We start from the raw sequence: 63,346 nt of genomic DNA on the forward strand, positions 1-63,346 counted from the left end.
ACTTTTTAAAGTGACAACTGACAGAGGAAAAAATAACAACAATGAGATACCACTACACACCTATAAAAAATGGTCAAAATCAAAAACACTGACACCACCAAAAGCTGGCAAGGATGTGGAGAAAGAGGAACTCTCGTTCACTGTTGGTGGGAATGCAAAATAATACAGCTACTATTGGAAGACAGTTTGGCAGTTTCTTACAAAATTAAACTTACTCTTATAATACCATCCGGCAATTGTACTCCTTGATTTTTACCCAAATGACTGAAACTTGTATCCACACAAAAACTTGCACATGAATATTTATTTATAGCAGCTTTGTTCATAATTGCCAAAACTTGGAAGCAACCAAGACATGTTTTAGTAGGTAAATGGATAAATACACTGTGGTACCTCCAAAAGAAAAGAAAAAGAAAATGAACTATCAAGCCATGAAAAGACATGGCATGAAAAGACAAGAACTTAAGTGCATACTACTGAGTGAAAAAGCCAATCTGAAAAGGCTACATACCAACTGTATGACACTCTGGAAAAGGCAAAAGCATAGAGATAATAAAAGGATCTGTGGACCACAGGGGTTAGGGGAGAGGGAAGGATGAATAGGCAGAGCACAGAAGACTTTTTGGGCAGTGAAATGATTCTGTAGGATACTAAAATGGTGGAAATATGTCATACGTTTGTCAAAACCCACAGAATGCACAACCCCAAGAGTGAATCCTAATGTACATGATGGTTTTGGGGTGATAATAATATGCATTGTAGATTCACTAACTGTAATAAATGAATCACTCTGGTGATGAATTTCAATGGGGGGAAGCTGTGCATTATATAAGGTTAAGGGTACACAGGAAATCTCTGTACCTTCCACACAATTTTGCTGTGAACCTGAGACTTCTCTTAAAAATAAAGTCTATTAAAATTATTTTTAAAAAGGTAGTTTTAGACTGACAGTTAAGAAAGCACTGTGGAGTGGTAGAATGAGACAGAGAAGAAATGTGAGAACTCTGCGCTAGTCTCAATCTGGATTGATAACAATCCAGTTATGTGACTTAGGACAAATTGTCTTCATTTTTGTGGACCATATTTTATCTATCTGTACATAAAAAGGAGTAATTTCAGTGGGTCTTAACCTTTTTTGGGCTGCTCCCCTCTAGGCTACCCTCCACAATAGGGTTATCTTCCTAAAAATTAAAGGTTGGTTATATTATTCCCCTATTTTAAACTTTTGCCTATCTCTGAACTCCAGGATAAAAAAAGTCAAACTCTTTACTAGTGCATATAAAGATCCCTCGTAATTTGACCCTTTTGGTCACACTATTCGTGTTTCATTTCATGCCAGCCCACAGTTCTGTACAAGTTCCCAAAGTGTAGTCCAAAGACTACCTGTATCAAGTACTTGTGATGAAAACAAATGCCTTTGCACCAAATAAGGTTAGGATCTCAGGCAATGGAATGTAAAAATCTACATTTTCACAAGATCTCCAGAAGATTCTGCCTCATGCAGTATTTGAAAACCACTGCCCTACAGCTACACTGAACTTTCCCCTATTTCCCCACCTGAAATGTCCTTCCCTGCCTTATCCACATGGAAACATCTATTTACCTCAAATGTCATCTCTGCTATGAAGCCTTAGGCCAATCCTCTAGGTAACTGGCTGCTCCCTTCTCTGTTTCCAGCACTTCGTTCATCTTTCACATAGTACTTAGTAGCTCCTAGAATTATCTACTTACATATCTCTTTCTCCTCCTATAATGCAAGCTTGAAAACAAAGACTATCTCTTAACTTACTTTTATATTCCCAGCATCTAGGACATAATAGACACACAATAAATGTTTGTTGAACAAATCAATGAATGGATAAAGATGAAGAGCTAAACTAGTCATTCCACAAATGCTTTTTAATTTTTTAATTTAAATTCAATTAACATACAGTGCATTACCAGTTTCAGAGGTAGAGTTCAGCGATCCAGCAGTCTTATATAATACCCAGCACTCACAACGTCCTCCCCAATGTCCACTACCCAGCTACCCCATCCAGCAGCCCTCCCCTACAGCAACACTGTTTCCTATGATTTTGAAAATTTTTAAAAATTTTTTATTTAAATTCAGTTAGCCAACATATAGTACATTAGACTCAGATGTAGTGTTCAGTAATTTATCAGTTGCATGTAACACCCAGTGCTCATCCTATCACATACCCTCCTTAATGCCCATCACCCAATTACCCTATTCCCTACCCACCTCCCCTCCAACAACCCTCAGTTTGTTTCCTAGAGTTAAGAGTCTCTCATGGCTTGTCTCCCTCTCTGATGACTTCCTATTCAGTTTTCTCCCCTCTTACCCTATGGTCCTCTGCATTTCTTATATTCTACCTATGAGTATGTTTCCTATGATTAAGAGTTTATTATGGTTTCTCTCCCTCTATGATTTCACCTTTTCCCCTCCCTTCCCCTATGACCCTCTGTTGTGTTTCTTAAATTCCACATATGAGTGAGATCATATGATAATTGTCTTTGACTGACTTATTTCATTTAGCATAATAACCAATACCATCTAGTTCCATTCACAAATATTTGAATGCATACAATGTGCTAGGCACTGTTCTAGTACAAGAAAGTAGCCAAAACTTTTTGCCTATAAGAAAAATAGAACCTTGCAGATAAGGTTCTATTTTAAGCCTCTTTTTACACTTTATCTGTAGGAACTTCTAAATGAGCCACTTTATTCATGCTTAGAAAAGAACCATTTACCAAATGTTTATAAGTAAGTAGCATTACAACAAGTGACAGTGGGAAAACATGATGGACTTTGTCTATGCCCATAAATGCGCTTAAAGAGTCCAGACTCAATTTCATAGTAACCTTTAACAATTTCTGGAGAATGTAACTTAGATAGCTGGCAAAAGAGAAAGAAGTAAATGAAAACAAAGCCAAAGTGATTCTGCCAATAAATACTTTAATGAGAACCGAGGTGTGAAACATACACAGCAGTAACTGCCCTGGCCTATGCCTTCTGCTACAGCCCAAGTCTGGGGCTAACCAACTACATTTAACCAACATTTGAAACGAAGGCCATGGTGAATGTCATCCATCAGTATCCATCTTCACAGAAGATACCAATCTGGGGCCAGAGTGTCAATGTTAACACTTCCTCTCAGGGAAAAGTTAACATGGTAAAACAAACACATGAACAATTCTGAACCATCCTATAGTTCTTCCGCCAGGAGGTTCCTGGGAGACCAGTGGTTCAGTAAACACAACCTTGTCAAAATACATTAGAACACGGAAAAAGGGAAAAGAGTAGAAAGGCTGGCAGGGCTTGGCTCACATTTAATTCAGTCCTTAGATCTGAAGCCTCTTGAGCTGCTCGTATGTAATAAAAAACTGAAGAGTAAGTCATGGAAGATCACTGGGTTGATAATGAAAACCTAACTAAGTTCTAAAATTGTATATTACATTCTCTTACATTGAGGTATTTAGTCTGTGCTCTTTTGAGTTGCACTTGCTTAAGTCTTTTTAAAAACAATACCTGGCAAATCAAGAATGTACTGAGTTTCTACCATGTCCCAATTATGATTTAGCATGTAGCAATAAAAACAGATTAAAACTAACATACTTATCATCTTCAGGGGCAAACAGGCCACACACACAAACACAAACATACACACACATCACCACCACCACCACCACCCCGAAGAACATTAATGGCAACATATAATTCAATGCTAAGAGTAATTGTTACAGACTTTAGGTGATTAGATCAATCCCAAGGAGAGAGAAGAGATACTATCTCCCTCAACCTATAGTCTCCACAACAGCAAGGAACTACTTTTCAACCCTGCAATACTCACCACTATACACACAAACTACACACAATATGCAATTCATCTCTCTGCACAGAAGAGGCACTCAAACACAGCCACAGAAAGGAGATCCACACATGAGTAAAGAGCCCTACTGGCTTGGATTCCTTCACTCTGTGTTTTCTGTCTTATTATTTCCCCAGTTATTTTGGTCCCATATTTAGGAGTAGGAAATACAGACCACCTCAGCATGTACTTTCCTTGGGAAAATCCCAACAGGGCTTCCAAAACCTTAACCCCCTTCCAGATTTGGTTGTATGTGTTTTGTTTTAAAGAGGAAATTTTGGTACATCTTTTCTGCTGACTTGGTTTGTACTGGACTCCAGCTGAAAGTCCTTTCTCTACTTAGTTCCATCCTCAATGGTCACAATTAGAAAGCTTGAGTTTCTCACTTGACTAAAGGTGTCAATAATCAAATTTACCTGGGAGCTTGAAGCATCTGCTGTCATTCTCATATTCTAAAAGGATACAATGATGTTCCAGGGTCCAAGTCGAAGCCAGTTTGGCCAAAATCCTTTATAGAGTGCAAAAAATCCCTCATGTTTCCACATCTGAGGGATATAATAAAAAGTAGAGTGAATTCCCCTATTTACATCTGACAATGACTTTTATTTTAGTATTCCTTTTCCATGTCCCTCTCCAACAACTTATAGCTCCATGAATGCTGTTTTCCTAAAGACATACATTTTGAATTCATATATACTCTAAATCTACCTACTTGTTCAACAAATATTTAAGCACCTTCCAAATACAAGGTCCTCTTTCTTGATGTTTACTATATTCTCTTCTCTGGTTTGCTATCATTATAGCAATATTATTACTAGTATTATTATTATTAATTATAGTAAACCAGAGAAGTACCTGTGGTAGCCAGCCTCCAAGATGACCCCAATGGAAGCCACCACCAGTTATTCACACCCTTGTGTTACCCCTCCCACAACATCCCAAGAGAGGTCTGTGTCACCAAGAGAATATAGCAGTAGTCTGTCACCTCCATGTTGTGTTGTAAAAAAGATGTTTCATATCAAAAAGCCTTCTGCTTCTTTTTCTCTCTTGAATTGTTCACAGTAGAGAAAGCCATGAGGAGAGGCCCAAATGGTGAAAAAATAAGGCTTCCTGCTAATAGCCACATGGGATCTCTGAAGCAGATATCCCAGCTTCAGATGGCTGCAGCCCTAGCTTGACATCTGACTACCATCTCATGAGAGAATCTAAGCTGAAATCACTGAGCTAGGTTGCTTCTGAATTCCTGACCCACGGAACTGCAAAATAATAAGTGTTTATTATTTTAAGGCACCAACTTTTGGAGTGATATGTTATACAGGAAGAGAGAACTTATACAGCCCCTGACCTCATGGAGTGCACACTCCAGCAGAGCTGACAAATAAATACACAGATTGATGTATATTATATTCAGAAATGATAACTGCTAGTAGGAAAATGGAAGTAGAGTAAGGGAATAGGGAGGTGGGCAAGTCACTATCCTTCGGTTTCATCCGAAACATGGACCACCTCATGTAAATGCTTTCAGGATTACACGAGGAACAATGCAAGTTGCTTTGACTTTAGGTTTCCTGTTTTATACAGTGGGAAGCCCTACACATACCCACTGAGTGGTTGTTAAAATTAAATGACAAATTATGCACACCAAAGGTCATAAACTGGTGGTTTGTGCTGAATTCAGCCAACAGAAACAGTTCCTATTTAGTGGACAGACAATTTTGAAATACCTATTAAGTAACTCCCATATGTTAGGTACTACGTCATTGAACATGTCATTCTGCCCTTCCACTGGTGAAGTAAAATCCACCACTATACTAAGAAATCAATATATTTGGATAAGACAATAATATGAGAATCCAAACTTATAAATATTCCCTATATCATCCTATAGATTAAGAATACTCAAGATAATCATCTTTATTAACCACTTTCTTGAGCCAACAGTAAGAGAATAAGGGCACTTTTTATAGAAACAGAGTGGTAATATGCCTCCCCCCAATGGATTACCAGCAAATGCTGAAGGTCTTAGACCAAAATTAACATTGGAAGTTGTCAAATTCAGTCAAAATAAAGCCCAGATGAAGATAACCTAGAATTAGACTACTAAAATGGCAAGGGACCTTAGAGATACAATCCAATATAATAAATATAATTAATTTATATATTGAATTATAAATAGTGTCACTTTCCTGCCTGATGCTCTCCAATGGCTTCCCTGTGGATTTCATTCTAATTGTACATTTTCTTCGATGACCTGTAGGATCCTATACGATTCAGCCTCTGCCAGTCTCTCCAGTTTCATTTCCTGCTACTCTCTCTTTCATTTACCACACTCAGCCACACCACCCTTCTTTTTTTAACCCTTGAATATATCCAGTTCATTCCCAACTCAGGGCCTTTGTACCTGTTCCCTCTTTATGAAATGTTTCTCTCTCTGATTTTCATGTGGCCACCTTCTTCTCATCATTCAGACCTCTGCTCAAATGTCACCTCCTCCCCGCCTTTTCCTGGCTAGCCTAGCTGAAGAAGTTCCCTACCGTCATTACCAAGTCACTGTGTCATGCTCTGTTAATGTCTTCATAGCATTTACTTCTTCCTGAAATTATCATTTGTGTGTTTATTGTCTATCTCCCTCAACTAGAATATGGTCCCCAGGACAAGAGGAACTACGTTTGTCTTGTTCACCATTATATCCCTACCACCTAACACTGTCTACCACAAGAAAATTTCCAATAAATACCTAAATGAGTATTTGTTGAGTAAATGAACATACAAACACAGTGAGGATCTCTAGCACTCCCATGAGCCATACGAATCTTTAAAATGCTCCAAAACAGTGACCAACTCCTTTATTCTAATTAGGATGGGGGGTCCACTTTTGGGCTTCAGGCAGTTGTGTGAAAACAAACAAGAAATTCTGTAGATAACAGAGATAACAGACTACTTCGTAAAGTTATGTATCCATTCAATAAATAATTTGCTGGGGATAAAGTGATTAAGATGCACACAGCCCTGCCTTCATGGAACTTATTGTCTAGGGGACAGACAGACATTAAAAGCAATTACAATAAAATGTAACAAGTATAAATAAATGTGATATAATCATACAATGGAGGAGGCATAAAAAGGAAAAACACAATGATAAACACTACAATGTGAATGAACCTTGAAACATAGTAAGTGAAAGGAGCCAGTCAAAAAGGTCACATATCCTATGATTCCAGTTATATGAGACATCCAAAATAGGCAAACCTACAAAGATAGAAAGTAGATTAGTGGTATCTTAGGACTGGGAGGGAGGGAAAGGGGGGTGATACCTAAAGGGTACAAGGTTTCTTTTTGAATTCATGAAAATGTTCTAAAATAAACTGTGATGATGATGGTCACACATATCTGTGAATATACCAAAAGCCACTTTGCATAGGTAAATTTTATGATATGTAAATTAGTTCTCAAAAAAGATGTCTTAAAATATAATAAATGTTGACAGAGCAAGTACAAGAAACTATGTACACATAACCTAGTTCAACAGTCAGGGAAAGCCTTTATGAAAAAGTAATCTGATCTGAAGAATGAATAGGAGCTAGCCAAGTGAAAAGGATATTTAGGCTAGGGTGGAGGCATCTAACAAAGTATGCGGCATGGATGCAAACTTAGGAATGAAAGAAAGTCTACCAGTAGAAATTGTACAAGCCATCTGGAATGTAAACAAAGGTAGCAACAATAAAGCTGTAGAAGGAAAAATGGGCCAAATCATATAGAGCCTTGAGTCAACCAGAGGCCATTCAAGGGTTTTAAGATAGAGGTGACAGGGTAAGATTTGCTGCTGTTTGTTTCTATGTCAGAGATGAATGTATAACTCCATTCACTAGTGCTCTGGGACTCTTACTGATGAAAAAATAAAGCATGATGTGATTATATAATGACAATATCAAGCAGTCATTATAAAGAATTTTAACAGCAAGTAAGTGAATGAGCGAGTAAATATAAGCAAAGGCCAATGCCAATATTAAAATATGTTTCTGTCAGTACAACACAACATGGTGGTTATAGTATAAACTTTGGAATCAGACAGACTCTGGTTTAAGTCCCAGATCTACCACTTATTAGGTATGTAATCTTGGGCAAATATTTAGCCACTCTGCTTGTTTGTAAAAACGGAAAACATATCTACTCCATAGGGTTGCTGTGAGTTAGAGGATATACCACAGTGTGTGGCACATAATAAGCATTCACTAAATGCTACCTATTACTCTATTATTGCCTTATATCTATTCTTAACCAACCTTCCTAAAAGAGTATTTTACACTTGTCTACTTACCCTTCATTCCTATGTGTTTATCTGTCTCTATGAGAAGTGTCATGAAGGCTGAAACTTTTTGTTCACCCAAATTGAACAGCACTTGGCACATATGACTTAAACATTTTTGTATTCAATGAATAATTAAACACACTCTTCAATGCGATCTAGCTTTTGCAAACATCAACCCAACAACCTCCTCTAGAACATATTAAATCCAACAGATATTCTGTAGTCCTTATACTGGATCTCTCTGTTCCAGTTGGCATTAAATAAGTACTCATCTCTTCTTGAAACTCATTACTCCCTTAACTTCCATGACTTCCAAGTTTCCTCATTATCTTTTGATGGTTATCTTTCTGTGTCTTTCCTAGGTTCCCTACCTGCCAAGCCCTTAGCAACTGGTATTCCCCAGAGTTATTTCCTTGACCCTAACTTTCTCCCTATGCCACCAATTGTCAAGTGGAAGGATAAGCATGGCAGAAATATTAAAGAGAGGCTTTTACCAAACTCTACTCCCCAGAGTCTAAGAATCACTTCCTCTGTGAATCACTATTAATAAGAGTTCATAATACTCTAGTGTGCTAGAAAGGCAAAACAGTTAGGAGCTCCTCTACCTTTTCTCCTCGGTCTTCCCCTACACAGGTAGGTAATATCAGTACACTACTGATTCCCCAGGCTCTTATCTATATCCCCAAAATCTTCCCCGAGTTAAGACCAAGATATCCAAATAGATCCATTGGGTGTTCCTCATGCCCTTCGAACTAAGTGTCCAAAACTGTACTGTCTACCAAAAAATCTGCTCCTCTTCCCATGATGCCTCTGTCAACAAGTATCACCACATGCTCACGAAAACAAACAAAAAAAAAAGTGAAGTTATCTCTGACACCTCCTTACTCCCACACTCCTCTACACCCAGTCAATCGAATCCTATTGACTTTATCAACTAAATTATTCTCAACTCTATCCCACTTTCTGTATCCCCACTATAATGTTCAAATTCAGGCTTCATTGGCTCTAATTTAGATTACTATAAAAACCCTTTAATCGACTTCCCTGTCTCTAAGTCAGTGTTTCTCAAAGTGTAGTTCCCAGATTAGCAGCATCAGTATTTCCTGCAAACTGGTTCAAAATGCAAATTCTCAGGTCCTACTCCAGACCTACTGAATCAGAATCTGGTGATGGGGCCTCTGGTGAAGGGTCCCAGCCAGCCATCTGCATTTTAAAAATCCCTCCAGGTAATTAGGTTGTATATTAATGTCTTAAGAACCACTGCTCCAGGCTTATCCCCTTAGATTAATGACTTTCCACCTTAGGTCAACACTACAATCACCTGAGGAGTTTTTAAAAATACTTTCAAAAATACTAAAAATACTTTCAAAAATACTAAAAATACTTTCAACCTAGGTCCTACCCCCAGAAGTTCTGAGTTCATTGGTCTAAAAGGTAGACACGGAACTATGATTCCAATTGTGCATGGAAGACTGAGAACCACGGTCTCAGATCCAGTCTCTACAAAGCCAAAGTGATCTAAAATACAAATCTGACTTGATTAAAATCTTTCAATAGCTCATCAAGTAAAAAGAAAAAAGCCCAAGCACCTCAGCATAGCATTCAATATCCTTTATAACCTAATTAACCCTTAACCATTAACATGAGAAAAGCAGTATAGTATAGATGTTAAAAATGTTGGTTTGAAGCCAAATGGGCTGAGTAGAAATCCCACTACTGTGAAACCTTGGGCAGGTTAGGGCTTCAGGATCTACCTCATCAAGTAACCGTGAGGATTAAGTAAGTGAATATATGTAAGTCTCACTAGGACAGTATCTGATATACAGTAAAGCATTCAATGGACATGAGTTACTATTATTCAAGATGCCACCACCTACAGGGAGCCTATCCTAAACTTCCAAATTAGACTAAAATTCCCTCCCATAGGTCCTTGAGTTTATCACTTACCAAGCTGTGTTAGTTATGTGTTTGTACACCTGCAGTACACCTGTATCTACTAAAATGGTGCCTGGTAGACAATAAATGGTTGTTAAACTGAACTGACAGCAGCAGAGAAACCATACGGAAATGTCGTATTTTAGCCGCAAATTTGCTTTTTGTAGGATGATCACCAGGGATTACATAATACATTTATGATACTTGGCTTCCTACAAACATAACAGCAGAAACTTTTCAAAGGCAAAGTGTAAACAACAGCACAATACTAAACTGAAACTGAGTACCGGATTTTCTATTACAAGGTTTCCATCTTGTCTGAAGCAGGCAAATGCAGGACATTTTAAGTCCCTTCTATCAGTAATTCTACATGGTGCTATCAATAAAATTATCGTGTAGTCTCAAGCATTCAAACTGGAATAATAATATGAAGGATCAATATGTATCAGCAGATTGCCAAGGAGATAGCTTTTCTCCCTGGAATTTACTCTGAGAGGCTATTAAAAATATACATAATGATGGGGAAGGTATGTGCTATGGTTGAGTGCTGTGAAATGTGTAAGCCCTGATGATTCACACACCTGTACCCCTAGGGCAAATAATACATTATATACTAATAAAAATAATATTTAAAAATTTAAAAAATTTAATATACATAATGATTCTTCCATCTTCAAAAGTATACATAGCAACTAAGAATAAGGACTGAATGTCTGAGACATCAAAGAAAATTAAAAATGCAAACTAAGGGCGCCTGGGTGGCTCAGTGGGTTCAGCCACTGCCTTCGGCTCAGGTCATGATCTCAGGGTCCTGGGATCGAGTCCCGCATCCGGCTCTCTGCTCAGCAGGGAGCCTGCTTCCCTTCCTCTCTCTCTGCCTGCCTCTCTGCCTACTTGTGATCTCTGTCAAATAAATAAATAAAATCTTTAAAAAAAATGCAAACTAAGTCTACAGTGTTCATACCTTTAAAATTCCATCCAAAGTACCCTTGTAGAGGTCCACATGTCCCACGATTGCTCTCTGGTTCATCATGCGAGTTCGAACCACATCAACTGGATTGGAAGCCAGAGCCCCAGCCAACCCACATGTAAAGCTGGAACTAAAGGGGAAAACTTTTAGATAGACTGCCTCACTTCCAACCATGACTAAACAGAAATTAAGCCAAACATAAATGCATAAATGTACAATGAGTCAGACTCATCAGATAAAACCTAGCACTTGCCCTTTCATTACAATCTAAAAAGAAATATTTTCTAAAGAAATATCACTCAAGCTGTGAATTGTGTAAGACTGATGAATCACAGACCTGTACCCCTGAAACAAATAATATATGTTATATATTAAAAAAAAAAAAGGAGAGAGAAACATCACTCAAAAGTTAGCTCCACAGGATGCCTGGCTGGCTCAGTCAAGTAGATTATGCAACTCTTGATCTCCAGGCAGTAAGTTTGAGCCCCATATTTACTTAAAATCTTAAAAGAAAATCTTTAAAAAAAAAAAAGTTAGGGGCACCAGGGTGGCTCAACTGGTTGAGCTTCTGACTCTTGGTTTTGGCTCAGGTCATGATCTTATGGGCTGTGGAATCAAGCCCCTGGGCTCCATGCACCACAGGGAGTCTGCTTGGTGATTCTCTCCATCTGCCCCTCCTCTCACTCACTCACTCATTCACTCTCTTTCTCTAGAATGAATAGATAAATCTTTTTTAAAAAAAGTTATCCTTGGGGGCACCTGGATGGCTCAGTGGGTTAAAGCCTCTGCCTTCGGCTGGGGTCATGATCTCGGGGTCCTGGGATCGAGCCCCGCATCAGGCTCTCTGCTCTGCAGGGAACCTGCTTCCCCCTCTCTCTCTGCCTGCCTCTCAGCCTACCTGTGATCTCTGTCTCTCAAATAAATAAATAAAATCTTTAAAAAAAAGTTATCCTCTTCACTTTTTAATCCAAAACTCAGCCTTTTGGGGGGGGGGCAACTTTTAAGTCTAGCAAGATCCCTAAGCAGAAAGTACCACACATCACCTATTAGTTATATAAAGTTTTCATACCATAGCATCATACACCAAATGCATTTGAGCAGTAAAGTGTCACAAAAGTTGTAAGATGAAGAGAATGTAGGATGAGATTAGCAACAGTTTAAAGCCCCAAACTATGGTTTTGTTTCACTGGCCCTATAAATTTTCACTTTTTTCTGATTCTCATTGAGAAAAATTTGCTTTCTGATCCAAAATTAACCAAAGCAAACAACAGATAAGTTTAGATATAGAGACTATATATGAACAAACGCAAATCCTATAGACATCTGATATAGTTGTAATAGACACTGCTACCAAGTACCAAAGAACCCATAGCATCTGGGATCCCTATACAAGTACTGGAAGACTTTCAAGTTCTGGTGATAAGAAAGAGGTATTTAGACCATCTGCACCCATTATTGATTCTATATAAGGACTTCAGTGAAAGATTCCTTTTGTGCTCAAAATAATGGAAATACGGAATAAGTACAATACATCACACTTACACAAAGTGAGTTAAAATTGTGTCTCCCATCACCCCTGACAAGATTAAGTGCTTCTTTGTAATATCATAGACCGGTAGCTCTACGCCCACAACGATGGCAGCCCGCTGAGCAGTTGGGACGACACCCTGCAAAACATAAGTGATATTACACACTAAAGAAATATACTAGAAGTGACATAAGTCTAAAAGTGAACAAAATAGTTTGGAAGTTGCAAAGTGACATAAAAATCCAAATCTCAAGTACAGAGATCATCATTTCAAATCAATGGCTAATAGTGTAACACTTATAAATCCCAATTCACTTATTGTACTAAAAATAAAATCACTGGGGCACCTGGGTGGCTCAGTCGTTAAGCATCTGCCTTCTGCTCAGGTCATGATCCCAGGGTGCTGGGATGGAGCCCTGTATTGGGCTCTCTGCTCCACAGGAAGCCTGCTTCTCCCTCTCCCACTCCCCCTGCTTGTGTTCCCTTTCTGGCTATGTCTCTCTCTGTCAAACAAATAAAATCTTTAAAATAATAAAATAAAATAAAATCATTGCTATGACACCCAAAGCACAAGTAACAAAAGAAATGAAAATAAACTGGACTTCATCACAATTAAACACTTTTGTGATTCAAAGGATATCACCAAGAAAGTGAAAAGACAGCCCGCATAATGAGAGAAAATATTTGCAAGTCATATATCTGATAAGGAACTAACAGACAGAATGTATAAAGAACTCTTACAACACAACAATAAAAACACAAACAATCCAATTTCTAAAAGGGCAAAATATCTAAATAGACATGGCCCCAAAGATACACAAACGGACAATAAGCATAAGATGTTCAACATCATCAGTCTTTAGAAAAGGCAAATCAAAATCACAATGACATACTACTACACACCAGTAGGATGGCTATAATAATAATAATTTTAAAAGGTACTGGTGAGGATGTGGAGAAACTGAAACCCTTATACACTGCTGGTGGGAATGTAACATGGGGGCAGCCACTGGAAAATACTTTGAGAATTCCTCAAGGAGTTAAATACAGAATTACTATATGACTCAGCAGTTTCACACCAATTATTACTTCAGCCATAAAAAAGAAACGAAGTACTGATAAATGCTAAAACACTGGTGAAACTTGAAAACAGTATGCTAAATGAAAGAAGTCAATCACAAATGCCATATATTTCATGATTCTAGGTATATGAAATGTCAGAAATGACGAATCTAGAGAAACAGAAAGTAGGTTAGTGGTTGTCCAGGGATGGGAGGGTTGGGGGACATGGAAGTGATTATTGATGAATATGGGGTTTCTTCTAGTGGTGATGAAAATGTTCTAAACTTACACATTGGTGATGGTTGCACAAGTCTGTGAATAAACTAAAAACCACTAAATTGCACACTTCAAGGGGTACCTTGCTAGCTTAGTTGAATGTCCAGCTGGATTTCAGCTCAGGTCATGATCTCAGGGCCATGAAATCAAGCCCTGGCTTCCTGCTCAGTCAAGAGTCTGTTTAGGATTCTCTCTCCCTCTCCCTCTGCCCCTCCCCCTGCTCATGTGCTCACACACTCTTGCTCCCTCTCTTGCATGTACATGCACCTTGCTCTCCAAAATAAATCAATCCTTAAAAATTAAATACTTCAAGATAGTGAATTTTATGGTATGCAAATTTTCTCAATAAAGATGTTATTAAAAAAAAAATAAGACCATGAACCAAAAGTCAGTGGCAAGAGGAGAGCTTCCAAGTTTAATTTACAGAATTTTAGAGTGTGCAGAAAGACACACCAGGATGACAGCAAAGGTATAATGCAGCCAGGGAGAAGGGAAGGCAAAGGGGTACTTCCTTACAAGTCCTCCTGTGGATGCTATCAGCATTTCACTCACTAGCAGAATACCCCTATCACAAGTCATGTTACAACACAGGGCTCCTAGAACACTAAAAGTCAACATTTTTGAAGAATATTAATGACACAAGAAAATGCTGATAACATTAAAGAAGGCAAGACATATAGTATTATTCTAACTTCGAGGGAAAGGATATATGCATAAACACCCAATTTTTATAAAGGATTAGAAGGAAATACACCAAAATATTTTTCTTTATCTGGAATTAGGGTAACAGATAGGTTAATATTTGTTTTTAGGCCTTTCTTATAGTATTCACAATGAATGCTTTATTTTTATAACTGTTTAAATGCTATTTAAAATTGAAAATAAGGCGCCTGGGTGGCTCAGTGGGTTAAGCCGCTGCCTTCGGCTCAGGTCATGATCTCAGGGTCCTGGGATCGAGTCCCACATCGGGCTCTCTGCTCAGCAGGAGGCCTGCTTCCCTCTCTCTCTCTCTCTGCCTGCCTCTCCGTCTACTTGTGATCTCTCTCTGTCAAATAAATAAATAAAATCTTAAAAAAAATAAAATAAAATAAAATTGAAAATAATACACCACAGAGACAACTGCTTTCTTGGATACCTGTTATATTAAAGTGCTCAAACATCTATAAATTGCCAAACTCAATTTACAAAATGGAAGTGATATAATGATATAGCTATGCTATCACCAGGAGAGGTCTGATTCTGCTGATCAGGCTGGCTGGCCCAACAGTGCCTTTCTCTCTGACCCTTCCACCTGTACAACTGCGTCAGAAGATGATCTTCACAGAAGACAAACTTACTGAATAGTTAAGGCCCCAATCAGGAGCCCATGGGCCAAATTCAGGCCACAGACATGTTGTGTGTGGCCTACATAGTACTTCTAGAAGACTGAATTAGCTGTCAACATATTAAAAAACAGGATTCCCATCATGCATGACAGCTATGAACAGGGCAGGGGATCTCCAGTTCACCAGAGTTACCATCACTCTCTACAGTCTCTTCAACTCTGATATAAGTGCCAGTTACACTTCGTTACTGCATTTGTGCTGTTATTTCTTTTTTTTTATGTTATGTTAGTCACCATGCAGTACATCATTAGTTTTTGATTCACTGTTTGTGCCCAGTGCCCCATGCAACATGTGCCCTCCTTAATACCCATCACTGGGCTCACCCATCCCACCACCTCCCTCTCCTCTGAAACCCTGTTTGTTTCCTGTAGTTCATAGTCTCTCATGGTTTGTCTTCCCCTCTGATTCCCTCCCTTCATTTTTCACTTCCTTCTTCTAATGTCCTCCATGCTCTTATGTTCCACATATAAGTGAAACCATATAACTGTCTTTCTCTGCTTAACTTATTTCACTCAGCATAATCTCCTCCAGTTCCATCCATGTCAATACAAATGGTGGGTATTCATCCTTCCTGATGGCTGAATAATATTCCATTGTATATATGGACCACATCTTCTTTATCCATTCATCTGTTGAAGAGCATCTCGGCTCCTTCCACATCTTGGCTATTGTGGACACTGCTGCCATGAACATTGGGGTACATGTGGCCCTTCTTTTTTTTCCAAAGATTTTATTTATTTGGTAGACAGAGATCACAAGTAGGCAGAGAGGCAGGCAGAGAGAAAGGAGGAAGCAGGCTCCCTGCTGAGCAGAGAGCCCGATGTGGGGCTCCATCCCAAGACCCTGGGATCATGACCTGAGCCAAAGGCAGAGGCTTTAACCCACTGAGCCACCCAGGCACCCCAACATGTGGCCCTTCTTTTCACTACATCTGTATCTTTGGGGTAAATACCCAGTAGTGCAATTGCTTGGTCATATTTTTGTGGTGGTTCTATTTTTGTGCTATTATTTCTTACAATGGAGTTAGAAAATAAAATGTTTCCAGTACCTACCCATGTGAAAATCAAAAGAGAAAAATAAAACACTAATAAAGAAGACCATGTGTTTGGCAAACCTATTTCCTTGTTGAAATGAAAAAAATATTCCTGTATTTTAATATGCAAATACTATGTGTCTGTGTCAAAAGAACACATAATACAATGTACTTCACTTCTTTATCTTATGTGCCTGGATGAGGTAAGCAGCCTAGATCATAAAAGTAGCTATGCTCCATTCCTCAAAATATTAAACACCGGAATTACCATATGATCCAGCAATCCCACTTCTGGGCATATACACAAAAGAACTGAAATCAGAGTCTTGAAGAGATATTTGCATACCCACATTCAGAGTAGCATAATTCACAGGAGCCACAATACAGAAACAACCAACCTGCCCATTAACAGACGAATGGATAAATAAAATGTGGCATATACATACAATGGAAGATTATTCAGCCTTAAAAAAGGAAGGATATTCTGATACATGTGACAAGAATGAAGCTGGAGAACATTACACTAAGTAAAATAAGTTAGTAACAAAACCACAAATATTATATGATTCCACTTACATGAGGTACCCAGAAAAGCCAAATTCATAAAGACAGATAGAAGGATGGTCGCTAGGGGTAGGGGGAAAGGGGGAGTAGTTGTTTAATGGGTAGGGAGTTCACATTTTACAAGATGAAAAGAGTTCCGGAGACTGGCTGACCAACACTGCTGAGCAGTATACTTAAAAATGGTTAAGATGGTAAGTTTTATGTTACATGTATTTTACCACAATTAAGATTTTTAATTAAAAACAAAGTAGCTATATTCCCCTGACAAAATCTCCCTGTTGTATTTATTGTTGTTTGTCTTTCCCTTAGCATTAGTTTATGAAAAATTTCTAGTTAGGTCCATTTTCTGGTTTTTTAAATTAGACTAATCAAAAACGTGCACCCTGTTATCAAAAAGAAACCTCACGGACCATTAATGGATGCTAAGAGCATTAGGTGAAACGTTATTAAATAATAGGATATATGCATGTTGCTAGAATGTCATCATACAGATTAATCCACTAATTACAAAAGGAAAAACTTATCTTTTATGGTGGTAAGATCTGGTGGACATTATCTTACCAAGTAATCAAATTCAGCATGATTAATTGTGGGACAACCTAACATGTGCTTCTTGCTGTGATGAAATATGAAATATAGAGTGTCACCTATGAAGTTTTCTTAGCAAAATGTTTAACATGAAACTAATCAAGCCAACAGACCTAACTTCCAGTTTGCAGGAAATACAAGGGAAATATTCTGTAAAGAAACTTGGCCTGGTATCATCAATAAGGGAAAATTGAATATAAACTGGGGGTTAGGTATTAGGGACTTGTTAATTTTCTTAGGTGTGACAATGATATTGTTATTATGTATTGCTATGTAGGAAAATGTCCTCATTCTTAGGAGATGCATAATGAACTATTTAGTAGAGTACCATGATGTGGGAAACTTCCTTTCAAATAGTTTAGCAAATTCCCCCCCAAAACACACAAATGTGTGTGTTTACTGTGTATACACATACACACAGATAAAGCAAATATAGTCAGACTGTAACAGTCATTCAATCTGGGTATGTTCTGTTCTTTCAATTCTTCTATATCTGAAAATTTTTATAGGAAGTTGAGGGAAAATATAAAGGAAGAAAAAAAAACAAAGCTTTCTTCTTTAATAGCCTATTAATGGATTTCCCATTCTACTTCCCTCTGCATATTCTACTAGGAGTCTTACTTAGTATTACAATACTAGGTGATTAAAATAAGATAAAAAGCTATAGGAACAACAATAAAAAAGGAGTAGAGATAAAAGACTGGAAGATAATATGACAAAATGCTAATAGTAATTATCTCTAGCTAGTAAGACTACTGGATTTTTTTTCTCTTTTATAGACCTGAAAGTTTTACAGTACAATTTTTATTTTATAAGGTTAAAAAAAGTCGTTTTGGGTAAGCAGAGACTATCATAAACATATACTGCTGTGTTAGTACAAAACTAGCAAAATATATAGTGAAGAACTAAATTCACTGTGAATTTGAATAAACCAAAGGACTACCTCAAATAATATAATAACCTTCTCTCACACAACCCCCAAACATTAAGCAAAAATAAAGACAACTGGTAAGTTTTGGTCCTTTCATTGGTGATAAGAGGTTTCCTACCTTATCTTCTGGGTTACCAAGAATCTTAAACAGTGTAAGATGACAATTCATAATTTTATTGCTTTACATAAGAAGTATTCTTTGCAAAGTATAGGAAATGAGCATAAAACAATACCAGGAAAAGAGTACTCACCCTCCACAGACCCCTGGTACCTTCTTGTTGGTATATATCGATGAAGCTGCCAATCATGCTGCCTTGGAACAAGCTCCCCTGAGCTTGCATTCGAATCTAAAATAAGAAGATTCTTATTCTCTGTTTTAACAGAGACCAAAATGAGATGTTACACTCATTTAAAATAAAGAAAACAGAATTTGGGAATTATCAGAAATATTACCCTGCTATTATGATGAAACTAATGACAAACTATATATTTTAAAAATGTAATTTGTGTCAAAATATATTTTATAAAAATTATTTTCATCAGCCTCACATTCCTTATACTAAGTCCATCAATTCTGGAGTTGAAAGAAAATTTGTGGGAAAGAACGAACAAGTACTCAATGTGGGCAGAAAATAATTCATTTAAAATGATAATAGTTTATGGCGCGCCTGGGTGGCTCAGTGGGTTAAAGCCTCTGCCTTCTGCTCACATCATGATCCCAGGGTCCTGGGATCGAACCCCACATCGAGCTCTCTGCTCAGCAGAGAGCCTGCTTCCCTTCCTCTCTCTCTGCCTGCCTCTCTGCCTACTTGTGATCTCTGTCTATCAAATAAATAAATTAAATTTTAAAAAATATATAAAAAAATAAAATAAAACGATAATAGTTTAGTAAAAAACTAGAAACAATCTGCATGTCTAAAAGAAAAACAAAGGACTGGTTGCATAAATTATGATATGTCCATTTAAGGGAATAAAATGCAGCCATAAAATTTTATTGTAGAATATCTGTTCATATTGGGAAATGTCAATAATTAACTGCTAAATAGAAAAAGCGTGTTGCAGAGCAGTATGCATGATATGTCATTTTTTTTTATTTTTTTATTTATTTGACAGAGAGAGATCACAAGTAGACAGAGAGGCAGGCAGAGAGAGAGAGAGGGAAGCAGGCTCCCTGCTGAGCAGAGAGCCCGATGCGGGACTCGATCCCAGGACCCTGAGATCATGACCTGAGCCGAAGGCAGCGGCTTAACCCACTGAGCCACCCAGGCGCCCTGATATGTCATTTTTATTAAAAACATGTAAACTGGGCGCCTGGGTGGCTCAGTGGGTTGAGCCGCTGCCTTCGGCTCAGGTCATGATCTCAGGGTCCTGGGATCGAGTCCCGCATCGGGCTCTCTGCTCAGCAGGGAGCCTGCTTCCCTCTCTCTCTCTGCCTACCTCTCTGTCTACTTGTGATCTCTGTCAAATAAATAAATAAAATCTTTAAAAAAAAAAAAACATGTAAACTGATGGGATGCTTCACTGACTCAGTTGGTAGAGCATGAGACTTTTTTTATACATTTTTTTAAAGATTTATTTATTTGAGAGAGAATTGCCTATGTGCATTAGCAGGGGTAGGTGGAGACAGAGAGAGTGCAAGAATTTCAAGCAGCCTTCCTGCTGAGCACAGAGCCTGACATGGGGCTCCATCCCACCACCCTGAGATCATGACCTGAGCATAAATCAAGAGTTGAATGCTTAAACGACTGAGCCACCCAGGTACTCTAAGCATGCAACTCTTTATCTCAGGGTTGTGAGTTCAGCCCCATATTGGGTGTAGAGATTACTTAAAAATAAAATCTTTCGGGACACCTGGGCCGCTCAGTCAGTTAGGCCTCTGCCTTTGGCTCAGGTCATGATCCTAGGGTCCTGAGATAAAGCCCCAACAGGGATCCTATTTCTCCTTCTCCCTATGCTGTTCCCCTGCTTGGGCTCTCTCTCTCTCAAATAAATAAAATCTTTTAAAAAAAATAAAATCTTTAAAAAAATATGATGTAAACTTAAAAATATGCACAGCAAAGAGACTGGATGAACATATACACACCCAAATGCAGACAGTGGTTTAAGTCTGAGTAACAAGACAAGTGGACATTTTCTTCTTTTGTGTTTTTCTCCTGCCTTCCACTTTTTTCTACATTGAACACACATTCTTTATGTAATTATTAATAGCAAAAAAGTTTTAAGATATAATTTCATGCTTACAAGACTTTAAATTGAATTCTATTTGTAAAAAGCATGATCACTGTAGTCCGCAAAGTAGCCTTTGAGAGGTGAAAGAAAATAAAGCTAACATTAAAAAGCCCTGAAAGATCTGGTACAATTTCCAACTGACTGCACACATAAAATCATAGTAGTAAGTCACTAAATACTAGTGGCCCAAACGTGGGCCTGATTTTCATGATGTGCAACTCTAGGTTTCAAAAAATGTCTTTGGGAAATCATGAAACAGCATGTTTTTATGTGGAAAGTCAATTGCTACTAAGAGTTTTGAAATAAAAACCTAAACTCAATTAAAATGGAAACTACAAATATCCTAAGTAGGAGACTTAGTGAAGGAGGTGATTCCTGAGCAGGACTGGGACTACGGTAAGGTGGGGCACTTTCCTCTGGCACAAACGTAGGAGGGGCACTCAAAAAACCTCAGTAATCCAGATAAATAATAATACAATATTTCAAAACATGAAATTTATGCACAAAACCCACAATGAACCAAATATTAAACTGTAGTTAACTAAAGATAGGATCCAAAAGGGTGAGATTCAGGTGAGGTGAGATGAATTATACAAAATATTGGTATTTTATTCATCATGAGTAGTTTGCATTCACTTTAGTTTTTTAAAAATATTGCATAAAAATGTTATTTCTCTTAATTACTGAGTTTTTTGTGTCCCCTTCCATTTTGCATCCAAGGGGAATACCTCACTTGTCTCATCCTAGTCCTGTCCCTGTTCCTGAGCAGATTTGAAGGATAAATTCACAAAGGGGGAAAAGACATTACAGTCAGAAAGAGAGCTACATAAACAAAGGCAAGGAAGTGACACATAATATATCAGAGAAAGAGTTGTCCAGGGATATGTGAGAGGACTGAACAGCTCAACTGTGATTATAGATCCTATATTGGTACTATCACCATCTAAGTTTGGATTCTCTCCATCCCCAGCACCCTCAGCCCTACCAAGGTATAAGAAAGGAAAAAGGAGATTATAGCATTGGTCAATGGTAATAATCATACCAGGCAGGTCTGAGGGACAGGAAATTAAAGCAAATCATTTAGGTGATTAAATTGAGGATCCAGATAGAAGAAAAGAAGCTTTAGGGAGTTAAGTATTATTCTTGAAAAGGTCAAGTGTAATTATATTGCAAATGTTGTGGACTTTTAGGATACAATCAGTTCTCTTCATAAATACTTGCTCTGTACATCTAAAGTGATATAAAAATTCTGTAGCTACATTACTCTCAGTTTAACCCAGAAAGATCATTTCATATCTTTTCCCCATCAACCATCACTGGTTTCTTTCATGTGTGCTGTGTTTCAAGTCACTTTCTCGGTTCTTAAAATTCTCTGAATTGCAATAGATCTCTCTTTCACTAACCTAGTCACCTATGGTTTCGAATAAATACAGCACATGTCCTCTTTTCTCACATGCCCGCTAAAATAAATGTCAAAAACTCAGGATCCTCTCAGACATTATAATCATATATTTAGTGCTTTTAATTAATCATAAATTTAAGTAAGTTATTAACTATGTAGAAAATGTGTACCACGAGATAAAATGAATGCTAATATTATTAAATGTTTCATCTTGTGTTTTGATAAAATCTGAAAGGAGGTCACATATTGCATGGAGCATTGGGTGCTATATGTAAACAACAAATCTTGGAACACTACATCAAAAACTAATGACGGACTGTATGGTGACTAAAATAACAACATCATCATCATCATCATCATAAAAGAAAAAATCTGAAAGAAATTGAATTATATTTTTAAAAATCAACACCATTAACCTATGCTATTCTAGTTCTGAATTCAAAATAATCCCAGCACAGACCAAAATATACCATTTTAAAGCCAAATCTCACCCTTAATGGAAATATAGGTAAGACAAGAAAAGACATATGCATTACAGACTAAGGTACCTCAATTAGCCATTAAAGGAGGCTCCTCCAAAAGCTATATTTTGATTTATCCCTTTGTCTGGTACCCCAGATTACACCTCAGCTCAATATACCATACTAAGATTTGAAGTGGGTGGAGAATATGGCTTTCTTTTGTAAAGTGGAGAAAGAACTATTAAAAACAAAAATTCTCTTATCAATTTTCGAAGAAGACAAATGGAAGTAAGGGATCTGGAAACTGATTGCCTTAAAATTGCATCGCCCTTGGAAACAATCTTATAAGGGTTTACATACTCTAAAGACCAACGGATTAATGCATATCATAATGAATTGACTACTATTTACTGAGCACCTACTATCTACCAAGTATGATAGGCAGTTTACATATATTATCTCTAATCCTAAACCTTATGCAGTGGGTAAGTACTTACAAATGAGGAAACCAAGGCTTAAAGCAGTTATTTGCCCAAGGTTTTACAGCAGTGACAGAGTGGAGCCCTAAACCCAAATCTGACTCAAAGTTCATGCTCTTTCCATAACACTTGGTATACATCTAATGCTACCAGCCCTTTCTTACCTTTAGTACATCAGTGGGATTGGCTATAGTGGAAGATATCACTCCTGACACTACTCCACAGATCATATTAATTAGAAGAGTTTCATCTGTAAAAAGGAAAAAAAGTTTGTTTGTACCAAGTACCAGTTTTGAAGAACAGAATACTCATATATCAGAGGAAAGGAACCCCAAGCAGACAAATGACTAAGAAATGAACCACAAAGCTAACGAAGCTAAAGAAACTCAAATATTTCTAGATCAAAGGGTGCCTGGGTAGCTCAGTCAGTTAAGCATCCGCCTTCAGCTCAGGTCATGATCTCAGGGTCTGGGGATCAAGCCCCACATCAGGCTCTCTGCTCAGCAGGGAGCCTGCTTCTCCCTCCCTTGCTCCCCCTGCTTGTGCTCTCTGTGAAATAAATAAATAAAATCTTAAAAAAATTCTAGATCCCAAATCAGTACTGAAACATAAGTCATTACTTTTTTAAAAAGTGTTTCTAAAAGACACTGGAACATGTCCTATTATTCTATATACAGCAACTGCCAGTAACCCACATAAATTCGGAATGTAGTATTTCTTCTTCAATCATTTCAAATACCTAAAGAAAATTCTTTTGTCTTTTTCTGGAGACTCATCAACTCTAAAGACTTAGGAAACAAATGTTAAAAATAAAAACTTATGTGTTAACAGAAAAAAATTACCTAAATATTAATTTTGACTGGCTTTGATATCTACTAGCTTCTATTTATTTAAAGAAGATTCTGTAGACATATATGAAAAACCAGTCATTTGAAACTAAATCTGCTCAGCCAAAAGGGGAAAAAAAAGAAACCACAGAGCATAATGTTCTAAAATGAAAATTCTATCTTCACCATGCCTCCTTACCATGAAGAGCCTACAAATAGAAACTAGGTAAACCCAAGTGAAGCATCTGTGAAAGGAAATTATTTTAGGAAGCGAACCCTTCAGAATCCTCAAAGAGGCTCCAGAAAAAGTCAATTTAGGACAATACAGTAATTCAAAGGACATTACTAATCAAAAGTCTCTCCAGCTATCCTCAACTATGCAAAAGCCCTAGGCCTGGGGTAAAATACCATTTAGTATGGTATCAAGCTGGAAAAGCTGCAGCAGCCCATTTAGAGACATATGATAATGCTGAATGTGGGTAAGGTGGCCGCAGGTACAACAGAATCTAGAATAGTCTAAAATTCCTCCATCTAATATAGCTTATCAAAATGGGCAGCTAGAGAATTGCTTATAGCTAAAGTTCTTTTGTTGATGAGGACAGCATTAATTTTCTGGACAAACTTACCCATGTTCCCTCTGTGATGAGCAGAAGACTTTTTTTTTTCTTTGATAGGAAAAGGGAAAAACTTAAAGAGCAGGTTTCTCTAACCCATCTATCACCTCTGCAAGGATTAATCCCAAATCAATTAGAGCTTGCTTTGTCCTTACAATAACTGCCACCCACTCTCAGGCATCTCATGACTCACGCTTCTCAGTAAGCATGATTTCAATAATTCCTCTGAGTATTACCCCAAAAGAGAATGAGTCTATACTGACCTTCTAAACGTTCTACAAATAATCTCTTCAAGCTTTGGTAAATGCCAATTTTAATGGTGCCATATGATGCCTGTCTTAGTAAGGCAGGGGCAATTCTGCCAAAAAAGAAAGTAAGAAAAAATCAATTATACTCAACATGTACTTGTAGATTATACATAACTAGATAGTTTACTCATTTCCATTACTCACCTCATTCCACCCAACTACATCAGAATATGCATTTTTTCAAGCACCCATGGAACATTCACCGAGAGAGCACATTTGGATTATAAAACAAACCTCAACAAATTTAAAAGAAGTGAAGTCAAATAGAGTATGTTCTCTGACCATAACGGAATTAAACTAGAAATCAATAAGGAAAATCCTCAAACACTTGGAAATTAAACAACACATTTCTAAACAATCCATGGTTCATAAGAACTCTCAAAGGAAATTTTAAAAATACATAGAACTAAACAAAAATGAAAATTCAACCTATTAAAATATGTAGGATACAGCCAAAGCAGTGCTGAGAGGGAAATTTATGGCACAAAATGCTTACATTAGAAACGAGGGAAAGTCTTGGGCAACCTCTGGGGTCCCTTCCCTCTTTAGGAGATTTGTGCTATCATTTTACTATCACTCAATAAACTTTGCTTTGCTGCCCACCAAAGAAAAAGAAGAAAAGAATAGAGAAAGAGAGAGAGGAAGAGTCTCAAATCAATAATCTAAGTCCCTAACTCAAGAAATTAGAAAAAGAAGAGCAAAGTAAACCCAAACCAAGCAGAAGGGGAGGAAATAATAAAGAGCATAAATTAATAAAATTAAAAACAGAAAAAGAGAGAAATATCAATAAAACAAAATGCTCTTTTGAAAAAATCAGTATCAGGTATGAAATAGACAGTACTATAAATTCTGCAGCCATTAAAAGGATAATAAGGTAATGCTATAAACGACTTTATGCTCATAAATTCCAACAACTCAGAAGAAATGGACTAATTCCTCAAAAACTACAAACCACCAAAACTTAAAATGAAATAGATAAAAATACGGGAATCATCAAAAAAGATGAAATAAACTGAACAGTCTCATAACCATTAAAACATTTTAATTCATAATTCAAAAGTTCCCAAAAAGGAAACCTCCAGGCCCAGATAATTTCACTGAGGAATTCTACCAAGCATTTAAAAAATCAACACCAGGGGCTCCTGGGTGGCTCAGTCATTAAGTGTCTGTCTTTGACTCAGGTCATGATCCCAGGGTCCTGGGATCAAGCCCTGCATCAGGCTCCCTGCTCAGCGGGATGCCTGCTTCTCCCCCTCTCTCTCTCTCCCTGCTTGTGTTCCCTCTCTTGCTATCTCTCTGTTAAATAAATAAATAAAATCTTTTTTAAAAAATCAACACCAGTCTTACACAATCCTTCCAGAAAAAAAAGAGAATGTTTCCCAATTCATTTTTTTTTTAATTTCTTTTCAGCGTAACAGTATTCATTGTTCCCAATTCATTTTATGAGGTTAGTATTACCCTGATACCAAAACCGGACAAAAAGAATACAAAAACAGAAAAACTATATGCCAGCATCTCTCAGAAATTTGGATGCAAAAATCCTTAACAAAATATTAGCAAACCAAATCTAGCAGTGTAGAAAAAGAAGTATACACAATTATTCACCTCATGGAGAATTTTTTTAAATTTATTTTTTGGGGGAGTTATATGGTATCATTTATTTTTATTAAATTCTTTTTTAATTTAAATTCAAGTAATTAATATACATTATATTACTAGTTTCAGAGGTAGAGTTCAATGATTCATCAGTGTTATATAATAACCAGTCCTCAATACATCACGTGTCCTCTTTAATGTTCATCATCCAGGTACCCTATCCCCTCCCCAACCCCCTCACAGAGGTTTTTTAAAAGATTTTTTTTTATTTGACAGAGATCACAAGTAGGCAGAGGGGCAGGTGGGGCGGGGGAACAGGCTCCCACATAGCAGAGAGCCCCAGTGCGGGCCTCGATCCTAGGACCCTGAAATCATGACCTGAGCTGGAGGGAGAAGCTTTAACCCACTGAGCTACCCAGGCGCCCACGGAGGTTTTTTTTTTAAAAAATCAGCCTTACTTCCTCACAGTTGTAGATACATCTTTAATCTATCAAGGAGGTACCAGAGCCAAGATTTCACCCTATTTAAGTTCTGCTTATAAACTGAAGACATTCTCACTCATACCTCCTCTGAGATTCTTCCAAATTGCAGAACTATACTTTAGTAGTTATAAATAGAAAGACGACAGCAGCTTGGATGGTTCTGATTTTTAAAATGATGACTAAATATGCCTATTTCTGACATTATTGCTTGCTATTAGAAAAAAATAATCTTGTGATCATCCATGCTGATTCAAGAACAAGGTGAAACAGTTGATCCATGATTCACTAGCTTCAGGATGTATTACTTGATTTTTTTCCCTAAGAAAATTCTCTTTTAAAACTAAGTCTAACACAGGTTAATAATAAAATTGATGTCCATTCTCTGAGCAATAAACTGGTAACCTGAATGCAGGAGTGACCTAGGAAACTGGCAGCAGATACATGAGAAAACCACAAACCTACAGCTAATTAAAAGTTGACAAATAGATGGGTCTCCCTCTCTCTCATTCTGCATTTCATGTTTAAACTGCCAGAAGAGTATTTATTTAAAGAGGAAATTTTTAAAAGAACTGAGTATTTGGCAACTCAGGAAGAATATTACAGAAATATATACAGTGAACTGGTGCTGCTATTCACAGTGGCTATCGATGACTCTCAGGAAAACAGGAGAAAGCCAATGCTGCAATGAGATATCCATTTTAAAACGTATCACTTAAAGCCAGATGAACACAAAATCCAAAGCTCAAGACCTGTAAGCAAGTGGAATATAAACTGGCATGTCAATATTGAATTACAAATTGGTATGGTGAATATGAAGGGCACACACTATCAGACAGCTGAAATAAATGGCTTCTTAAAAAGTATTTCCCTTCATGAAGGAAAGAATCCACTCTCACCCAGAATACAGAGCCAATACACCTTCTTCTTTATAGATGCGGAACAAGGCATGAAACATTCCCCGGTATTTTATCTCTTTAAAGCGAACATCAATGCTTTGGCCTTGAACTTGAAGTCGGGTTTTGGTCAGGTCCACAGGGAACGTTCCTATAAAGGAACACACTGATTTATAAGGTTTTCCAAAGACTCACAGTTAAAATTTTGGCCGAATTTAAGTCAATGACAATTTTAAAACATAAGACAAAGTCCTCCTTATAATACAATGGGGGTATCTCTGCTAGAAGTACCACTGTCAGAAGAGTTGTATGTGGTAAAGTAAAATACACTGTACTGTATCTAGGCAGTAGGACTGACCCACAGTATAACTGAAACTGTGATATAAAAAAGTGCTTTAAGATGATCCTAATATACTATAAATACAAAATAATTTAAATGATGTTTTATTCATCTGTAACATACAATTTGGCATTTGTCTCTTCCTCTGCCCACCATCTCATCTACTTCTCCTTCATAAAATCTCCCCAAATTTTCACAACGAAGGTAAGAAAAATGGGACTGCTGTTCCAGGCACCCTTATATACTATTAGAAAGTTTTATGGCTTTTTTTTTCTTTTTTTTTGTTTACAAGAAAAAAATAGTTCCTTAATATTATGAAAGATAATGGCAAAATCTTATTTGGTCTACTCATCTTGGTTCCCAGGTAAGTTGGGACTAATACCAGCACAGTGCTTAGGAAATTTCTTTAACCAACTTCTTTTAGTAAATCAACATACAGAAGTGGTGATTACGTTGACAAAATATGTTCCAGGGAATATTTCGAAGTCTAGAACTAACAAGGTGATTATGTAGCTCTGGTCACTGATGACCTTGATATCGCACCAACACAGTATTTGTCAAGGAAGTCAACAAAGATTAATGGATTAGAGTGACATAAGAATAGTTTAAGAGAGAGAAAATTGTTAAAATGAGAAAACACAATCTGTAGATATTTCAAAATTAAAATCAAATAGCAAAGAATCTAGTTTGATTTTATTAGTCAATTTTCTTCCAAAATCTAACGGAGGTTTGAAAAAAGAACTTTGGATACTTACTAAGAAAGTTATAAACAACTTAGCATTAAGGAAAGACCATTAGTACAAAAATATAGCAGAAACCCCTGTATTAACTAACTCCCTTTATCTTTTTATATTACTGAAGTCTAGAGAAAATAAACAAATCACTAAACTATCAAAAGAGCTTCTTAAGTTCAACTTTTCTTAATTTCATTCACCATACCATTTGTAGTACTTTCTCAGAAAATATTACTTGATGGCTTAAAGATGATAGTTTTTAAAACAAATATAATAAGCTTCTTTTCACTTTTTCTCTAGTTTTCATCAAAAATAACTGTCACCATGAGCTACCATCTATACCACAGAAGCAGATTTGTCAATTTTCACATTCTTACCAAACTCAGCAACAATAGAGGCAAGGCCGCCATATACAAAGGGTTTCCAATTCAGACCAGACATCTCATGGCTTACAGTGGCACTTTTCTGGTGCTAAAAATAAACACAGATCAGAACAAGGCACAAGAGTGAGGAGCATTTGTTAGTGTCTGATCACATTATTTAAACCAACAAAATTGACAAATAAAACAGATGTAGAGGAAAAACCCTACCAAGTGGAATGAAACAAAATGAGGAATCCTGTTTTATGTGCTGGATGATCATGAATGTGTTCTTTACTGCCACTCTGTATGGGTAGGCGTGCAATTCCCTCAAAGATCAACTTGCGCCCTTCATTCTCTCCAGTTTCTTTAATTTTATCATGTCCCCACCCAAAGAAGAGTTTTCAGTCCATCCAGCACAACCAACTTAAACATTCAACTAGAGAATTACAAGTGAAGGAACCTGGTGTTCAAACTATATAGGCTGAGGCATCTCATAAAAGCAGTTCATGGTATTCTGTTACTTTGAATAGGTGCAAAGCAAAGGCTGACTCCCCTCTCAAGTTCTTAGCCCTCTCATCTCTCCACTAAACGTCAGGGTTTTAGTTCATCTAACTACTTCTAGCTATACACAATTTCTCCCCTCAAAGCCCAAGCTAAGTACTTTTTCATCTTCCTTCTGGTTCCCAGAGGAATGAAAACAATATGAATGTCTCTCTTCTGACATTTAACATACACCCATCTAGTAAATTTCTTTTTCCCTGGCCTTTTAAAGCACATACATTCAAATATTGTTTTTCTTTGATGTTCAGACTCCTTAACAATGTATTTCTACTCCCAGCTCCCTTTCCTTCTTCCCCATCCCACCCCCATTACACCTGTCATCTTCAATCTTTTCATTTTTGTTTTTCCTGCCACTCTCTGCTATTTCTCTCTTGGATTTTTTTTTCCATAGCTCCGCCCTTTAGATCAGTGGTTTTCAAATTTAAGGTACACCAAAATGATCTAGAAGGTGAATTAAAACATAGAATGTTGGGCCTCACCCTCAGAGTTTCTGATTAGTGCCCTGGGTTTGGCCTGAGAATATGCAAATTTCCAAATAATGCTGGTGCTTCCACACTTTAAGATCTACTACTGTTCCATGCATCACCTACTAAATCCTGGTCCAGCTGAAAGTAATCTCTTTTAAGATGGACTCTGAGATTTCTTTTAAATTATTCCTTTTCCAGAACTTCACAGTATGTATGCTACTGAATTTCAAATACATCCTCAAGTGCTTTATGGTCAGGAATAAAGACTCAGAAGTCAGACTGCCTAGGTTCAAATCCTGACGCTACTACTTACTCTGTGACCAAGTCACTTAACTACTCCATGCCTGTGTTTTCTGAACCATAAAATGGGGATGATAATAAACACTATCTTATAGGGTTGTTGTGAAAATTAAGTGATACATGTAAAATACCTGGAAAAGTACCTGGCACCCAGTGCAAATATTATTTTTTTTAAGTTTACTTATTTTTTTTTTTAGCAATCTCTACACCCAAAATGGGTTTGAACCCACAATTCCAAGATCAAGGGTCGCACGTTTTCCAACTGAGCCAGCCAGGCACCCTCTATTTCAACTATTAGCTATTATCATTACTACATTTTGGAAAGTACTCAAATTTATATTTTAACAGATATTACTTGCTGCCCACCACCCCCACTGCCCAATCTGAGGTTAGCACCATTGAATCACAGTCTCTTTTTAGGAAAGACAACGTTTGCTTTATTTCCACAAAAGAAAAGCTCTGTAAATAAGCACACATGAACAACTTCCCAAAGAGGACAGTAAACATGCAGACAAATATTTTAGTAAGAGGCCACAAAAATAATTATGGACACTTCCTTTAAGCATAGTGTGATCAGCCAGTCCATCTGATATAGAGTCTGGAATAGATAGCTTTTTTGGAGGAAAGTTGCTGAAAGAAATTCTAAAAAGCAAAGTAGGACTAGGCACTTCAAATACCAGCTGCAGTCTGAAATGAGTCTTAAGTACTAAATATTATTTCATTAACATTTTCGGTTATGAGCACATTTTATTACAATTGATAGTAAAACATGACACACATGGTAAGAGGGTAAGCACAGAAAAACAAGGACCAGGGCATATCCCCTCTCTTAGTCAATGGAGAGGGCATTCCCCCAACCCGACAATTTAGAGATTTACCAAAATAGTCAAGCATTTCAAATGGCTGCTATGCTTCTCTCTAAAAGCTTTCTTTTTACAATTTCTTTCCACTCATCTCATTACAGAGAAAGCCTCTACCAGAACTTTACTACCTGCCACCCAGACTTTCAATAAGGAGGATGTTCCCAGGGTTCAGGGACCAATAATAAATCAGTTAAAGGCAGGGGGCAGAACCATAGTAGGGAACAGAATTTTAGATCAGTCAGCCCAGTGGTTCCTTAATGAAGTTTTCACAATTGAGGTGAAATGAAGAAAATAAGAGCACATAGTGCTTTTTTCTTCAGCCAAATGTGTTTGATTTAAAGGACTATATATTAGGAAATCATGTTCTTCCTCCTGGAGAATTTTTAAAATCACCTTTCCTGTATGAAATGCAGTTGGCAGTTGATTTTTTAGTATTCTTCTTAGCAAAATAAGACTACCTACCTGAATTTGTGCCTCCTCCCCCACACTTTCACTTAAATGTTATTGGTCCATAAAATCCAAAAGTCTAGAGACCACTGGCCAAATTCAATACTGCTACCACTCCCCCATCTGTCAGTAAAATACCCTTTCCTCCATGTTAGGAAAGAATCTTGTTACGAAAAAGTCCTTTATAGCTTTAATTAGGTCTGTTTTTAGACATTCTTTCCTCATACTGAACTAAAAGTCTGCTTTGCTCTAGTTTTCACCCATTTGGGGAGGTAATATTAAACTATTGTTTTTCCCTATTGGGGTTCTTCAAGTATTTAAAGACAGCAAGACAGCTATCATGTTCTCCTACATCTTACCTTTCTCAGTGTAAACATCCACAATAATTTTCATTATTCCCTACATTGTATGTCATTTACTACAGCTGAAAATTGCAGTCACTTCTGCGGAGGCCATATTACACTACTAAAATCATTAAAATGTCAGCTAAAACCTCTAAGTCTTTTACATAAGGCCGTATATATGCATGCATGCCATGTTACATCTATTCCACGGTTGTGCAATGTTTTTTGAACCTTCATTTACTCCCTTCTATATCTTAATTTCAGGTACACAGGATGAGGTTTCTGTTCTAGTTGCCCCATGTTATTTTCTCTCTTAACTAGGTAAGATCCCTGAAGGCAAACACCATGTCTCAGAGTACTTTTCATAAGCCTTGCACAGAATTGGGTAAATACTTGGTTGATTCTAGTGAAATGTCCTTTATCTATGTAGGCAGTGTGTATGAAAAAGATTATGTGACAAATTAGAAAGTTAACTTGCTAGACCTGAGCAATGCTACATACTTTGTACACAACATCTTGTTTTTATTCATCCTCAGAGATTCTCTAATTCTCTTCCCTTGCCTTTTTGTAGAGAATTACTTGTGTGAAAGACCCTAAGCATGCTAAAAAATGCTTTTTACTTCTGGGGGCTATCCCCAGATATGGGTAAAAGGAAAGAAGTCACATCTGTCTTAAAACAGAAATATACTACTTTAAATATTCATCACATAAAGCAGCCAATGAAAAATGTCTTTAAAATGCAAACATGTGTTCTGAAGTCTAAGGAAAATCTGACGGCTTAAAGAGTGAGAAGAATGTCTTAGAACACAAGTTACATAGCACTATGCTATTCCAAATATCTGGTCAGATAAATCTGGGTACTTTTCTCACCTTCTCCTTTAAAAAAGAGTGGGCATTACAGATTCTCAGGCTTGGGAGGTAATAGTAGAGAGAGAAGCAAATATTTATTGAAGGCATACTAATTGTCCAAACCTGCAACATGCTATGGGTATAAACATCATGTTAAAAAAATAAACATAGGTTCTAACATGGGACAATATCTATCATTCGACTTATCTTTCCTGGATAATCAAGGACATTGGGGTGGGGATAAAGTTGTACGAAATATAGTACTTGCCTTTCAATAGCTTATAGGCTGGCAGAAGAAATCAAAGTAGTTCATTAGAGAAAAAAATAAGTACTAAATTATATAGTACAAACTACAAGAGCAGGAGTATGGAAAAGGAGACAATCAGCATGCGCCTGAATAATCTGAAAGGCTTCTGGAGGTGAGGCTTAATTAAAATGGGCCTTCCCAGAGTGCAGGTAGAATCAGGTATAGGTGTAGATAAGGGAGGGTGGAGGAGGAAAACAGGATGAACAGAGACACAAATATGGAAAAAGCACAGCATTTTGAGGCAGGCATCAGTATAGTTTGCTCTGAGAAGGAAGAGGGGAACCTAATGGGAACAGAGAATTCCCTTAACAGACTGAAACAATTATCAGACAAGAAGTACGGTAAGGAAAACGTTACCCTGAAAACCTTAAAACCAAAATGGTGAGAGGGATACTGTAAGTTTTTGAAGAGGGACAGGACATGAGGATATGCCACATTTTAGTTAGGCTACTAGGGCTGCGGCAAGCAGTGGATTACAAATGAGAGGCAAGGAAACTTGCTTAGGATGGTATGAAGTAAAGCAGACAAAGTAAAAGCAGACAACATGTTTGTTGGCAATAAGGTTAGAGATAAACTTCTAAAATGAAAACACAAAGGAATTTGATGATGTAGAGAATGAAGACAAGAGTTCAAAATAACTCCAAGCATACCTAGCCTGGAAAAAACAAGAAAACACCAACAGAGAACTACAAACGTCCCTGCCGTTACCTTGTCTGAGAATCTAATTCATGCTGATAATGGCTATCATCCCCATTAGTTAGCTGAACTGCATTTTAATAGATGCCTTCAATGCCTTGACCTCAAGGAGTGGCAGGGGGTAGAAACTGAAGGGGAGCATCCTTAAACAGCATCCCTCACACTAACACAATGGAGGTGTTTGCTTACTCCGCTTATAATCACGGCCGCCGTTGCAAACTTCACCCTTAGAAAAATTAGGATTATTCCAGGAAAGATACCCATTCACCCTCTGGGTAGCAGGATCTTGCCAGTTCCTCGGCTGTCAGAGCGAGTTCGTGGAGAGAAGGGAGGCGCCTGAAGAAGGCGGCCTCCCAAGGGGGTCGAGGAAGCAGGGTTCAATCGAAGAAGTAAAACCACCGATGCCAGAAGAGTGAAAGACAGGGAAGGGACTCAGCTGAGGGGAGAGAGAGATCAAAGGACCGTTAAGCCCCTCCCAGGCCGGGAACCAGGCCAGCCCGGCCCCGCGCGGCCTGGCGCGGCCCAGCCCCGCTCCCCTGCCTGGAAGTCCAGGAGCTCCCCCTCACCTGCTCAGGCTCATCGGACGACTGGGAAGCCGAGGCTCCCACAGTCGGAAACGCCACCGCAATGCCAACCCGGAAGCATTGAGACCAACGGAAGTAACCAAGTCGTCGCCCCGGCAACGGTGGCACAGGCATTCCAACACCACCTCCTCAAAGCCTAAAAAAGAAGGCGCGAAATGAGAGGTGGGAACGACAGGGGTCTTAACGGAGAAGTCGAGCCGGCTTCGGGTGCAAAGACACAGAAACGGCAACCTTTTGGGAGGTGTAGGGAGAGAGAGCTAAGGCGTGAGAATTTGGCAGCTTCTGCAGCTCACATACTCGCCAGTCGGGGGCAGAGATGTCGCCTGGTTACCTTGTCACCATCCACCACGAGCGTACGAGGGCTAGGAAAGGGGCGGGAGTTAAGAAGCTAGCCGCCAACCAACCTAAGAGTGACGCGAAGGGCGGGGCAAACGTAGTGAATGGGTGGAGCGGGACGCCTGCGCGCAAAGTACGAAAAAGGAGGGAAAGTGAGGGGGCGGGGCAGAGGACTTAAAAGTAGGAAAACGAGGGAAAGGAGTGGAACGGTATTTAATGAGGTGCTCGAAGGCGGAAAGAAAATAAAGATCAAGTAAATAAACCGTGGCAGCGAATGGGCGCCAGGTATTTGGGGCTGAGGAATCAGACTCAGGCTCTGTACTAAAAGCACACAAGGGAAGAAAAAACAGATTGGAAACGGAGACCATAAAAACTTAGATATCATGAATCTAAAGAGTAGAAAAGCTAAAGGGGGAGTCCAAATAAATCCATACCTCACAATCAGCCAGAAAATGACGAGCAAGCCCGACGTCCGCTTTCTGGCTCCAGCACCTGGGGACCGGAAGGAATGTTTGCAAAGCACTCTGGGTAATTCTGTTGCCCAATGGGCTACATTTGATTTTTAAGCCGCTCACGCGAAGGCTCCATAATCACGCGAGACACGAAGGTTCCATAATCACGCGAGACGCGAAGGCTCCATAACCACGCGAGAATGTGAAATAACACAGTGTGCGTGTTGAGTGTAAGTAAAAGTGGGTCAATGCAAGGCAATGACCCTAAATTATTGTTGAATTAATAAATATTTGGAGTACTTTGTTCCGAAAAGATTTTTCTCGTCTTAGTTAACACTTGGGGTTTTCCTCCCATTAAAAAATTTCTTCAGGGGGCACCTGGGTGGCTCAGTGGGTTAAGCCTCTGCCTTGGGCTCAGGTCATGATCTCAGGGTACTGGAATCGAGTCCCGCATTGGGCTCTCTGCTCAGCAGGGAGCCTGCTTCCCTCTCTCTCTGCCTGCCTCTCTGCTTACTTGTGATCTCTGTCTGTCAAATAAATAAATAAAATCTTAAAAAAAAATTTCTTCAGGCGGCGCACATATTACCGGATGTGGAATGCTTACCAAGGACAGTGCCGAGAGCTTCATGTGCAGACAACTACTCCATGAGATAGGTACTATTATTTTCCCCTTTGATAGATGAGAAAACTGAGATCTTAAAAGAGTAACTCAGTATTGGCAGGGCTGGGACTCAAATTTAGGTCTGACTTCAGAGCTTTGGCTCTTAACTGTCATGCTATACGGCTCTCCACTTTAATAGTACCCTCGTTACCTTCAGAAACTTTCTTACTAAAAATAGATAATATAAAAACATGTACATGCCTTCTGAAATGCGAATTCCCTTCAGTTTACATCTCAGCAAAGCACTCCTTTCCAGCCAAAAAGGGCTGTAGCTTAGAGTTCTTCTTACTTGGAAGAACTGTATTCTCCATGTGAATTTTATGTCTCCAGCTGTGTCCTGGTCCTGTCCCTCACATGCAAGTCACTGAACTTTATACAATTAAGGCTTTCTCTGTGAGCAAATCACTGTCTTAACTTTTCTACAAGACTGCACTTTTGCCTCCTCAGCCATTGCCACCACCAGCTAATCTCACTGACCACCCACAAAAACTTTGTTAAAAGCAGCTTCATTTTCAGATGACTTATTTTTTTTAAAGATTTTCTTTATTTATTTGAGAGTGAGAGAGAGCATGAGAGGGGAGAAGGTCAGAGGGAGAAGCAGACTCCCCATGGAGCTGGGAGCCCCATGCGGGACTCAATCCGGGGACTCAAGGATCCTGACCTGGGCCGAAGGCAGTAGCTTAACCAACTGAGCCACCCAGGCGGCCAGATGACTTATTTTTAAAGTTCTACAATAGATGCATTAAAAGGAGTATTTGTAGAAACATAAACACATACCATACTTTTACTTAGCACATTTTCTATTTGATTGCTTAGTTTGTTTTCAACATTTTTCTAAAACAACATAAAAAAGATCTAATCCTCATGATCAAAGTTGGCCATTTTCCTTTTTAATTACCTTCTATTTGTAGTCTCTGTCTCACAGACCAGTACTTGATTATACTCTGTCTGTGTTATGCCTGAATTCTGATCTTTCCAGGAGATATTCAAGAGGATAGAATCCTGGAATCGTCAAGTTGGAGAGATACTTAGAGGTATCTTCTATAATATTCATTATGAACAGTTACCCAGTCTCTGCTAGAATACTTCCAGTACAAGGAAACATTACAAGTCAGCCCATTAAGCTACTGGATAACTGTTAGGAAGTTCTCATTTATGTTGAACCAAAACATGTTTTCCTCTTTCTACTCTCCTAAGAGAAACACTTAGTCTTAACGAATGAAGAGAGTATTGTGGGGCCGCTGGGTGGCTCAGTGGGTTAAAGCCTCTGCCTTTTGGCTCAGGTCATGATCCCAGGGTCCTGGGATCGAGCCCCACATCGGGTGCTCTGCTCAGCAGGGAGTCTGCTCCCCCCCCACTCCCCCCCCCCCGCCTCTCTGCCTACTTGTGATCTCTATCTGTCAAATAAATAAAATCTTTTAAAAAAGAAAAAGAAAGGCGTGCTATATTTGGAGCCAGAAGAAATCTTTTTTATTAATTAAGGTGAAGTTTACATCACTGATACAATATTATGTCAATTTTATCTCAATAAAGTAAAAAAGAGCAAAAAAATAAATAAAATTGAGAACATTTTTATTTATTATAAAAGACAGTGAAAAGGCAAGCTACAGGTTGGGAAAACAGACTTCTAGTCCATGTAACCTACAAAATCTCATATCCTGTATAAATAAGGAATTCCTAAACTTGCAATAAAAAGATAGGCAACTCAGTATGTATGTATGTGTGCACATACATACACATATACACACAGTAGAATATTATTCAGCCATAAAAAAGAATGTGATCTTGCCATTTGTGACAATATGGATGGCTCTAAAGGGTTTTATGCTAAGTGAAACAATCAGAGAAAGACAACTAACATATGATTTCACTTATATGTGGATTAAAAAAAAAACCCAAAGACTCATAAATATAGAGAACAAAACTGGTGGTTACCAGAGGAGAGGGGAGAGGGGAATGGGAGAAATAGGTGAAGGGTGTTAAGAGGTACGAGCTTCCTGTTATGAAATGAATAAGTCACGGAGATGAAAAGTACAGCATAGGAAATACAGTCAATAACTTTGTCATAACGTTGTATGGTGACAGATGGTAAGTACACTTATCATGGTGAGCATTGCATAACATACAGAATTGTTGAATCCCTATGTTGTACACCTGAAACTAATATAACATTGTATTTCAATTCTACTCCAATAATGAAAACATTTTTCTTAAGTCTGCATATATGTAAAAAAAAAAGACAACTCAATTTTTTTAATGGGGAAAATACTTGAGAGGCACTTCGTAAAAGAGTATATCTAAATGACATATAAGCATATGAGTAAGTGTTCAACATTATTAGTCATCTAGAAAATTAAAATTAAAATCACAATACACACCCACCAACATGGCCAAAGTTAAAAGGACTGACAGTACAAGGGGTTTGGCGGAAAGCATCTCAAATTCTCATACACCACTGGTGGAAGGATATATGTTTTCTATTGCTGCATAAAAAACTTTGCCACAAAGTTAGCAGCTGAAAACCACACATTTATTGTCTTCCAGTTTCTGCAGATCAGGAATCCAGACAGGACTTAACAGGGTCCTGGGCTCTGGGTCTCAGGAGACGCAATCAAGGTGTGTTTATCTCAAGACGATTAGGGAAGAATTCGCTTCTAAGCACACCCAGGTTGTTGTGAAATTCACTTCCTTGCAGCTGTAGCACTGAGGGCTTCAGTTTCTTGCTGGTTGTTGGCCGGAGGCCACTTGAAGCTGTCCTGCTTTCCTACAACATGGCCCTCTCCGTGGGCAGTTCACAATACTGCCACTTGCTTCTTCCATGCCAGCAGGAGAATAAGAGCCCAAGATGTGGTTTTACCAACATGGACTATAGTGGGACTACTATTTTTCTGTGATGAAGTCTACACTTATTTTTCAAAAATTAGAATGGTTTCTTTTTCTGATTTAAAAAAGTGCATAGTCATTATAATACATTTAAACTGTACACAGAAGTAGAAAAAAGAAGGTAAAAATCACCCAAAACCCAAACAAAGGCTAATACTCTTAACAGTGTGGAGAGCCTCCTTCTAGTCCTTCCTCAGTGCATACACATAAACTTATACTGTCATTCTTGGGATGTACATGTTTCTGTCACATGTTCTTACAGGGTGGCCTCTGTGCTGAAGTCAGTGTCCCCTGCTACCTCTTATGGTCCTCCTACATTTCCCCAATTAAAAAAATTATTTATCTTTATAGAAGGAGAAAGAAAATATGAAAACCATAAACAAGAGGCTAAAATGCAAAAAAAAAAAAAGGAAAAGGAAAAAAAGGAAACGTCATCCCGCTACCCAGATAACACAATTAACATCTCTATATGTTTCCTTCTAGTCATCTCCACTACTCAGATAACACCATTAACATTTCTATGTGTTTCCTTCCTGTCTTTCCATCTTTTACATAACTGTATATATACCTCATAAACCTTGCCTTACCTCCTGGCTTCTCAAAATCTCACTTCTCTACTCATTCCCCGTGTCCCATTCAGGACAGCCAACCTCTCCCTCCATTTATCCTTCCTATCAGCTTCATGTTCTCCCCAGGGTACAGGGGAAGGGAGAAAATCTTCTAACCCTGTGTCACCCTTCAGATTCCGCCAGATCACCTTCCGTTCATAGCCCTTAGTCTTTTTTCCTTTAAAATTTGTTTAACAATATTTTATTAACCCACCCAGTATATCCAAAATAATATCATTTTGGAATGTAATCAGTTAAAAAGTACCAAGATATTTCACAGTTTATTTAGAGAATAAATTTTTGTGTATTTTACACGCACAGCCCATCTCAGTTCAGACTAACATTTCAAGTGCTCAACAGCCACATGTGGTGAGTTGGCCACCATATTGGACAGCAGAGATCTAATTCATTGCTCCATTCTCCAGCATCCTCTCTGCCCAATCCCCCACACCCACCAAGAATCATCTAGCACCCAGCTACCCAAATGTGGCGAATTGTTAGCATCAGCATCACCTGGAGCTTGTTAGAAATGCAGACTCTTAGGTCCCACACAGGACTTACCTAAATCTGAATCTGCATTTTCACACTATGTCCAGGTGAATTGTTTACACATGAAACTTAAGTCTTTCTGGCTTCCAGTAGCAAGAAACTCCCCATCCCATCCCTAATTTTTAAATTAGTTCCCTTCTTTAAATGGTTCTAATTATTAGGAAAACATTTGTTCTTCCTTTATTGAGGGTTCTCTGTAAGCCTGGCATTGCATTAAGAACTACACATCAATTATTTCATTTAAGCCCAACACTCTATGAGATGGTTGCCAATTTTGACTCCTTTTGTTGTTGTCACCATTTATTGCAATAAAATATACAAAGCATAAAAATCTGCCAGTTAACCATTTTAGGTGTACAATTCAGTGGCATTAACTACATTCGTAAATTTGTGCAACCTTCACCACATACCTCATATAAGTGAAATCATACAGTATTTGTCTTTTTGTGTCTGATTTATTTCACTTAGCATGTTTTCAACATTCACCCATGTTGTACACTGTATCAGAATCTCCTTCCTTTTTACAGTAATTACTCCATTGTATGTATGCACCACATTTTGTTTATCCATTCATCTACTGATGGACATTTGGATTGTTCCCACCTTTAGGCTATTGTGAATAAGGTTGCTATGAACAGTGGTATACAAGAATCTTTTGAATCCTTGCTCTGAATTCTTCAGGGTAAATACCTAGGAGTGGAATCTGGGATCATATGGTAATGCTATATATTTAACTGAAGGAACCACCATCCTGTTTTCCACAGCAGCTGTATCATTTTATCATAGCCTTTTAAAAATAGGAGTGATCATATGTGGAATATAAGAAATAGTGCAGAGGATCATAGGGGAAGGGAGGGAAAACTGAATGGGAAGAAATCAGAGAGGGAGACAAACCATGAGAGACTTTTTTTTTTAAAGATTTTATTCATTTATCTGACAGAGAGAGATCACAAGTAGGCAGAGAGGCAGGCAGAGAGAGAGGGAAGCAGGCTCCTCGCAGAGCAGAGAGCCTGATGCGGGGCTCGATCACAGGACCCTGAGATCATGACCCGAGCCGAAGGCAGAGGCTTTAACCCACTGAGCCACCCAGGCGCCCCCATGAGAGACTTTTGATTCTGGGAAACAAACTGAGGGTTGCTGAAGGGGAGGTGGTTGGGGGATGGGGTAGCTGGGGGATGGACATTAAGGAGGGCACGTGATGTGATAAGTAAGCACTGGGTGATATACGCAACTAATGAGTCGTTGAACACTTTATCTGAAACTAATGATGTGCTATATGTTGGCTAAGTGAATCTAAAATAAATAATGAACAAATAAATAAAATTTAAAAACAGGAGTCATTGTGGTTATTTTTCTCATCAGAAAAAATTTTTAATGCTGTTTTAAGAAAACTGGACTATAGAGAGAAAAAAGATTTTTTTAAAAAAATTGTAATCTCATTATCCAATGAAAGTCTTCACATGTTCATACAGATTCTTCCAGAATTTCTTTTTATGACAATTGTTCCTTAAAATAAAAGTTGTATGGGGCACCTGGGTGGCTCAGTTGGTTGAGAATCTGTCTTCAGTTCAGGTCATGACCCCTCGTCCTGGGCGGGAGCTCTGCGATGGGGGTCCTTCCTCAGCAGGGAGTCTGCTTCTCTCTCTCCCTCTCCCTCTCCTCCTCCCCACTGCTCACATGTTCTCTCTCACTCTCAAGTAAATAAATAAAATCTTTAAAAATAAATAAATGAATGAATAAAGGTTTTCTTTGTTGCCATGAAATTCTAAACATGCTTTTGAAGGAACAATATTTTAGAAATGTACTTGCCTTAAAAATATGTCATTTTTCAATATGCAGCCATCAGAAATTATCTTTGTGAGGACTATGCAATCAAAATTATAAGCTTTATCTTCTAGTGAGTGCCTACAATATTCCAGAAACTTCACACATGCTGACTATAATTCTCACCACAACCCAGTGTGAGCTTTACCATGGATGGGCCAGGTTTTGCCAGCTGTGTGGTCTTGAATAAGTACCCAACCTCCCTGTCCCTACCTTGCCTCATTTGTGAAAACAGAGAACCTTCTAGAACCTGCCTCTGGAGTTAGTGCGCATTCAAATGAGGTGATCCACATAAGGCGCTTGGAACAGAGTGCTCATTATCAGCATTCAAGAAATGTTCACCAACTAAATTCCAGGTTCCCTGACAATTTAAACATGAAAAATAAAATTGAACCATGACAGTAGTAGAAGAAAGTGTAGGTGAGCACTTTTGTAATCTGGGGGGTGGGCAAGACCTTCTAAGTGCATTATCAGAGGCAGAGGTAATCAAAGCAAAGGATTATTAGAACTGAACACATAATACAAATCATGGCTGAGAGACAGAAAACACCAAAAAGCTAGAAGATAAGCAATAATTAGGGGGAAATTTTTAACTAATTTGACGATTAAAAAGGTCTTTAACATACAACAAGCTTCACAACTAAAAAAAAAAATACAAACAATGGTATTTTCCTGGAAAAGTAGATAAAGAATAGAAATAGTCAAGTAAGACAGTCCAATGTGGCCAATTTATGCCTGGGGACATTTTGATGAGCCCTCCTGGCACAGCTGCCCTGACATCTGACACAGCCACCAGTTTCCACTGTCGCTGTCACGGCACACCCCTCACCCTCCCTCTCTCCTCTATCTCCAGTCCAGAGAACTCTCACTTTGTAGTTTAGTTCTTTCTGTATTATGTGCCTGTTCTTCCACAAACTGTTATTTCTAATAAAAAAGAAAAAAGAAAAAAAATTTAGACAGGGCTAACCTCCAAGAGGAAACTAAAATCATCTTTATAAGAGAAGCTTTTTAGGTTTTTTTAAAATATTTTATTTATTTATTTGAAAAAGAAAGACATGGTGAGAGAGGGAACAAAAGCAGGGAGGGAGAGGGAGAAGCAGTCTCCCACTGAGCAGGGAGCCCAATGTGGGCTCCATCCCAGCACCCTGGGATCATGACCTGAGCCGAAGGCAGATGTTTAGCGACTGAGCCACCAGGTGCCCCAAGAGAAGTTTTATGATATTAAATATAATGTTTGCATACTCAAATCCTGAGAGAAAAGTTGAGAATTTCATTGAGAATTTCCTCTACATTCTGACATTCTAGAGCTGAGAGTAAGGAATCTTACATGTTCCAAATACCTTCCTTCTTCCCCTCCACTCAATGTCAATAGACAGGTAGATAGATAGATAGATGGATGCAATTTATTCATATAAATTTATTCAAATGGTCAGGAAGGCCTTCTCTAATGTGGTAGTATTTGAGGAGAGGCATGAAAGAAGTGAGGGAGTAAGCTATGAGGATTTCTGAGAACATTCCAGGTGAAGAGAACAACAGGAAAGGCCCTGAAGCAGGAGGTATGTTTGATGAAGCTTGAGGTCACCAGGGTGACTAGAGCAGAGGGATGAAGGGGAAGAGCAGTAGGAGATGAGGGCAGAGAGGTCATAGGTTAAGAGAGATCAGATAGAGCTGTGTATATTACAGTAAAAACTTTGGATTTTATTTTAAGAATCTGGGGAGGTTAACATAATAAGGAGAAAGCAAGCCTACAAAAAGCAGAGGTGTCTATCCTTTATATTTTTTAACAAAAAAGAGTAATTTCCATTAAAACAAATGATTCCGGGGAGGTGAACCATGAGAGACTATGGACTCTGAAAAACGATCTGAGAATTTTGAAGGGGTGGGGGGTGGGAGGTTGGGGGCACCAGGCGGTGGGTATTGTAGAGGGCACGGATTGCATGGAGCACTGGGTGTGGTGCAAAAATAATGAATATTGTTATGCTGAAAAAATAAAAAAATTAAAAAAAAAAAAACAAATGATTCCTAGTTATATGTGATTATAGACCAAATGGTGCCCAGTCCCTAATCATCCTTCACTTCCCCATCACTGAGACCTTTACCTCAAATGGGCAGGGTTAGCAATAGGGAATTTGGGTGTTAGGAGGAAAAAGTTAACATAGCAGGTTTGGTGGTTTTCTCCTTGCATGTCTCCAAGAGGACCAGGATAGACCCTTAGGCAAGCCATGAGAATGTATCTGTCAAAGTGTTCTTTATAATACCAAAGGATTCCTGTCTCACATTTAGGTCTTTCATCCATTTTGAGTCTATTTTTGTGTGTAGTGTAAGGAAATGGTCCAGTTTCATTCTTCTGCATGTGGCTGTCCAATTCTTCCAACACCATTTGTTGAAGAGATTGTCTTTTCTCCATTGGACATTCTTTCCTGCTTTGTTGAAGATTAGTTGACCATAGAGTTGAGGGTCCGTTTCTGGGTTTGCTATTCTGTTCCATTAATCTATGTGTCTGTTTTTGTGCCAGTACCATACTCTTTTATTGATTACGGCTTTGTAATAGAGCTTGAAGTCTGGAATTCTGATGCCACCAGCTTTGCTTTTCTTTTTCAACACTCCTCTGGCTATTCAGGGTCTTTTCTGGTTCCATACAAATTCAGATGCCCTTTATTTCTTTTCATTGTCTGATTGCTGAGGCCAGGACTTCCAGTACTGTGTTGAATAGCAATGGTGATAGTGGACATCCCTGCCATGTTCCTGACCTTAGGGGAAAAGCCCTCAGTTTTTCCCCACTGAGAATGACATTCACTATGGGTTTTTCATAGATGGCTTTTATGATATTGAGGTATGTACCCTCTGTCCCTACGCTGTGAAAAGTTTTAACCAAAAAAAGGATATTATATTTTGTCAAATGCTTTTTCTGCCATCTATTGAGAGTATCATCTGGTTCTTGTCCTTTCTTTTACTAATGTTATGTATCAAATTGATTGATTTGCAGGGGCGCCTGGGTGGCTCAGTGGGTTGGGCCGCTGCCTTCGGCTCAGGTCATGATCCCAGGTCCTGGGTTCGAGCCCCGAATCGGGCTTTCTGCTCAGCAGGGAGCCTGCTTCCTCCTCTCTCTCTGCCTGCCTCTCTGCCTACTTGTGATTTCTCTCTGTCAAATAAATAAATAAAATCTTTAAAAAAAATTGATTTGCAGATGTTGAAACAACTTTGCAGCTCAGGAATAAATTCCACTTGGTCATGGTGAATAATTCTTTTAATGTACTGTTGGATCCTATTGGCTAGGATTTTAGTGAGAATTTTTGTATCTATGTTCATCAGGGATATTGGTCTGTAATTCTCCTTTTTGATGGGGCTTTGTCTTGTTTTGGGATCAAGGTAATGCTGGCCTCATAAAATGAGTTTGAAAGTTTTCCTTCCATTTCTGTTTTTCAGAACAGTTTAAGGAGAATAGGTATTAATTCTTCTGTAAATGTTTGGTGGAATTCCCCTGGGAAACCATCTGACCCTGGGCTCTTGTTTGTTGGGAGATTTTTGATTACTGCTTCAACCTTGCTGGTTATGGGTCTGTTCAAGTTTTCTATTTCTTCCTGATTCAGTTTTGGTAGTTTATACATCTCTAGGAATGCATCCATTTCTTCCAGATTGTCTCATTTGATGGCATATAGTTGCTCATAATATGTTCTTATAATTGTTTGTATTTCTTTGGTGTTGGTTGTGATCTCTCCTCTTTCATTCATGATTTTATTAATTTGGGTCCCTTCTCTTTTCTTTTTAATAAGTCTGGCCAGGGATTTATCAATCTTATTAGTTCTTTCGAAGAACCAGCTCCTTGTTTTTTTGATCTGGTCTACAATCCTTTTGGTTTCTATTTCATTGAATTCTGCTCTGATCTTTATCATTTCTCTTCTACTGCTGGATTTAGGCTCTCTTTGCTGTTCTTTCTCCAACTCCTTTAGGTGTAGGCTTAGGTTGTGTATTTGAGACTTTTCTTGTTTCTTGAGAAAGGCTTATATTGCTATATACTTTCTTCTTAGGACCACCTTTGCTGCATCCTAAAGATATAAGACCAATGGACTGATAATTCTTTTGTGCGCACCTAGAGTAATAGGCCATGCCATGCCATCTTGTTAGGATTACATTTGCACAAACACAAAGATAGATGATACGAACCTGGTTTTGTTGTTGGGGTCAACACTGTTGAGGTCCTGAGTCTCCTGCTCATGGCCAGTTATCAATAAGATGTACATATGTGACCAGCCCTCCCATCTGTGACCCAAACCCTGAGACTCAAAATGGGCTTTACTGGGCATAGATATTCTACATACATCCTTGGACTTCACTGCTATAAACCATTAAAAGGGAAACTAGAAATTCAATGAAAATGAAAACATAACAACATAACAAAAGCAGTGGAATGCAGCCCAAGCTGTATTTAGAAGAGAATTTATAGCACTAAATTCCTATATATAAGAAAAGAAGAAGGGCTTCAGATCAGTGATTCCAGCTTTGATCCTCATGAGCTAGAAACATTAGAAGAAATTAAACTAAAAGTAAGCAGAAGAAAGGAATTATTAAGATAAGGGCAGAAATCAATGAAATAGAAAACATGAAAAAATAGAGAAAATCAATGAACCCAAAAATGGGTGATTTCAAAAGATCAAGAAAATTTATAAACTTATATCTAGTTTCTCTCTCTGACAAATAAATAAACATTAAAAAAATTAAAAATAAATAAATAAAAATAAAAAAATTTTAAGATGTGGTTCATATATATAATAGAATATTACTTAGCCATCAGAAATGATGAATACCCACCATTTGCATCAAAATAGATGGAACTGGAGGGGATTATGCTAAGTGAAATAAGTGAAACATTGAAAGACAATTATCATATGGTTTCACTCATATGTGGAACATAATGAATAGCATGGAGGACATTAGGGGAAGGAAGGGAAAACTGAAAGTGGGGAAAGCAGAGGGAGAGACAAACCAGAGAGACTATGGACTCCGGGAAACAATCTGAAGGTTTCAGAGGGGATGCAGTGTGTGGGGATAGGTGAACCCAGTGATTAGGGAGGGCATGTGTTGTAATGAATACTGGATGTTATACACAAATAATGAATCATGGAACACTACATCAAAAACCAATGATGTACTGTATGGCAACTAACATAACATAATAAATAAATAAATAAATAAATAAATAAATACACTTTTTGTACCTTAATGGACACTACCAAGAAAGTGGTAAAAGAACCCACAGAAAGGGAGAAGACATGTGCAAATCATATATCTAATTATAGTTTAGTATCTAGAATGAAAAACTTTCATAATTCAACAAAAACTTAAACAATCCAATTAAAAGTGAGTACTACAGGGACACCTGGGTGGCACAGGTAGTTGAGCATCCCACTCTTGGTTTCCACTCAGGTTCTGATCTCAGGGTTCTGAGATCCAGCCCCACATTGAGCTCTGTGCTCAGCACAGAATCTGCTTGAGATTTTCACTTGAAATTCAGCCCATTCCCCCCCCAAATAAATAAATCTTTTTTAAAAGATTTTATTTATTATTTGACAGAGAGAGACACAGTGAGAGAGGGAGCACAAGCAGGAAGATTGGGAGAGGAAGAAGCAGGCTTCCTACTGAGCAGGGAGCCCAATGCAGGGCTCGATCCCAGGACCCTGGGATCATGACCTGATCCAAAATTAGATGTTTAACTGACTGAGCCACCCAGGCACCCCTAAATAAATCTTTTTTAAAAAGAATAAATAAATACAAGTGAGTATTACCAGAGGCAGAGATGGATATACTGTGATTATGAAAGGGAGAGAGGTAGATTTTGCAAGAGGACATACAATTCTAAACTTTTATATACCTAATAAGAAAACTTCAAAATACATGAAACAAAAACTGATAGAATATAAATGAAAAATAAACAAATACACATTTAGAGACTTCAATACACCTTTCAATAATTGATAGTAAAGTAGACAGAAAATCTTTAAGGATATATAAGACTTGATACTGTCTACCAACTTGGGGCGCCTGGGTGGCTCACTTGGTTAAACATCTGCCTTCGATTAGGTCATGATCCCAGGCTCAAGTCATGATCCCAAGGTCCTAAAATAGAGCCCCACCTCGAGCTCTTTGCTCAGCAGGGAGCCTGCTTCTCCCACTCCCTTGGCCTGCAGGTCTGCCTACTTGTGCTCTCTCTGTCAAATAAACAACAACAAAAAAACCCACTATCTACTAACTTGACCTAATAGAAATTTATAGAACACTCAATGAACAACAGAACATACATTATTTTCACAAGCCCAGATAAGGTTTACCCAAATAGACCATATTCTGGGCCACAAAACAATTTACAACACATTTAAATAGTATTAGAATTATAAAACTTATGTTCTCTGAACCCAATGAAATTAAATTAGATTTTATTGGGTTAGATTAAATCAAATCAGTATACCAAAGATTTCTGGAAAATCCCCAAATATTTGAACCTAAATAACGAACTTTTTTTTTTAAGATTTTATTTATTTATTTGACAGACAGAGATCACAAGCAGGCAGAGAGGCAGGCAAAGAGAGAGGAGGAAGCAGGCTCCCGGCTGAGCAGAGAGCCCGATGTAGGGGCTCGATCCCAGAACCCTGGGGCCATGACCTGAGCCGAAGGCAGAGGCTTTAACCCACTGAGCCACCCAGGCGCCCTGAACTTTTTAAAAAGATTTTATTTATTTGGGAGAGAGGGAGAGAGATAGGAGAGAGAGCATAGGGGGGTTGGGCAGCGGGAAGCGGGAGAAGGAGACGCCCTGCTGATCAGGGAGCCTTGTTGCTGGGCTCCATCCCAGGACCATGGGATCATGACCTGAGCTGAAGGCAGATGTTTAACCGACTGAGCCACCCAGGTGCCCTGAATAACAAATTTTAAATAACACATGGATCAAGAAAGAAATCAAAAAGGGAAATTATAAAGCATCTTGAATAAATATGAAAACAGCAAAAGGGGCTACTGGATGGCTCAGTCATTAAGTGGCTGCCTTAGGCTCAGGTCGTGATCCCAGAGTCCTGGGATCAGGCTCCGTGCTCCACAGGGAGCCTGCTTCTCCTTCTCCCTCTGCCTGCTGCTCCCCTACTCCCTGCTTGTGCTCTTTGTCAAATAAATAAATAAAATCTTTTTTAAAAAAGTAAAAGAAAACAGCAAAAATTGTGGGATGCAGTTAAACCCATGGTTAAAAGAAATTTTATAATAGTAAATACTTGTATTAGAAAACATTAAGGATCTTGAAACAATGACCTCAACTTTCACCTTAAGAAACTAGAAGACAAAGAGCAAATTAAATCTAAAGTAAGCAAACTTAATTCCAAAGTAAAGATGACAGAAATCAAACTCACTGAAAATTAGAAGGAAAAAAAAAAGAAAGAAAAGCTGATTCTTTGAGAATGTCAATAAAATAGATAAACCTCTATAGACAGACTGACCAGGAAAAAAAAGGACCCAATTAACCAATATTAGAATGGATTAAGAGAAAGAACATAAATTATACATCCTACAAATATCATAGCAGGTAGACTCTAAAAGAGTCCCTATTTATGCTTGTCTCCTGGTATTCATGTTCCTGTGTGATCCTCTCCTGTTGAGTGTGAGCTGAAGTAGTGATTTGCTTCTAATCAACAAAAATACAATAAAGGTAGTGTGGTATCACTTCCATGACCAGACTATGACTACCATCTTATTATAGTCTCTCTGTTGCTGGCTTTAATAAAGCAAGCTGCCATGTTGGAAAGGCAGCATGGCAAGGAACTGAGGACAACCTTTTGCCCACAGCCAACAGAAAATCAAGGCCCTCAGTCCAACAACCCACAAAGAATTTAATCCTGCCAACAACCATGTGAGTTTAGAAGTGAATCCTTCCCCCCAGTCAAGTCTTTAGATGAGGCTCTGGCCCTGGGTTATAGCTTTATGAGAGACCCTAAACAGAGGACCCAACTAAGTTATGCCTGGATTCTGGGTCTGCAGAATCTGTGAAATAATAAATGCCTGTTGTTTTAAGCTGCTAAGTTTGCAATAATTTGTTATGCAGAAATAGATAACTAATACAAGTGTTAAAATAAAGAAATAGTATCAACAACTTCATGCTAATAAATTTGTGAAATTTGATGAAAAGGAAAAATGGACAAACTTCTTAAAATACACAAACTATCAAAACTCATTCAAGAAGAAATCAATAACCTGAATATTCCCATTAATATTATAAAAATTAATTTATAGGGGCACCTTGTTAAGCATCAGACTCTTGATGTCAGCTCAGGTCATGATCTCAGGGTTGTGAGATGAATCCAGACATTGGGTGGGCTCCCTGATCAGCAGAGAGTCTGCTTAAGATTCTTTCCCTCTGCCCCCCCCCACCTCCCTGTGCATGCACCTGCACTCTCTCTCTTTCTCTCAAATTAATAAATAAATCTTTTAAAAAAGCAATTTTCAGTTAAAAATTTTGTCACAAAGAAAACTTTGGGCCCAAATGACTTCACTGGTGAATTCTTCAAGCATTTAAGAAATAATTATAATTCTATACAAACTCTTCCAGAAAATAGAAGATAATAGAGTACTTCCCAACCCATTCTATGAAATAAGCATTACTGTGATACCAAAATTAAAGACATTATAAGAAAGAAAACAAAGACCAATACTGCTCAAAAACTTAGATGCAAAAATTCTTCGTGAAATTTTAGCAAATTGAATCTAACTATATATACAAATGATACTTCATCATGACCAAACGAAGGTTTATCTAGGGAATGCAAAGGAGGTTGAACAATCAAAATCACTGTAATTCACCACATTAACAAAAGAATAGAGAAAAAACATATCATCATCTCATTAGACACTGAGAAATCACTTGATGAAAGGCAACATTTTAGCATAAAATATCTTAAATAAAATCTCTTAGCAAACTAGGAATAAAAAGGAATCTTCCTTAATTTGAAAAAAAGGTGCATGCTCTCTCTCTATCTCTTACAAATAAATCCTTAAAAAGAACAGAGAAATCCAGCAATAAACAAATCTCTTTAATTTTGTTAAATCCAGTAATACACAAATGTATTTGATAATGGAGCTCTTTATTTGCAAATTAGTAATAGTCTATGAAACACACTTTGGAAAGCATGATTTTGTTAATCACTTTTGCTTTACTTGTGAGGAATCTGATTCCCAGAGACAATAACTCACTTAACCAAGACCACTTGTCTAATGATGTGTCCAGGCACAAATTCTCTGCTCCTTGTATTATGCAACAGATTATCATTTTCATTAGGTATGGGTTATGTCTTGAAGGTTTCATAAGCAAGTACTGCTTCTACTTCTGTCCTTCCACTGCTCCAGGGCCTGTCCCTATTATAGCACTTACCATCACATAGTACAGTAATCTGTCTTCCCCATTAGACTGAGCACTCCCTCTGCCCAGGGAATGTGGACTGATCATTTTTGTTTTGCCCAGTTAGTTCCATGACTAGAATAGAGCAGAATCTCAGTAAATGTTTCATGAATAAAAGGACTTGGGGTTGGGAAAGGACTTCCATGTGAACAGCCCAATAACAAAAGTACAGATATCTAAGAGAAGAGTACAAGACTCCAAGCTGGGGGGGGGAAAAGATATGGAGGAACAGTCATATAGGGGAGGGAGACAGGATTGAAGAAAAATTAAGAACAGTATTCTTACAACAAGAAATCAGGAAAGTAGACCCAATGAGATATAATGGTGTCACCAATGCACAGAAGATATTTGGTTCAGGACAGCTGGTGTGTTATTGCATAATCTCTAAATAATTAGCTGTACTAAATGCCAAGAAAATGTTTTGCTCCATGCCAAAAAAAAACACATTATGACATAACCACATTAAAATAATTATTTCAGGGGCATCTGGCTGGCTGAGTCAATAGAACATGGAATTCTTAGTCTCAGGGTACTGAATTCAAGCCCCACATTGGGATGGAATGTGCTTTAAGAAACAGATAAATAATCATTTCAGTTGGATAGCACTGAATATCTATCATAAGTATCAGTTCAACATGTTAAGGGAAATCATTTCAAGCTTGTTATTCTCAAAATAAAAATCAAATATATGAAAACGAAATTACATCACAAAAAAAACATTATTGATCACAACAAGTTCTTAGCATACATAAGCTCATTTAGGTCAAATAACTACCCTGTAAGGTAAACATTTCCCTGTTCATTTTAAAAAGATTTGAAGAGGGGTGCCTGCGTGGCTTAGTCGGTTAAGTGTCTGCCTTCAGCTCAGGTCAGGATCCCAGGATCCTGGGATCAGTCCTGCACTGGGCTCCTTGCTCAGCAGGGAGCCTGTTTCTCCCTCTCACTCTGCCTCTCTCCCCTGCTTGTGCTCTCTCATTCTCTGCCTCTCTCTCAAATAAAGAAATAAAATCTTTTTGAAAAATAATTTAAAAAATAAAAAGATTTGAGGAACTAAATCTTCTCTTCCAAGAATCTACATTGTCATAAGAATCCAGGTTGCCCAATTCCCCCCCCCAATAATTTCCAAAACCAAAGTTGTTCTAATGTGTTGAGTTTCTCCAGTGACCTTAATTTTATAAAGAGAGTTTAATTTTCCTGACTCACATAACCTCTCGTTGAGCATTTAAAAATGATAACTGGTGCATCATCTTGTTCAGAACAAACTGTAGGAATTCAAAACAGCTGCCTCTCTAAGGAACATCCAAGACTTTTAAGAGTTCCTAATTTGGGGCGCCTGGGTGGCTCAGTGGGTTAAGCCGCTGCCTTCGGCTCAGGTCATGATCTCGGAGTCCTGGGATCGAGCCCCACATCAGGCAGGGAGCCTGCTTCTCCGATCTCTCTGCCTGCTTCTCTGCCTACTTGTGATCTCTGTCCGTCAAATAAATAAATAAAATCTTTTTTAAAAAAAGAGTTCCTAATATGGGTTTTATATCAAAATCAATTTGTAACTTTTCACGGGAAGAGAAGAAAAAGAGGAATGAACGCTTATAAATTCCAGATATTGTGATAAACACTTTATAAAAAGCTTCCTGGATATAATTCCCATATCCTCCTTTTGAGATAAAATGGACCTTGCTTCTGGAATGTTTATAAGAAATTATGAGTTTTAAAAGTTTTAAAAAAAGGACACAAACAAGATAAATGTTTAAGGATGGAAATTAGTCATATGTAAAGCAAACTTAAAGACAGCACTACTACAGGAATAAAATCTAATTTAGCTTTAAATATAAATTTCTATTCACTTATATCATTCATTAACATTTTAAATAATAGTCCACAAATATAAGGCAAATATACTGATACTATTTCCTAACACCACTTGGAAATATTAGGTATGTTCTATTCTAGAAAACCTGTCACTTAGATGAGAGATCTTAAGATTAAGTTTAAATGGTGAAGTTTAGCCTATGATCTTCACTTTGGAACAAAGTAAATTTCATTACATTTACATTTACATAGATGCAGACGAAGCCGTGTTCAAGAACTCTGTCTCAGGAAAGATTCATTTTAACACAGTTCTATATAGAGCAGGTGTTGGTCCTGCCTCCTACTCAACACTTAACAACAAAATTCAACCCATTAAAAGTAAGGGCAGGCCCTCTGGTTTGAGATGATATAGTTTTTTAAGTCATTAAATTATTACCCCCCACAACTGCCCAAAATTCCGGAGCAGTCTTAAAATTAAAGTGCCTAGCTCAAACGGCTAGAAATTCCAGCCCTGTACTGGCTTTCCCATAACTGACATTTCAGGCATCATAAACTATATTAATCTGATCTTAGGAGGGGAATGGAAAGGGATGTTGAAAAAAATTAATATTCCTTTTGCATATGAGACCCTATCCCTAAATTCCTAATAAACAGCAGAGGGTGTGACTCATAATTACACAGTTATCCTTTTTAACTGGTTAAATCGAATGACCCATCTGGCATTCACATTTAAAATCTGCAAGTCTAGACATTACATCAAAATTTTGATGTCCAACTTGGGGAAGCTGGACTCCGGCCCCAAGAACTACCACCCAAAGCAGATGGGAGTTCACGCTACCTAGTCTCCACATCGCCCTTTTTGCCTTTTTCTTTATTTTTCTTTTTGTAAACTTCAAAAGAACTCCAAGATGCCGTGGAAAATTCTCGTAGGGCGCTGAAGTCCAGCAGGGCGCTGAGCTGCTTATTGATCTTTATGAGCGGCCATGCGCTGCTGCCCTGATTCATCTTTGGCCACTTCGAGGAGGTCCTAAAGCTGAGAAGAGGGGCTCAGTAGGACACCACCAAAGCCCAAAGTAGAGAGTGGGGAGATGAGACAGGGCGTCAGGAAAGAGGAAGAAATTTGGGGGCGCTGGGCTGACTTCCCATGTCCCCTACTCTTTCCCAACGCAGTGTGAGCAGGAGGCGGGAGAGCCGTGGATGGGTGAAGGCTCAATTCCGCGTCCTGCCAGCTGGGCGGCGAGGACAGACGAGAAGTGACCCGCTCGCCCCGCAACAACAGAATTGACAAGTTGCAGGGAACATGTTTCCTGCAGCCCCGGGTCTGAGTTGCCTGCTCACATCCCCAGGCAGGTCTGCAGTTGGATAGCTTCCCTCTGCAGGTCCAAGGCGCGCTGTTAAAAACAGCCACCGACCACTAGTGTCACTCTCGCCTGGCCTCCTGCTTTTGCTGCCCTGTCCCCGAGCGACCAGCCCTGGACCTGCAGAGCCCACGAAGCTCGCAGCGCGCCAAAGCCACGTGCTCTCCCACTTGCCCCAGAGACCCGGCACCCGCCCCAGCCGAGTCCCGCCGCCCGAGGGCTCGAGACCGAGAGTCGCCGCCCCGCTCAGCTCGCCAACGTGGAGACAACTCCGAGTTCGGCACTCTGCAGAGGTGCCAGGGGCTCCCCCCGCCCGAAACTGCCTGCCACCCGCAGGCCGCATCCAACCACCGGGATTAAAGTTCCTTTTGGCTTGGATCTACTTTTTGCCAAAGGGCTCTGGGTCCGAGCGAGGGCGGGCAGAAGTGCCCCTCCCGCGGGAACTGAACCGGTGGGTCTTGGGCGGGCAATTGTTCCCTGGGGTGGTCTTAGCCCGGGATTGGCCTCGGCTCCAGCTCTGGCGCCCTCTATGGCTGGAAAAAAAAGGGGGGGGGGCTAGTTAACCCATTAGTCCCCAGCTCGCTGGCATCACCTGCGCTGAGGAAGTAGGGTGGGTGGGGGGACGCGGGAAGAGCGGACCTGAACCCGGAGGAACCGCTGTGCGCGCCTGGACAAAGCCCTCAGTGTTGGGAGGCGGGGCTGGAGGGAGAGGCTTGCAGGCCCCAGGGGAACGCAAAGCGGCGGGCGTGGGCATAGCCTGCCTCCCGCTCTTCTCACTCCTTACTCCGCCCCGACACAGAGCGAAGGAGAAGCAGCTGCGGACGCATCTGGATCCGTTGCCCGTGGCACGGCTGGCTCTTGTCCCCCAGCAAGCTGCGCTGGATGCTGGAGATTCACGCCCCGGGAGGTTGCGCTGCGCTTGGCGCTGAAGATGCGCGCATGGGGGAAGGGAAGCCAGGAGCTGTCGGCCCATCTCGGCCCAGTCTAGGAGTAAGTTTTGGTTGGTCAAATTCGGTGCAGAACGCAACGCATAATAAAGGGCAAAACCACCCTTGAACTCCACAGAGCAGTGCGGGGTTCATGTTTCCAAACGCTACAATCACCCAACCCCTTCCGTGCCCACAAACCTTGTCCTCCCATCCGAGTCCTGTTCAGGGCCACAAGACTGCGCAGTGGAACCAGTCTGTGGAAATGGATCAGGCCAATCCTTTTCATGTCACAGAGGTGAACAAGACAGGTCTTGTCACAAAGCCACTATCTGGCACAAGTTTTGAACTTGGCTTTAGGAAGAAGCCTCAAACAGAGAAAGAAAACATTACTAAGCCTCTATATTATGTTCAATTCCGGGAGGGAAGTAAAGACTTCTCCACTGACAGCCAGTCACTTTTTTGGTCAGTGAATGCAATAGAACTACTAAGGCTCAAGCAGAAGAAACAGTGCAGAGAAAGAAGACACACCAGAGTAATAAATTCAAGGAAACAGTCATAGCTGAGGGCAATACCATGGCAAGAAGGAGCCATTGGTACTCTGAACTGGATGAAAATAGGAAGGTAGAATCAATGGAAAATATATGGATATATTCCTTACAATGGAAAGTGTCTGGAAGGGAAGGCAATTGTAGCTTGGGGGTGGGGATTTCCAAGATATCAATGGCTAAACCAAGACCCTGAGACAGACCCTGTGGTAACTTCCCCAATATCCTCTTCTCCTTGTTGGTAACCACCTCCTGTTCTTGAATGTCACATCCCTGCCTGACTCCCTTCTGATAAGTGTGATTCCAATCCTAGGGAATTAGCACAATTCAAATCCAAAATAATCAGCACAATCCCATTCCCTGCCATTGATTGGCTATGAGCTTGACCCAGCTGGGGCCAGTGAGTGTAGCAATTTCCTGGGGGATTTGGGAAAAGTTTTTCTTTCATGTTCTGGAGGAGTTTCAGAGGCAATCGCCTCTACATGTGCTCAAATAAACAGGAAGCCCCTGATATTGTGGACAACGATATCTCAACATAACAAAGAGCCAAGCTAAAATAAAGCAGACTTCAAGAAAACAGGCAGAAGGAAATCTGACTTTGGTGCCATTTTTTATCCTCTGAATAGTGGATTTTTCATATCTATTATGGCCCATAATATTTTATTTTATACTTTCTTTTCCTTATTAGACTGCAAATTCCATCCAGGTTTGAGCTGCCAGGCCTCATTCTATTTTTTTTTTAGATTTTATTTATTTTATTGACAGACAGAGATCACATAGTAGGCAGAGAGGCAGGCAGAGAGAGGCGGGGAAGCAGGCTCCCTGCTGAGCAGAGAGCCTGATTCGGGGCTCGATCCCAGGACTCTGGGATCATGACCCGAGCCGAAGGCAGCGGCTTAATCCACTGAGCCACCCAGGTGCCCCTGCCAGGCCTCATTCTAAAAGATACAACACAGTAGACACTTCAGAAATTGGGGCTGGAATGATAACTATCAATCACATGACATAACAGAAATAATTTTTATGCCGTAATACAGTCTTTGCATGTGTCATTGTTAATGTTTTTATTGACATATTTTATTACTCCCATCAATGGATTTCCTATAATAGCTCTGTCCACTTGGGACTGGAGGGAACAATATGGTATAAAAATTAATAACAATGAAGTTCATGCTTTTAGTTCACGGCATACCAATCACCACTAAACTAAAATCCAAGATTGAGATCTATTCTATCATAAGCCAGGTTTAGCATTACCAACAGTTCCAAAATGGAAACACATAAATATCCATCAATTGATAAACACATTAACAAAATATGGTATAGCCATACTGTGGAATACTATATAGCCATAAAAGAAGATAAAATACTGATAAATGCTGCCACATAGATGAACCTTAAAAATATTATGTGAAGATGCCAGGCACAAAAGCCACATTTTGTGTGGTTAAATTTTATGAAATGTCAAGCATAAGCAGATAAAGAGAGACAGCAAGTAGATTAGGGGTTTATTAGTGCTGAGGGATGTTAGTGTTTTTATGGCAATACTCCCCAAATTAACCTCTAGATTGAATGTAAGACCAGTCAAAACACCACCTGCTTATTTTCTTTTCTTTTTCAGAAATGGATGAGCCGGTCATAAAATTCATATGAAATCACAAAGGACCCCAAATAGCCAAAACAAATTCGAAAAGAACAATGTTGGTGTCCCATGTCTCCATTCCAAAACATTCTATGAAGTTACAATAATCAAAAGAGCGTGGTCTTGACATAAAGACAGAAATACATACAGGTGGAATAGAATTAGAGCCCAGAAGTAAGCCCAGACAATTACGGTCAATTGATTTTTTACAGGGGTGCCACAACCATTTAGTGAAGAAAATTAGTCTTTTCAATGAATGCTGTTGGGACGAGTGATACCCACATACAAAAGGATGATTTAGTCCCCTGTCTAATACTATATACAAAAATTAAAACAAGTCAAAGACCTAAAGCTATTATTTTCTTAGAGTGAAATATATGCATAAATCTTGATGTTGGATTATTCTGGTTTCTTTTTTTAAAGATTATTTATTTATTTATTTATTTTAGAGAGAGAGAGTGAGAGAGTGCACAAGCAATGGGGATGGGAAGAGGGAGAGGGAGAAGCAGACTTTCCACTGAGCAGAGAGCCTGATGTGGGGCTAGATCCCAGGCCCTGAGATCATGACCTGAGCCAAAGATAGCTGCTTAACAGACTGAGCCACCCAGTTGTCCCAGATTATTCAGATTTCTTAAATATGACACCAAACACATGACTAACAAAGGAAAAAAGTAGATAAATTGCACTTCATCAGAATTAAAAATGTTTGTGTCTCCAAGGAAACTAATAAGTGAGAAGACAACCCACAGAATTGAAGAAAATATTTGCAAATCCTATATCTCATACAGGGCTAGTTCAGAGTACAGAAATAACTTTCCAAACTCAACAACAAAAAGAAAAACAATCAACTTAAAAACAATCAAATTCAAAGGACTTGAGCAAACATTTCTCTCAAAATGGCTAACAAACACACAAAAAGATGTTCAGCATCATTCCAAGGCAAATAAAAGCTACGAGATACCATTTCACATCCACCATTATAAGTACTCAAAAAAAGAGAAAATAACAAGTGTTGGTAAGAATATATATACACACATACAATGGAATACTGTGCAGCCATCAAAAGAAATGAAATCTTGCCCTTTGCAACAACGTGGATGGAACTAGAGGGTATTATGCTGAGCAAAATAAGTCAATCAGAGAAAGACAACTATCATGCGATCTCTCTGACATGAGGAAGTTGAGAGGCAGGGCAGGAGGTTTGGGGGGTAGGGAAGGAAAAAATGAAACAAGATGGGATCGGGAGGGAGACAAACCATAAGAGACTCTTAATCTCACAAAACAAACTGAGAGTTGCTGGGGGGTGGAGGGTAGGGATAGGGTGGCTGGGTTATGGACACTGGGGAGGGTATGTGCTATGGTGTGTGCTGTGGAATGTGTAAGACTGATGATTCACAGACCTGTACCCCTGAAGCAAATAATACATTATATGTTAATTAAAATAATTTTTGAGCTCTCTGCTCAACGGGGAGGCTGCTTCTCCCTCTGTCTGCTGCTCCCCCTGCTTGTGCTCACGCTTTCTCTCTCTGTCAAATAAATAAATAAAATCTTAACAACAAAAAAAAAGAAAGACACTTTATTCTTTTTTATTTTCCGGGTTTTAAAATTATGAGTTGGTTCCCTAGCGTTATTTTAGAGTATCAGTCTGACCTAATGCACTGAAATAGATTTGATACAGAAATTATGAAGCGTATTTATAAATTTGCCAATCTAAACAATTTCGGTGTAACAGTTCACAATTGATTACTACTTAATTTTCACTGAAGACTGTTTCTAAGAGTTAAAATTCTGCTAAATGTAATTAAGACTGCTAGAAATGATAAGAAAAGAAACTCTATGTAGGGAAGTAGGAAATGTGTAAGGTAGGTATAAGAAATGAGAACACATTTTGTTGAAGGAAAAAGAAAGTTGTAGAGGGTTTGTGAAGGGAAATCTTTGGAAAAGAATTTTACATGTGGTCAGGACTGAGATTGAAATAAATGGATTTTAAACGTACAAACAAGCCAAACAAATGTTTTCTTTATTTTTTAATATTTAACGAAAATCTAGTTACTTGACTTATTTATGGCCTGACTCATATATTAGTGTGTATCATTAATCTGTTAGAAACATCTGCCTCGGGATGCCTCGGTGGCTCAGTTGGTTAAGCAGCTGTCTTTGGCTCAGGCCACAAACTCAGGGTCCTAGGATTAAGCCCTACAAAGGGCTCCTTGCTGAGTGGGGAGACTGCTTCTCCCTCTGCCTTCCACTTCCCCTGTTGTGCTCTTTGTCTCCCCCACTCTCTGACAAATAAATTAATAAATAAATAAAATCTTAAAAAAAAAGAAGAAAGAAACATCTGCCTCTGGAGTGGGGCTTGCAAATAATGAACTAAAACGTGGCAGGAAAAAAAAAAGAATAAAAGGTGATAAAAAACATGAAATAAAATCTCTTAAGGAAAATATGTATATTTAGTCCCTAATACTCATTAGTCCTTAAGAATGTTCTGCTTCCTGGAACAATAATCTGTTGACAGTCCATGGACAGTTCATCACCAGAAAGCAAGGTAAGACTTGGTAGGAATAAGATAACTGAAAGCTTTTTGTTGTTAAGCTTCACTGGAGGTGGCTTACTTCTTATTCATCTCTGCAAGAAGCTTTTATTTATAAAACTACTCCCTTATCCTAAGAATTATAAACAGAAAGTCCCTCTCTCTCAACCACCTAAAATTCCCTGTTTGGTTGGTTGGTGATATTTGTATTGGCTGAAATGTTGGAGTGAATTAAGCCATCTCATATATATCAAGGTAATTGATATATATATATATATATATTTTTTTTTTTTTTTTAAAGATTTTATTTATGTGACAGAGATCACAAGTAGGCAGAGAGGCAGGCAGAGAAAGGAGGAAGCAGGCTCCCCGCTGAGCAGAGAGCCCGATGTGGGGCTTGATCCCAGGACCCTGGGATCATGACCTGAGCCAAAGGCAGAGGCTTTAATCCACTGAGCCACCCAGGCGCCCCGATATATATTTTGAAGTACAAAAGTTTTCTTTAATTTTTTTTGTTTTTTTTTTATTTTTTAAAAGATTTTATTTATTCATTTGACAGACAGAGATCATAAGTAGGCAGAGAGGCAAGCACAGAGAGAGGGAGAAGCAGGCTCCCCACTGAGCAGAGAGCCCCATGGCGGGCTCCATCCCAGGACCCCGAGATCATGACCTGAGCTGAAGGCAGAGGCTTTAACCCACTGAGCCACCCAGGCACCCCTAACTTTTGAACGTGATGCTTCTAATTCCTATTGATACATTATAGAATCTCTCTTTCTCAGACGGAATGTTTGCAAGCTATTTTTCTAAGACTCCTAGACATGGGCAACAACTGTTTAGGAGGAAAACGAAGCATTCTCCAGAGAAACACTAGCACGTATGTTCAAATTTTTTAAATTTACCACGTGTTTTATTTACTTTAAGACTCATTTCATCCATATTTTGAAAGAAATGTAAGTCAGGTTCTATGAAATAAAGGTGTTTTTGATCAAATTCCATTAAGTAAAAGTAGTTGCAATTCATAGTGTATTTGGAGTGGGGGGAAGACTTCATTCTATGGAACAGTTGATGGGGGAAGCCACTTGCCCTTCAAATTACAGAGATCCCAGGCATGGACTGCTTACAACAGAACTCAGTGTGCTTGAATCTATGTAGAGCTTACATGTTCTGCTCTCACGCTGTCTATAATCTACCATACCAAAACAGAAAACTGGTTTGCATGCATTTCTGTAGGCTATGTTAATTTTTCCTTTTGTTCATTTTGTTAATTGCTGGGAGAAGGGTATATGGATGAGGGCAGTTGCCAGATAAAATAGAGAACATGCTTATACTAAAAATTATTTATTGTTTATCTTGAAACTCAAATTTAACTGGGAGTCTTATATTTTTGTTTGCTAAATCTGACAGCCCTACTTATGAGTAGTGACTGATTTTCAGAAATTAAAAAGTGGCACTTCTTTTTTTTTTAAGATTTTATTTGTTCATTTGACAGACAGAGATCACAAGTAGGCAGAGAGGCAGGCAGAGAGAGAGGAAGGGAAGTCGGCAGAGAGCAGGCAGAGAGCCCAATGTGGGGCTCGATCCCAGGATCCTGGGATCATGACCTGAGTTAAAGGCAGAGGCTTTAACCCACTGAGCCACCCAGGCGCCCCTAAAGTGGCACTTCTTTTTTATTTTTAATTTTTATTTAGAGAGAGAGAGACCACTCAAGTGGGGATGGGGGTGGGAAGGATAGAGGGAGAGAGAGACTCACAAGCATCCACCTTGCCAAGTACAGAGCCCAACACCAGCTGATCCCCAACCCCCAGATCACACCCCAAGCAGAAATGGAGTCGGATATCTAATTGAATGAGCCACCCACGCACCCCTAAAGCAGCACTTCTAGACTTTAATGTACATATAAACTATCTGGTGGTGCTTGTTAAAAACAAGATTCTGATTTTGAGAATCTGCAGCAGGACCAGAGGATTTGCATTTTTAACAGCCGCTGATAATAATGCTGGTTTGCAGACCACCATTTGAGCAGATTGTGGTGGAAAATTGAGTGTGTGTGTGTGTGTGTGTGCGCGCGCGCGCACATGTTTTGGCTGCCCAGCATCTGAACTTACTTTCTGCTCATAGGGAAATCACCGGTATATGATTCTTGGAGGAAAGTAGAGCCTGACTTCCACTATGGAAGCTGATAGAAGCTGTCAAATATTCATTTTACCAGCCTGCCTTGCAGCCTGGATTTAGTTGTATGATTTACACTGGATCAATCAGAAGCCCCTACAATGTGATCTGAATCAAGAATTAGTGTCACATAAAAACTATGACAGCAGTGAGTTCTCTCTCTTGCAAGAGCCATAGTTGTGGCCAAAATGAGTTCCCAGAGCAGTAGGTATGGTGGAGGAAGGGGCAGAGTCCAGCAGGAGCAGGAGCATCAGTAACAGCAGTCCTCTTGTGAGGCTGAATGTGCAGCATGATTCTAGGCATTGTACCTGACTGCATAGCTCTGAACTTGGTTCCTAGTCCTTATAACGAGTCTGTGAGCTGCTCGATTCCTTTCCTACCTTAGTCACTCAGAATTGATCTTTGTGGCTTGAAACGAAGACCTCTGTCTGATCAAGCCAAAAGATCTGCCAAAGGCTAGCTGGTTTGTATGGCCCTGTCAGTTGGCAGTATATGTGTGAGATACTATCAGGTCACCACTCCGAGTCATCTTTGTCTCACAGGGTGAGCTTCATTCCAAGAGAGAGGTAACCTCCACCCATGGGAAGTTTATCTATTTCTTGGCATAACATTTCTATGTCTCCTCTTTTATATTCTGGTGAGGATTAGTCTTGACTTAAGACAAGGTTCATACAACCACCCTGTCACTAACCGGTTATGTGATTTGGAAAAACCACTTAATCTCTGTTTCCTTAGCTGTTAAAGGGGGACAAGCCTGCATGATTATACTGATGCCTTATTCACATTATTGCCTAATTATTGTTTTTCTGCAACCTTACTGAGATACAAGATACACATCAGAAAATTCACCCATTTCAAGTGTACAATTTAATGACTTTTAGTAAATTTGGCAAGTTGTCCAACCATCACCATAATCCAGTTTTAGAACATTCCATCATCCCAGTAAGATCCCTGAGGCCCATTTACAATTAGTTAATCCCCATATCCACCCTCAGGCCTGGGCTACCACTAATTTACTTTCTGTGTCTATAG

General features: G+C 38.9%; 1 protein-coding gene across 3 annotated transcripts; it reads right to left on the reverse strand.

Moving 5' to 3' along the window:
* Nucleotides 1-2,945: 2,945 nt before the first annotated feature.
* On the reverse strand, nucleotides 2,946-35,433 carry SLC25A14 (solute carrier family 25 member 14). 3 transcript variants are annotated; one of them, XM_047716589.1, is made up of 11 exons: nucleotides 35,366-35,433; nucleotides 34,578-34,731; nucleotides 29,193-29,286; nucleotides 27,745-27,892; nucleotides 24,726-24,820; nucleotides 23,186-23,271; nucleotides 18,702-18,797; nucleotides 12,626-12,750; nucleotides 11,078-11,213; nucleotides 4,334-4,414; nucleotides 2,946-3,384 (listed from the first exon to the last, which is right to left on the reverse strand). In XM_047716589.1, exons 2-11 carry the CDS (start codon nucleotides 34,707-34,709, stop codon nucleotides 3,343-3,345), a joined length of 1,035 nt encoding a protein of 344 aa, XP_047572545.1. In that variant the 5' UTR covers nucleotides 34,710-34,731; nucleotides 35,366-35,433; the 3' UTR covers nucleotides 2,946-3,342. The 3 variants fall into 3 exon arrangements, with proteins under 3 accessions (XP_047572545.1, XP_047572544.1, XP_047572546.1); XM_047716588.1 differs by lacking the exon at nucleotides 35,366-35,433 and adding an exon at nucleotides 34,827-34,918; XM_047716590.1 differs by lacking the exon at nucleotides 35,366-35,433 and adding an exon at nucleotides 34,201-34,447 and having other exon boundaries at nucleotides 34,578-34,648.
* Nucleotides 35,434-63,346: the final 27,913 nt, after the last annotated feature.

The sequence above is a fragment of the Lutra lutra genome, chromosome X, assembly GCF_902655055.1.
Source record: "Lutra lutra chromosome X, mLutLut1.2, whole genome shotgun sequence".
Taxonomy (NCBI): domain Eukaryota; kingdom Metazoa; phylum Chordata; class Mammalia; order Carnivora; family Mustelidae; genus Lutra; species Lutra lutra.

What these genes read in the sequence shown, in the direction of transcription:
- SLC25A14 (XM_047716589.1), bottom strand. Translation starts at nt 34,709, where the DNA reads ATGCCTGTGCCACCGTTGCCGGGGCGACGACTTGGTTACTTCCGTTGG. An exon ending in CGTCCGATGAGCCTGAGCAG is followed by an intron (nt 29,287 to 34,577) that starts GTGAGGGGGAGC and finishes GTTTATTTTTAG; the next exon opens with CACCAGAAAAGTGCCACTGT. An exon ending in ATTTGTAGAACGTTTAGAAG is followed by an intron (nt 23,272 to 24,725) that starts GTCAGTATAGAC and finishes TCCTTTTTACAG; the next exon opens with ATGAAACTCTTCTAATTAAT.